General features: G+C 36.7%; 4 protein-coding genes across 7 annotated transcripts; 1 reads left to right on the forward strand and 3 right to left on the reverse strand.

The window, feature by feature from the left end:
• Positions 1-10,592: 10,592 nt before the first annotated feature.
• On the forward strand, positions 10,593-17,102 carry LOC104219344 (adenine nucleotide transporter BT1, chloroplastic/mitochondrial). Its single transcript, XM_009770018.2, has 3 exons — positions 10,593-11,561; positions 16,130-16,291; positions 16,386-17,102. The coding sequence occupies exons 1-3, from the start codon at positions 11,001-11,003 to the stop codon at positions 16,857-16,859; spliced, it is 1,197 nt and encodes a 398-aa protein (XP_009768320.1). The 5' UTR covers positions 10,593-11,000; the 3' UTR covers positions 16,860-17,102.
• A 1,046-nt stretch (positions 17,103-18,148) lies between these two features.
• Positions 18,149-26,633, reverse strand: LOC104219343 (cellulose synthase A catalytic subunit 1 [UDP-forming]-like). The gene is made up of 14 exons (XM_009770016.2): positions 26,310-26,633; positions 24,462-24,657; positions 24,189-24,370; positions 23,869-23,986; positions 23,576-23,765; positions 22,939-23,205; positions 22,454-22,799; positions 21,885-22,022; positions 21,673-21,798; positions 21,253-21,465; positions 20,877-21,141; positions 20,039-20,235; positions 19,575-19,925; positions 18,149-19,086 (listed from the first exon to the last, which is right to left on the reverse strand). Exons 1-14 carry the CDS (start codon positions 26,388-26,390, stop codon positions 18,499-18,501), a joined length of 3,258 nt encoding a protein of 1,085 aa, XP_009768318.1. The 5' UTR covers positions 26,391-26,633; the 3' UTR covers positions 18,149-18,498.
• Positions 26,634-37,336: 10,703 nt separating this feature from the next.
• Positions 37,337-41,350, reverse strand: LOC104219342 (transcription factor HY5). Of its 2 annotated transcripts, none has more exons than XM_009770015.2 (4): positions 41,039-41,350; positions 40,393-40,570; positions 39,956-40,112; positions 37,337-37,649 (listed from the first exon to the last, which is right to left on the reverse strand). In XM_009770015.2, exons 1-4 carry the CDS (start codon positions 41,133-41,135, stop codon positions 37,605-37,607), a joined length of 477 nt encoding a protein of 158 aa, XP_009768317.1. In that variant the 5' UTR covers positions 41,136-41,350; the 3' UTR covers positions 37,337-37,604. The 2 variants fall into 2 exon arrangements, with proteins under 2 accessions (XP_009768317.1, XP_009768316.1); XM_009770014.2 differs by having other exon boundaries at positions 40,393-40,582; positions 41,039-41,269.
• Positions 41,351-59,906: 18,556 nt separating this feature from the next.
• LOC104219341 (protein OVEREXPRESSOR OF CATIONIC PEROXIDASE 3) lies at positions 59,907-64,297 on the reverse strand. Of its 3 annotated transcripts, none has more exons than XM_009770011.2 (5): positions 64,033-64,294; positions 62,288-62,650; positions 61,487-61,792; positions 60,255-60,402; positions 59,907-60,135 (listed from the first exon to the last, which is right to left on the reverse strand). In XM_009770011.2, the coding sequence occupies exons 1-4, from the start codon at positions 64,246-64,248 to the stop codon at positions 60,268-60,270; spliced, it is 1,020 nt and encodes a 339-aa protein (XP_009768313.1). In that variant the 5' UTR covers positions 64,249-64,294; the 3' UTR covers positions 59,907-60,135; positions 60,255-60,267. The 3 variants fall into 3 exon arrangements, with proteins under 3 accessions (XP_009768313.1, XP_009768312.1, XP_009768314.1); XM_009770010.2 differs by having other exon boundaries at positions 59,907-60,140; XM_009770012.2 differs by lacking the exons at positions 59,907-60,135; positions 60,255-60,402 and adding an exon at positions 60,409-60,620 and having other exon boundaries at positions 64,033-64,297.
• Positions 64,298-72,089: the final 7,792 nt, after the last annotated feature.

The raw sequence follows: 72,089 nt of genomic DNA on the forward strand, positions 1-72,089 counted from the left end.
GAAATTGTTTATGAGTTTTAGAAATGAATTGTGATTAAAACTTGATGGTATCGGGCCCGTATTTTGGTTCCTGCACCCGATACAGGACTTATATGTGATTTAAGATAAGTCTGTGAAATTTTGTATAAAAACGGACTTGAAACAACGTGAATCAGATCATTTTTGAGAAAATTGAAAATTTGAAGCTCTTAAGAAAACTTTCATGATTTTGATGCTAAATTCCTAGTTGTTGATGTTATTTTAGTGATTTGAATGCACAAGCGAGTCCGTATGATATTTTAGGTTGGTGTGCATGTTTGGTTTGGAGCCCGAGGGCTCGGGTGAGTTTTGGATAAGCCACGAAGTGGAATTTTGACTTAGAATGTTGCAGATTTTGAACTGATGCATTGCAGGCCTGCAGGCTTCGCATTTGCGAAGCCTGACTCGCAAATGTGAGATCGCAATTGCGAGAGGCCTGTCGCAAATGCAAAAGAAGCCCAGGCCAATTGCGAGGATTACATCGCAAATGTGATGCCTCCCTTCCTAGCCAGTAGTCGTAAATGCGACTCTACCTTCGTAATTCCCAACTCACATTTGTGAGAGGTTGTTCGCAATTCCCAACTTAGCAGAGGTCGGGGTTTCGCAATTGCGAACCTTGTTCGCATTTTCCATACCTGCGACCTGCAACTTTTATACTTAGCCGAAAAATAACCATTTTTCACATCTTTTCAAAACACAAACTCCCTAGGGCGATTTTTCAAGAAGAACTCTTCTTCCAAATCGATTGTAAGTCAATTTTAACTCATTTCCTTCAATCATTAACCTCTTTTAACATGATTTCAACTCAAAATCAATGATTTTCATGGGGAAAATTGGGTGTTTTGGGTAGAACCTAAGTTTTTCAAAAATTGGGGATTTGGACCTCGATTTAAGGTCCGTTTCAAAACAAATTATATATTTGGGTTCGTGGTGGAATGGATAATCAGGTTTTGGTTCGACCTCGGGTTTTGACCATGTGGGCCCAGGGGCAATTTTTGACTTTTTGGGCAAAACTTTGGAAAACTCATTTTCATGCATTAGAATTTATTCATTTAGCGTTTATTAATGTAATTAAGTAACTTGTGACTAGATACGAGCGAATTGGTGGTGAAATCAAGGGGTAAAGCGATAATTGAGACTTGAATTATGTTTGTGGCATCGAGGTAAGTGTTTGGTCTAACCTTATCTTGAGGGATTAGGAGTCGAGTCCTATTTGCTATGTGTTATTTGTCGAGTACGACGTATAGGCATGATGATGAGTATCTATACGTTGGTGTCAAGCATGCCCGTGAGTCTTATATTGTGATTATTATGGCTTCGTTGTATTATTCATGCTTTGATGATGATTTCTATTGTTGGGCAAAGTTTGTGGAAGTAATCGTGACATTTGAGTATTGAGGAGAGTTGGCTCAAGTTGTACAATGAAATGTGAAAGTATAAGTGGAAATTGAACCTTTTAGAGCATTGGTTCAAAGTTGTGAAGTGAGTTGTGAAGTAAAAGTGAAAAAGAGAAGAGAATCATTATATTATCTCCCTTTCTGGGAATTTGTTATTTTTGATGATTATCTCCCTAGCCGGGATGTTGATTCTTCTTTTGATGTTATTCCCTTGCCGGGATTCTTATTGTAATCTCATTTATTCCCTTTCCCTATTATTTGTGATTGTTGTTTAGGTAAGGAAGAGTGTTAAAGCACAAAGGGTGATGTCGTGTATTATTTTGGTGAGAGAGTGCTAAAGCACAAAGGGTGATGTTGTGTATGATTTGTGAGGAAAGAGTGTAAAGCATGAAGGGTGATGATGTGCCACACGATGTACCATTCCATGCTGATTATATTGATTATATGGTGAGGACGAGAGTAAAAGCACGAAAGGTGATACCGTGCACATTTTCATTACTTGATTGCTTTGGTGAGGATGAGAGTAAAAACACAAAGGGTGATGTCGTGCACTTATTGATTTCTGATTCTTTGTTGACATCCGAGATTTACTATTTCGTTCAATTAACTGTTGTCCTTAAATTCTGAATTGATATCTCTGCCGCAGCAAGCTACCCCTCCCATATTTGACTATTTATTTTTTGTTCTTCCTTTCCGCTGTATATAGTTGAATTGCACAAGTTTATGTGGTAGTCTGGTCCTAGCCTCGTCACTACTTCGCCGAGGTTAGGCTACGCACTTACCAACATATGGGGTCGGTTGTGCTGATACTACACTCTGCACTATGTGCAGATCCCGGAGCAGCTTTTGGACCATAGATTGGGTGGCTACCTTCCGTCAACGCGGAGATCCAAGGTAGACCTGCAGGCGTCCGCGGGCCCTAGCGTCTCCTTTATCCTTATTTCCTGTTTCATCTCTTTGATTTAGAAACAGTGTGTCTTTTACTTTCAGACTTTGTATTTAGCACTCTTAGATCGTTTGTGATACTGTGACACCAGTTCTGGGTGGTTAAGGATTAATCAGTTGTAATAGTTACATGTTCATATGTTTTGTTGCTTTCTTCCGCTTATTCCAAATTTTTTGTTGTTTACACGTTATTGTTTTATAAATGTTAATGAGTATAAAATGGGTAAAAAGGTAGTTAGTTCAATAATTGTCTTGCCTAGCTTACATTAGTAAGCGCCATCACGACTCCCGAGGGTGGGAAATCTAGGTCGTGACACCTCCTCAAGGAACAGAGAAGGCACACAGAACTCAACCCCCCACCAAGCCAATAACCCTAATGAATTACGCCATATGGAATGTTAGTATTGGTAATAATACTGAGTTCAAGAGACACCGCCTTGGTATGGTTCAAATGCATAAACCAGCAATGTTGGTACTGTTATAAACCAGAATGGCCGATCATAAGAAGTTGACTGAGGAATTGTAGTTTGACATGCTCATTTCAGTCACCAGTTGTGGGTCTCTCCGATGGGATTGTCATGATATAGAAAGCTAACAGTGTGCAAGTGGAGGATGTGTCCACTAGTCCACAAGGTATTCATACCATGGTTATGGTACTACCTAATCCCTAGTTATTTTCGGCCATTTATGCTAGCACCATATTAGCTGATAGGAAACTATTATGGGATAACTTAGTTACTATCTCTAAGAGTTATGATGAGAACTGGTTTGTAGGTGGTGATTTTAATGAAGTATTAAAAGCTAGGGAGAAGTTTGGGGGCAATACCATTAACCCTAATCAAAGCAACCTCTTTTGGATTTACCTCATTGAATGCAAACTAGTAGACCTAGGAAATGAGGGTATTAAATACACCTGGGCCGATAAAAGATATAAAAATAGAAGCAGTCTAATTTTAGAAAGAATAGACAGATATTTTGCTAATGACTGCTAGATATCTCGGTACCCTAAGCTTGTGTAACCCATCTCCGTAGGACCCACTCTAAACATTGCCCAGTGCAAATAAAACTAAAAGGGGATCTTGTCAATATCACCAACAAGCCCTTTAGGTTTGAATCAATGTGGACTAGCCACCCATCCTTTTCCAATATTATCACTAAGGCTTTTCCCCCAAACTCCCTACTAATTCAATCAACTCATGCCTTCAAGAACATAGTCACCTAGTGAAATAGACATACCTTTGGCAATATCGTCCCCCAAAAAAAGAATTCTAACCAAAATAGCTGGAATCCAAAAAAATTCCAGCTACAAGTTTAGTGACTTCCTTTTAAACCTAGAAAGTAGCCTGATTAGGGAGTTGGACTCAATCCTCAAGAATGAGGAAGTTTTATGGAAACTGAAATCAAGGGTCAACTTGCTAACTTAGGGTGATGCCAACACTAGGTTCTTTCACATTTCCACCCTCAATAGGAGAAGGAGGAACAAGATCATGTATATTAAAGATGATAGTGGGAACTGGCTTTATGAACATGGGGACATTAATAATTTCATCCTGAACTTTTTCAGGAACCTCTATACCTCTTCCCACACCCAAGCCCCTCTCCACACAACCAGCCTTTAGGTTTGACCCATATTCTTCCTAACTGTCAAAGAGATAACTTGGACAGACCCTTAGAGGAAAGTGAGATCAAAATGGTCATCTTCTCCCTCAAACCCTTTAAAGCTCCTAGTCTTGATGGGTTACACCCCTTATTCTACCAAAAATACTGGAGCATTGTGGGGCAATAAGTGATTGACTTCTATAGATCATGTTTGGACACCTACTACATGCATGAAACCATGAATGAGACCTTGCTCTGCCTAATTCGTAAGCGACATCATGCTCAAAACTTCAGGCCTATAGGACTTTGTAATATCATCTATAAGACTATCACAAAGGTCATTATTAATAGAATTAAATCACTCTTCCCTGACATCATTGGCCCTAACCGGGCCAGCTTCTTATCCAATAGGAGGGCATCCGACAATGCTATCATTATCCAAGAATACATCACTCACTTTGGCAAGATAAGAGGGAATCAGACTCACATGATCCTCAAAATTGACTTAGAAAAAACCTTTGACGAGCTGGAGTGGTCCTTCTTTAGAGACGCCCTTCAGACTTTCAACTTCCCACCTGGGCTAACTAAGTTAATCCTATCTTGCATTAGCTCTTCCTCCACTCTATTCTAGTAAATGGTGGCAAAACTGACACTTTCATACCTTCAAGGAGAATTAGGAATGGGGACCCATCTCTTCACACCTATTCATCATGTGCATGGAAAGATTCTCTAGACTTATTGACATGGTTGTTTATGACAAGCAATGGTTTTCCATCAGTATTAGTAGGTCTGGACTAAAGATATCTCATCTCTTCTTTGCTGAAGACCTTACCCTATTTGCAAAGGCAAACATCAGAAACTGCAATACAATCTCAATAATCCTGCAGTCCTTCAATGAAGCATCTAGGCAGAAAATTAATCTCACTTAGTCTAGGTTTATTTTCTCTTCTAACCTCAAGCCTGACACCATAGAGAACCTTACAAGTGCTCTTTTCATTCAAGATACAACCTCCTTTAGTAAATACTTGGGCTTCCCAATGTTTTACAAGAGACCCTCCAATAGTGACTTCAAGTTAATAATAGATAATATGCAAACTAAGTTGTCTGGCTGGAAAATAAATTGTTTAAATATGGCTAGAAGAATTATTCTGGCCAAAGCCTCCCTTAGTAGTATATTCAATCATGTCATGAAATACATCAAGCTGCCTATCAAAACTACCAAGCAAATAGATAGAATCCAAACGAACTTTATCTGGGGTACTACTCCAAATAAAAAGAAAGCAGGGGGTATGGGCTTACAGAAAGTTGAATGCAAGAACGAAGCCTCCCATGCAGGTCTTGCTTGGAGGAATTTCCATAACACTTCTAGCTTGTGGCCAAGAGTCCTAATCTCCAAATACTGTAACTGAAACATACTCCAGTGAAGCCTAAATTCTCAATCTGGCAGTGTATCCTCAAAGGCTGGGATACATAAAATAAGGCAGTAGATGGATGGTTCACAAAGATAATAGGGTGAGCTTCCTTAATGATGCTTGGATTCCTAACAATCCATACATAAGGGACATGACTGAGGGTCCCCTCACCCAAAATGACATTATTACCAAAGTGGATACTATCTGCAATCTAGGGGATTGTGATACTTCTTCCATCTCCATGAATCTCCCTGAAGATATTACTAGTCTAATCAAATCTACCTTTATCCCTGCAAACTCTACCAAGGAAGATAGGCAAATTTAGGGACTGACACATAATAGTTCATTTACCATCAAATCAGCCTACTCTTTCCTTAGCAACAACAGTAAGCCTCTGATGAATGGGGAAGGGGGTAAATTCAATTGGATATGGAGGTTAAAGGTTCCTAATAAAATTAAAACATCCATCTGATTGCTTGCTCAGGATAGGCTCCTAACAGAAGCCTTCTTGCACAAAATTGTTATTAATTGTAATCCTACCTAATGTTTCTGCTCCAATATACCAAAGAATAATGACCACATCTTCTATGAATGCCAAATGCCATTCAGTTCTAGCATGACCTGATCTCAAATAATTCTATTAGAAGCCAACAGATGAACCCAATATTCACAGTCCAGCTTTGGCCAACCACATGGAACAAGCTAAGAAAGTTGCCTTTTAATAATACTATCTCTTAGGAAGTCATACTTCCATTCTATTTTTGGCACATTTGGTTAACTAGGAACCATAACCTATTCAACAATAAGAAATATGTCATTTTAACTGTGAACACCATTGCCAACACAACTGAGTATCTCACAATATCAGAAACATGAACTATTAGAAAGACATTTCCTACCATGGTTAAGTGAGAGCCTCCCATGAGGGGGCATTACAAACTTAATAATGATGGTGCCGCTAAGGGTAACCCATGCGCAGGGAGAATTTGGAGGGGAGGGGGGATATTTAGGACACACAGTGGTGATTGGGTATCTGGAAAACATACCATACACCATCAACACCCTTGCAAAACTAACTGCCTTACTTAAGGGACTCCAAATTGCATAACAAAATGGCTTAATATCATTGGAAGTAGCCACAGATTTAGTAGAGGTAATAAGAATGCTAATCACAGAAAATATAACTTATGATCCTATTATATGTGAATGCAGGTTGTTGATCCAAAAAATAGTCAAAGTAGTAGTGAAACACAGCTACAGGGAGCAGAATAGAGTGGTCGATGCATTGGCAAAGGAAGGAGCAAAAACAAGTTTTTTTGGGAAGAACTATCATGCTACAAGTTCCTCCGGTGTTTGCAAACGAATTATTTTGGACAGACCTCCTAGGAATTGAAGTAACTAGAAATATTTTGGCTTGTAATATTAATACTTTGGAACAAAGCATGTTTGCCTTAGGGGGTTGCAATATCCTCAGGTAATCAGTATTTTGTAGTGTAATTATATATATGAAATTTCCTTTTTTACCAAAAAAAAAAAAAATGACGTGTGAAGATAACACTAAAGTATTTTTTGGTGAAAATAAGCTTTTTATAGAACAAGTAAGTCCCCCGTCTTCTTGTTGATATTGATATAAATAGAAAAATATTGAATAAGGTAAGGTTACTTATAAAATTTTAGGAAATGGAATCACATTTCACGGAAGGCCAAAACGGAAGTGAAACTATTATATATTGAATTTTGTTTAACATCACAGAAAAAATAACTATGGCGAAGATAATAAACGTGTAGCTTTATTTGAAGTGTAATATATTTGAAAATATATATTTCATTTAAAAGGTGTATATAATTTTAACAAAATTAAAACGGAAGAAAGGAATGTTCAGCACTTCTTCTATTGGTCAAGTTATATATCACTTTTTCAATAGTCAATCACATCACTTTTAACTAAAATCTTAAAGTAACTTTTTATAATTCAAAATTAATTTTTTTTTGTGCCGTCTACGATTTTCTGTATCGTTATTTTCAGAATCTACTAAAGTCTAGTCTGTATCTATCTATATTATATTAAAAGCACGAAGGCCTTAGCGAAATGTCGTTCGCCTTTTTTGTCCCTTAAAAATAGATTTTATATTAGACAAAATGATCATTTTAAGTTTTATCTCTAATATTTAGGAGTTTTAAATAAACTAAATTAATACATTAAATCTTTCTTTATTTGAAGTATATACACAAAGTCCTAATATTAAATATATCCTTCCTTACTTAATGATGTAACATAACAAAAAAAATAACAAAAAAGTAACGTTTGGAAAAGTTTAAGTAAAAAATGTTTAACACTTAAGACTCCTTTTAAACCACTAAGGACTTCTTTTAGGGTTAGGAGTATTTGGTCTTCGTTAAAAAAATATAACGATTAATTTTAGCAACACAACTAACTCAAAAGTAGAAAACTAATATTGCAAAGAATGTAATCTCAACTGTTCGAGGTACCTATCAATCGTGCAGATTTGTTTTTCAATAATTAAAAAGACTATTGTTTCAATCATCTTATCCATGAAATAATATGAATAGATAAAGATGAGAATGAAGATAGACAAAAAAACTTAGAGCAAACAGAGTTACAAATGGATACTCCACAAAAAAAAGGTAAACGAAAAAAAATAACCACTAAATTACAAATAAACACTAAAGTTTTCCCCCAGAAAATCTCTTAAATTTTTAAAGGCTATATATTTTTGCTGAAACTAAAAAGGAAGCATATCAATATTCTTTAATTTCAAGAGTTTAAATTTTTATTTATAACTTAAATATAATATTTTATTTATCAAGATAGGATTCATGCACAATGTAGATTTCAAATATTATACAAAAAATAATTAAAAATATTATTTTACTTTTTATATTATTGTAAAAGTACTAAACCTCAATGCAAGAAAATAAAATTATTTTTTTAATATTGAGGACAAATAATTAAGTTTTTAAATTAATTACTCCCTCAGTTTCAGTTTATATAAAACCTTTTAGTTTTTCAAGATTCAAACTATATAAACTTTGGCCAACTTTTTTGAATATTTTTTTTATCATATTGATATGAAAAGATTGCAACTTAATAGTATTGTTCGTATAGTTTCTGAATATCTAAGTTTTAAATTTAAAATATCAAATTAATCTAATTCAATTTAACTTTAAAATTAGTCAAATTAACTCTTGAAAAGTGAAAAGATTCATATAAACCAGAAAGGAAGGAGTAACTACCAAAATAATTATTTTTTAAAATCATCATATAACTAAAATTATTTTTTAAATTGATAAAACTCTTAAGGTACATATATTTATTTTCACAAGAAGAACATTGATGGTTAATAAAAATAAAAAATAGAGCACAATTGATTATGTTAAAGTTTAGCTTGTTATTTGTTTCTCATATTAGGTAACAAAAATAACAAGGATGTTTATAAGATATCCACATATGTCCTAAGAAATTATAATGCATATGTAAGACAAATATTTTTTATTTATTGAACTAGCTAAATTGGATCAATATTTATATATTTTAGGAGCTTGATCCTTTTTTGTTAATTTTTGTTCAATAACTCAAATAAATTATTTAATATAGTTACATATTTTTTTTAAAAATATATGATCATGATATAGGTACACGCGCAAAGCGCGTACTCTAAGACTAATTTCATTATCAAAAGTGAAAGTGACAAATAATTTTAAATGAACAAAGCTTAAATTGGAAGCTAGTCATTGATGATTTCTTATCGAGATCTCCCATATACAAACTTAAAACTCTCACTAACCACGATATAAGTTTAAAAAGTTGCTTATAACAAAAGAAAAGGTAAACATGCGTTTTAAGTGCTTATGAAGAAAAGGAAAGAAGAAAGAAACATATAACCAGAATTTTCAAAAATTAAACAACACAACCGTAAACATTCTCTTAAGTCTTCTTTTACCAACTCTTTTGTACGAAATTTTCTGTAAATTCATTAAATAAACTCTATTTTCTAGTGAATTTTTTCAAAGAAAGATAAAAAGATTATTATACAAGATATATACCACAGTATTAGCGAATGCAACACATATAAGGGTTTACCCTAAAAAATGAGCAACAATTAAATTTATATGCGATTTAAGGGATATGTGATTTAATTCAATACGAATGATTAAGAACAACAGCTAAATAAGTTAGAGATAAAATACATGCTCAAACCAATCACAATATGATGATCAAGCCTGATCTTAGATTGAACAGTGAAATTTGTCCTCGATCAAACTCTCGATACAAGCTCGACCACGAATAAATAAGAGAACAAAATGAAAAACACTTGAACAATTGCTAAAAGATAAAAATAAATTTTTATTGCTTTAATATGCGTGTCACAAAGTGTTAGAATAAAAGAAACCTTCCCTATTATATAGTAGGGAAATTTCAGTCCTGGTACAAATCTAAATAAGGTAAAAAAAAAAATCCGATAAATGTCGATTTGCAGTTGATACTGGACGGATTCGCGCTGTAATATCCGGTTGAGGGCGAATATTACGGCTCTCTGCTCATCATGTATAACCGTTCTCCATGTTTCCCCAGGTCCATAGGCTATACTTGGTCCAGGTCCGTTACTTCACCGTGCCCGATCATAGATACATCGTTCATTTCTCCCGGGGTTCGATTCGAGGGGCTCTTGGACCTCGACTATAATCATGTCGAGTCATGCTTCCCCTTTGTTTCCTCATCGGGAAATCGAAGAAAACTCTGCCCCCAATTTTACCCATACACAATAAGAAAGTGAAAAATCTACATATCATAATTGCCCTTCAAAATACTAGCCAAAAAATATATATTTTTATATATTAACGTATCTTATATACATTTTATATATTAATAATGTATATTATTTATATATTTGACTAGCGACTATATGAAGAAAGTATATCTTTCGCAAGTATAAGTCTATAACCTTAAAATAGCGATAAAATAGAATCAATGCGTTTCTACCCTCTTAATTAGAAGTTTCGAATTCGAGTTTTAATAATAAGACGTTAATACTTCAACTTCAATAAACTTTAAAGTTTAAACCGTGCAAAACCGGATTAACAGGAGCCCAAAACCATATCGAACATAGAGTGAGAAACAATAAAAATACGAGTAGGTATTAAAAAACCCTAAAAGAGAAGGAACAAAAGGGAAAAGGGGGTGATATATAAATATAAAAGAGATTTCACAAATCTTTTCCTCCTTTCGTTTTCTGGGGTTGGAAGGGGGAAGAACAGAGTCACACCTGTGTTACTCATTTTTCATCCTTCACAAAAAAAACCCCACTTCATTGCATATATCGCCTACAAGATTCTTCAAAGATATTATCAAAATCTCTTCTTCTCCAAAGCATTAATTTTTTAAATCCCCTTTCTTGTTCTATTTATTCCCTTCTAGAAAATCGAATCTTTAGTCATTACCCCCACTTGTCAAGAATGGGTAAAAATCGATTCTTTTCCTTATTTGACACTCCCCAAATTGTGTGCTGACATGAAATCTTAGGATTTGCTTATGTTCTGATTTTTTTTATTATTAAAAAGTAAAAACAAAAAAGGGTTCTTTTTTTTTTGGGTGGGGAGATTTAGAGTGATGGATAGAAAGGAAATGCAAGTGTTGGAGTGTAAAAGAGATGGGAATTTGTGTAATTCTCAGTTGGGGTTTCAATGGAGTCTCCAAGATTCAAACTTTGTTCCTGTTGGTGGTTTATTTGCATCAGTTGGTCAGATGGGAAGTATGGGTTTTGGTGTTTCATCACCTAATAATTCGAATTCCCGGGACGAAAATGGTGGATTTAAGTTACCTTATTTTGATTTGTATATGAAGTATTTGTCATTCCCTGAGATTGTAGGCCATGGAGAGGAGGAAGAGGGGGTTTTGAAGAAGAAGAAGAAGAAGAAAGGTGGGCTTAAGATTAAGTTTAAGGTGGCAAATCCTTCATTAAGGAGGTTAATTAGTGGTGCAATTGCCGGGGCGATATCTAGGACAGCTGTAGCTCCATTGGAGACAATAAGGACACATTTGATGGTTGGAAGTAGTGGGCATTCTTCTACTGAGGTGTTCAATAATATTATGAATACTGAAGGATGGACTGGATTGTTTAGGGGTAACTTGGTTAATGTGATCCGAGTTGCGCCTAGCAAAGCTGTAGAGGTAAAATTTAAGTCTTACTTTCTTATATTTTCTATTTGGTACTCATTCGTAAACTTGAGTTTGAGGCTTTTTTTTATGCTACTAATGTTTGTTATTGATATAAATGATCTCATGTGAAGTTGTTATTTGTTAATTAATGGCTTTATTACGCAGCTTATGATCGATCCTTTGAATCCTCAGTAAGTCGAAAATTTACTTTGATTTCAACCTTTATACTGCTGTGACATGAGTTGTCATCATTCAGGCAATGACTTTTCGTTTTAACAGAAAGAAATTGAAGTAGATGTATGGTCCTTGTTTCTCTATTAAGGTTAGGTTGAGGGAGAGAAGTTCCCCTTTTACGCTTCACCAATGTTTCTTGATGTTAATATTTTGTCTTTGCTATTGCTCTTATTTATGGCTGTGGCTGCATTTGCCTATAAGATGACTTATTTGGCCTCCTCCTTTCTCTATGTATATTGGAGTTAACCTGCTTCATGACCACAGCCTTCTGGTTTTGAGAGATTAGCATTATAGGATTAAACATCTCCGGATGCTACTTTCTTTTCTTTTTTTTGATTTGATAACTATTGTATATATTATAAAAATCAGTACATAGGTTGCACTAAAAACCAAATTTACATTGAGAGAATTTGAAGATATTCTAATTCAAAACCTAGCAGGATCCTAGTATGTCTATGATTGTCAATGTATCTTCTGTGTACATCTGTTTGCACCAAAAACAAAATAGAAGAATACAATTGAGTTTGATCTTCTGCAGAGGATTGCTTCTGTCTTCAAAACATTTAGTGTTCCTTTCCCTCCAGACTGTCCACCAAATACATGCCGGAACAGTCCTCCATCTATCTCTGCTAGTTGCTTCAGCTCCAGCTTCTTCCCAACTATAAATGACATCTTTAATCCTGTATGGCATTGACCATGAAATACCCCAAAGATTAATAAAGATTTTCCATAGTTGGTCTGTAATCTTGCAATGTAGAAACAAATGGTTGACAGTCTCAGTATTCTCCCCACACAGAAAACATCTTGAACACGGTGATATTCCCCTTTTTATGAGATTATCCTGGGTTAAAACCGCTTCTTTTGCTAGTAGCCAAGTGAAGCAAGCTACCTTGTATGGAATCTTTGTTTTCCATATATGTTTCCAAGGCCATGTGTCTACCTGTTGATTGTCATGATTCAAAATCTTATATGCATCCTTCACTCGGTAAACCCCTCTGTTGTGCCTCTCCCACCATATTGAATCCAACCCTTCTTGTAATCCTGTAAATGCTTCCAGCTCTTTGTAGAGGTCAGTTAATCTTGTTATCTCCCAGTCATTCAGCTGCCTTCTTAGAGCTATTTCCCATCCTTGACAACTCCTCATTTCAGCTACTGTCTTATGCTGGTTTTGTGCTAACCCGAACATATCTGGGTATCTTTCCTTTAAGCTTCCAATTCCTAACCAGTTATCATTCCAAAATGATGTGTTCCTTCCGTTGTTCACTCTTATGGAGGAGTGATTGTTCATTATTGGCCAAAGTTCTCTGATGGATTTCCACACACTAACTCCCTGTGATGTTCTGACTTTTTTTGACACCCAGTTGCTTTCTTCACCATACTTTGCTTTGATCACTTTGGACCATAAAGATTGGGGTTCTTTAGAGTACTTCCATAACCATTTAATTCTGAGAGCCTTGCTTTGGTTCTTCAAATTCCTTATCCCCATTCCCCCTTGTTTTTTCTCCATTGTTATCGTCTTCCAATTGACTAAATGGAAGACCTTTTTCTCCTTATTGCCTTGCCAAAGGAATGTTCTTCGGAGTTTGTCCAATCTCTGTAAAACGCCTGCTGGAATTGGGAACAAAGACATCATGTAAGTAGGTAGAGAGTCTAATACTGAGTTGATTAGAACTAGTCTACCCCCCAATGATAGGTATTGCGATTTCCATCTTGACAACTTCTTCTCACACTTTTCTATGACTGAATTCCAGATTTCTTTTGATTTGGACCTTGCACCAAGAGGCATCCCAAGGTAAACTGTTGGTAGGGACCCAACTTCTCCTCCCAATATCTGAGTCAGTTGCCCCATGTTGTCAACTTCATTAATAGGAAAAATATTGCTCTTCCTCCAGTTAATGTGTAATCCTGATACTCCCTCAAATAGGACCAAAATGATCCTTAAGAATCTAAGTTGTTCTTTTTCAGCATCACAGAAGACTAGAGTGTCATCTGCGTATTGGAGATGTGTGATCTCTAGATTGTTAGCCTCACTCCTGTTTACCTCAAATCCTTTAACCCATCCACTGACTTTAGCCGTTTTGATCATGTTGTTCAATCCTTCCATGGCTATGATGAATAGGAAAGGAGATAAGATGCTACTTTCTTTTCTCATTTTTAATCTTTTATTACTTTTGGTCCTTTGGTCAGTGGATCAGGTATATAAGGAACAAGATAGGATTTTCTGACACTATATTTGATAACGAACTCTGTGGAAGCAGTGGCAGAGGCAGGATCTCCACGAAGGGGGTTCAAAAAAAATAATTGTACCTAGTGGGAATTGAACTTATGACCTTAGGAAGGTTTTGAACCCCCTTGACCACTAAGCTACACTTTTGGGTTGTGTTAAGGGGGTTCAAAACTTAATATATAAAGGTAAAAAACAGATTTTGCCTTATATACGCAGTGTAATTTTTCGGCGAAGGCGAACCCCCTTCCCCCCCCCCCCCCAATCCGCCTTTGTCTGGAAGTTATGCAAGTGTTATGTGTCTCGTTGTTTTCCCGACCTGATTGATTGATTAGCTTTGCATGCAAGTAATTGCTTCTTCTAAGAAAACATTAACAATGCTTTTTCGGAGAATTATATGCATTATGGCTTCAGGAACCCTCAATTGGTGCCTTTGATATTACTTGTTTAGCCTCATCTTTTCTTTTTGTATATTGGAGTTGACCTGCTACTCCTCCGTTTCAATTTAGATGATGTTTGACTCGGCACGGAGTTTTAAGGAGAAAAAAAGAAAGACTTTTGAAACTTGTGGTCTTAAAAGTTTAAGGGTAAAAGCTTTGTGGGGCCATGACATTTTTTGTGGTTATAAAAGCTTCTCATTTAGGGTAAAATGGGCAAAAAAAAAAGTTTAAAGTTGAATTATTTTCAATTATAAAAATGTGGCATTCTTTTTGGAACGAACTATTTAGGAAAGTAAAAAGGACAGCCTGGTGCACTAAGCTCCCGCTATGCGCAGGGTCCGGGGAAGGGCCAGACCACAAAGATCTATAGTATGCAGTCTTGCCCTGCATTTTTGCAAGAGACTGTTTCCACAGCTTGAACTCGTGACCTCCTGGTCACATGGCAACAACTTTACCAGTTACGCCAAGGCTCCCCTTCAGATTTTGTGTCATCTAAATTGAAACGAAGGGGTATATCAGATTGCTGGTTCTACATTGAGCAACATGGTTAATGAGGATTTCATATAGTCGGCCCCATATAGCTTGGGATTGAGGCATAGTAATATTAGTAGTTCAGTTGCTGCTGTTGGAGTAAATGTGCTTGTCAAGGGAAAGCCTTTTTCATTTTGAGGGATTGGTGGTTTAGGATAAACAGAGCGGGTAGTCTGCTTTTTTCTTATATTTTTGGTGCTACTGGCCCTTTGGGCGGTAGATCACAAGCCTACGGAACAATATAGGATTAGGTGGCACTTCTTTTGTAGTGAATTGCTGAAAGTTAAAGCAAGTGTTATCTGTTCAATTGTTTTTCTTTTCTGACTGAATCTCTGTGCCAGTAATGCTTTGCTGAGCGACCAGTAACAAGTCAAAATATTATTTGATCTTCTTATTGCTCCTCTGATGTAGTGTTCTACTTTTCTACCCTGTGGAATTTTCACAGTTCTTATTGGTGCATGATATGTATGCATCAGGATACTTGATTTTACTTCAGAGTTTCTATTTTTGATTTCCTTCCTTAGGAGGAAATGGAAATGAGAGATGAGAAAATTATTTTTGTTTAGCTTGTTCTTTAGCAGTTTCTCATTACTTCCAATTTCATATGAAGGTAATTACGGCCTCTCATCTCTTTACCCACCTTAGCGATTTCAGTATATAGGTGACTGTTGAATAGATTTGGGTAAAACCTGCAAGTATTTCCGTCTCTGCTTTCTTGTATAACTGGTTTGACATTCCCTTACCTTCTGTCTTACTTCGTCTGTCTTCTTCTCACCCCAGTTAAATGGTAAAGATGGAATTTTGATCACAAAAATCCATGTGTCGCTGGTTTTTTGGTGAAATTAGCATTACTTAATTACTGAAGTTGAATGGTTGCAACTTGCGTTGGTTTGATTTAGGGCGGTGAAGGATCAGCTCCGAGAAGCTTGAATTGTTTCTAGTGAGCTTTTGCCTAACTTATCTGTACTTTATGATGGATAAAGCTTGAGCAACATAGTAATTCCACTATGCGTGAACATTTGCGGCTTTTCATGTATGAATTAATTGTCAATACTTAACCTTTGAGTCATACCTTTCAGCACGAACAATGGTTTTCTTGCAGCGTTTCTTATCATTGGCTGATATCTTTTTGTATTTTTTTTCTACTGCAGCTTTTTGCATATGATACTGTTAACAAGAACTTGTCACCTAAACTCGGAGAGCAACCCAAAATTCCAATTCCTGCTTCATTAGTTGCAGGAGCCTGTGCCGGAGTCAGCTCTACTTTACTGACATATCCTCTCGAGCTAGTCAAGACTCGATTGACGATTCAGGTAAAAATGAAAGTTGCTGTTGATAGCTTAAAGGTATTCTTCTGGAACTTTATATGAAAATAGTACGTGATTTATTGACCTTTGTTATCTGCAGAGAGAAGTTTACGATGGTTTATTTGATGCATTCGTAAAAATATTGAAAGAGGGTGGGCCTGGTGAGCTCTATAGAGGTCTCACTCCTAGTCTTATTGGAGTCATTCCCTATGCCGCCACAAACTACTTTGCGTATGATACATTGCGGAAAGCTTACAGAAAGATTTTCAAAGAAGAAAAGATCGGAAACATAGAGACACTTCTGATTGGATCAGCAGCAGGTGCTATATCTAGCAGTGCAACGTTTCCTTTAGAGGTGGCTCGTAAGCATATGCAGGTGGGCGCTGTTAGTGGAAGAGTAGTTTACAAGAATGTAATTCATGCTCTTGCCAGTATACTTGAAAAGGAGGGGATTCAGGGGTTGTATAAAGGCCTCGGTCCGAGCTGCATGAAGTTAGTTCCTGCAGCAGGAATATCTTTCATGTGTTATGAAGCATGCAAGAGGATATTGATAGAGGCAGAGAATGAAGAGTAAAGAAGCTCCTTACGCGATAGGGTCATAGAGCATTTCAAGAATAGGGAAAAGGTAGGGGACATCTTCTTTATACAATTGAGTTAATTTATCTTGCTCCTTTTTTCCAGATGCTCGGAATTTTGTTTTGGATTGAGCCTGGTTTGTCAGGTGAGAATTGATAAAATCTCAAGAACAGTGGATACTGGTTTTGGTATATCTTTTTCCGTTATTGAGTCAAGGTAATGAAATGCAGTTTGATGATAAGACATTGCCATTACCATTTGACTGATAAACCTTGACCTTTGTGTGTCAAAGCTGTTTCAGCCAGTATCGAATATATTAGGTGAGAATGAGAATCGTGCTATGCTACTTTCCAGTTGTTTATTACTTTGCTCGTGCACTAATGTTGGATCAAACGTGTTCTCAAATGTACATAGGGTCCAACTTATTTGCCCGCCAAATTGGAAAGTCTATAGCTTTCATTGATGTCAAGATTAAGCCCCACCACTAATACAAACATTGTACTCGATGGTCGAAAATTTCTCTGAGGCGAGAAAACAGCCAATGTGAGCTCTATTAGAATGCGCAATCCTATGTTCACAAGTGAGGTTTCATTGATTATTGGCCAATATTTAATATAATTTTGGACTAAGATGGCGACATCGATAGTTAAGATTCATATAACAAAGATGTATTTTCATAAAACACTATACTTTAGAGTCTAGTAACTATAGTTTGTCTAATTACTATTTGTAGCTATTGTTCAATTGTTACTAGCTTGTACAACGAATATAACATGTGTCAACTGTACTCATTCGCGCAACAAATACAACATATATCAATTGTATTCATTCGCGCAATTGAAGGATACAAATATGTATCAACTGTATACAGGAGTGTATATAAAGGATACAACCTGTATCGACTGTTTTCGTTTGTGCAACGACGAAATACAAAAACAAAATAGAGTCAAACTCAAGACCTCAACTAATTAAGCGCGCCCTCTAACCAACTAAGCTACGGAAGCTTGTTGCTCTCTTGTTTCAGTTCAAAACTATAAATCTCTTGTTTCATGGATTTGCTATAAAATTCAAATATAACTACGAATAGTAAATTTGCTCGGACGGTAAATACAATATAAATGATTGATGTGTCAGAAGAATTTTTCCTATAAAAAGAGGCCGCAATAACAGACTACTTGGCATTTGAACAAAGTTGTTGGCCTTGATTGTAGTTGAATAAACAATGCATTTGTCATGAGAATGTCTCAATTCAATAGCATCAAGACAGATTAACAGTTCCAAAAACAATTCAGAAGCAGGCAGATAAATTTGGATTATAAATTATGATATCATCTCTTTGAAGGTCTACAATATAGCACGATACTGCACAATGACAACAAATTTAAAATTCTTCACATCTAAGTTACAGGACTTGCATGAACATCTGATACATGCCAAAGGGTATACAAAAAACAATGAGGCAGACAAAAATCCAATAAGAGTTCGATGTTTTTCGTGCATCAGACTCCTGACTAACAGTGGTACAACATGACTATAGGCCTTGCGCGTGTTTCAGCGTCTTAGTTTTCTTATATACAATAAGGAAAGCATTGGCTAACATCTTACTTTAAAACAAAATGATGACCATAAGAAGTTTACTAGCAGTTGACGCCACATTGACCTCTTGCAGCAGTCTTTGCAGCATCTGATGTGAAGGGATCGATGCGCACCCAAAGCAATGAGAATATGGATGCAAGGAGAACCGCCCAGACAATGACAATGGTAGGAGTACGATTCTGTCGTCCCAACAAACCTTTGAGGAAAGGATACAAGTGGACAATGACCCAAATGGCAAAGAACAACTTTCCGAATAGAGGACCCCATGATTGATATCCACTGTTTATGGCATATGAAACACCAGCCACGATTCCTACAAGGTTCACAATAAGGATTGTTGTTGGAGGAATGAGCAGAGACGTCCATTTGAACACATAAAGCTCGGCGAAATCTCCATCCTCGTCGGATGCCTTTGACGTGACTGTAAAGTTGGTATCAATCCCAGCAAGCACTTTCAGGAGACCTTGGAAGACTGCAAACAAGTGAGCCGATGTACCACCAATGACCCAGAACTGTTCATTTCTCCACCAGTCCTCAATACTCACACCACTCCACCTAAGCTCCAATATACCGGTGGCAAAAATGGAAAGGAAGAGAAGGATGAACCAAATGCCGGCATAGTTGCTTATCTGCAGGTAATTGAGAATCATTTATTAAACATACACGATACTTCAGATGTATTTGGAAATATACACACAGCCAAGGTGATCTAGACCATAACTACGGGCAAGCTTGATCACAAAGGAACATTATAAATACATCTAGAGGGATGAACATACAATCCTATTCAAAGTAAAGCTAACCATTATATTAAAATCAGAAGAGCAAAATAGTTCTCAGAAAAAAGACACAGAAAATTTGCAACATTGGAAAAATTTTGCAAGCTAAGAGGAGAATTCAAGGAAGAGGAAAAAAATTCTATTAATTACTTTCATTTCCCTATTTTCCACTTTTTGATTCTTTACACCGGTTCCTCCCCACCAAACCAGGGACTCAATTCAATAGCTATCGGAGTGCGAAGTTAGTATACTCAGCCCTTTCTAATTGGACAAGTACTATTTCTGATACGAGTTAAACTTAACGGCATAAAGCAATCTGAATGGAACTTTTGACTTACCTCAGGAATGATAAATTTTCCTGTCAGAAGACAGATGGCAGGAAGGGTACAGTAGGCAAGCAAAGGTAAAGATGTGATAGGATAGACAATGGTGTTGATATATGCTATTCTCTCCAGAAGCATCAATCTGCCGCTGTACCCATACCATATTGGGCAATGCCTACTCAACAGGATTTCAACAGAACCTAAGGCCCACCGAAGCACCTGGTTTAAACGATCAGAAAGATTGATAGGGGCAGACCCTTTAAATGCTGGCCGAGGAGGCATGCAATATAAGGAATACCATCCTCGTGCATGCATCTTAAACCCAGTCAAAATATCTTCAGTGACAGATCCATAGATCCACCCAATCTGATAGGAAAAAAACAAAGCTTAATAAGGGCTTTTGTGCCACAATAAAATCAATAGAGCCACGCAAAACACACATCTTAGAGATAACAGAATGATACGCAGCAGTTCTGTACCTCTTTGCCCCATTCAGTCTTGTCCTCGTAGCCACAGCTAATAACATGGATTGCTTCTTTAAGAAGAGTTGCAGGATTAGTGGATGGAGGAATGCCTCCTTGTTCCATAAAGGTGGCAGCAATAAACACCGGTGATTGACCAAACCGCTTCTCCAAGCTCTTCTGTGACATAAGCAGCGACTTCTCCTCATCATATCCTGCAAACCCAAGGAAAACAGTCAACAAACAACATCATGATGAAGGTGAATATACATCTAGCGACCTCAGCTATGAGACAGGTAACACAGGCTGAGAAGTTGGAATGATTGTAAAAATTGGTTTCTAAGATTTTTTTGGCAAGCATGGTGTCCGCACAACCTTACGATGCACCTGAACTGATTCCAAGGGGTACATGGTACCTCTCACAACCACAGGTACCAGGCAACTTTGTTCATCAAGGCTTGGACAAATGGGAAGACATCACCTAGTGTTTTGCCTCCAAATTTGAACCTAAGACCTCATGGTTGTCCACCCACTTTATTGACCACTACGGCACACCCTTGAGTGTTAGTTAAGATAATCACATAAGTTAAACTTATTTTTTCAAGTCATACTGCTGAATGAAGGATCAATAGAGAAATATCATAAAAAGGTTATCTCAGTTTAGTTCCCATCCCTCCAGATATCTGATAGAAAGAACCTCAGAATATGTCAACGGTCAAAAGTTTAAATATTTCTCCAGTATATCCTGCTTAGTGTATCCCTGAGAAGTTAGATGTTTTAAAATGACACTGTAGAATACGCAATTTACCACAGAGGAAGGACAGGTTTTTCAGGGATATTGATACTAAGGACGTACCTTCAACACCTTCTTCAATGTCTTCCATATTAAAAATCGGGATGGTGGATTCAGTTCTTTTGGCAGCCCTCTTCTTATCAATGTATTTCTTGTTTCCGCTCCTTCCCTTCTTCCTTGACCCACAACAGCTCTTTACAATGATGTTTGGCTCCAAATCAGCCTCAGTTAAGACAGGATCATACCCATAGAGGGCCTGCCTGTTAAAACAACACCCAGTTCCGACGTACATAGGACCCTGAAGACCATCCAACCCTTTCAAGTTTATCTGCGAAACACAAACATGATGAAATGAGCACGCATTGGAACCAATTTAAACATGACTCACATACCAGAGGTGATTGATAAGCAATCTGGAGAATGTGTACGTGACACTTACATCAAAGAACACAATGTTGCGGTTAGCATATCGATCGTGCAAGTCAATGCCATCAAATCGTTGAGGGAACTGAACATAACATGTCTTCTTTCCAAGAACAGGATCCATGTAGAAACACATAGCTTCTTTAAGTGCTTTGCTGTTGTTGAAGTAGTGATCACAGTCGACATTCAAAATATATGCTCCATTGGTAAGAACTGCAGAAACACGAATCTGCAGAAAAATGAAAGGTATAGCTTAAATAAAATTAAACATCACACAAGCTAAAATATCAGATGGCACAAGGAGAAAAACATGATCAATATGTTAAGTGACATTCTGCATCACAGCAACCATGAGCTGTATAAAAAAGAACTGTTCAACTTGACAGCATGCTCAATAAAAATGGAATATCGCTTATTGTGATTATCAGTGGCCTACCAAAGCATTCATAGCTCCAGCTTTCTTGTGGTGCTGAAAACCTGGTCGCTTCTCACGAGAAACATAAACCAGACGAGGAAGTTCATTTCCATCAGTATCAAGACCCCCGCTGTGCCCCAAAAAAACCTATCATCCAATCCGAACCAAATAATTAAAAATAGGACAAGGTGAATAGTGCATGAACTCTGACATAAATTAGAGACAAAGTGTACCTGGATCATTCCTGGATGATCCCTAGGGTTATTTCCAGGCCAAGGTGTTCCATCTTGCATTGTCCAACCTTCTTCGGGCATCTTTTGTGCTTTTGCAACAAGGATATTGATCCGTATTTTAAATTCTTCATATTCCCTCTGCACAGTCAAAATTGTCAGATTATTATTATTGTTTTGATTGGTGTAAAGGTTCAGGATTATTTCAGAGAAAAAAGAATTTTGGCAGTGGTATCAACATAAATCCTAATAATGGAGAGGCCTGAGGTTCCCAACTCGCAGAACTTTGCAAATGATTTATTGTAAATTACTATGCAGCTAACCAACAAACGTTCAGGTTAAAGTAACCTCCACAACTACTTGTCCCAAAAAAATATGAATGCATTAACTCAGCCTTCCAAAATCTTATAAAAAATGATTGAATTTACCTAATGGAGCATTTGCTGAAATAAAACTAAACTACCATCAAAAGCCTATTTCTAAGATGTGATGCCTAATACCAATACCATCAAGTAAATGAGATGCACACAGTCCCCATTGCTAAATTCAAAACATTTAAAATTCATGTGTACCTTCATTGCCCTGCGCTCTTTCACAAAAGAAGGCTGAACCTTGTCCTTCAAATAATCTATCTTTTGAGCAAAATAAAATTCAGGTGCCCGAGGCTCAATATTGAACTTCTTGCAGAAGGGAACCCATTTCCTTGCAAACTCGGCTGTCTCAGAAAGGGCTTCAAATGTTAGCATTGCTGAACCATCATCTGAAACATAGCAGGAGACCTTGTCGACAGCATAATCCACAGCAAGAATGGACAACACCGTGTTAGCAGTAATGAGTGGAGGTTCTTTCATGGGATCCACTGTACTGACGAAAACATCAACAGGTGCAAGCTGCGAAGGCTCCCCTTCTCTATCATATCTGAAAAAGCAAGAAAGAATTTCAAGACCTTAAACTACACTACATGGATATGAAATCTAGTATTTATCCTAAAAGGACGCAAAAGGAAACCTTTCACTAATCAAAAAGTTTCTTGCCTAAGAGTATCTTAGCAACTAACCTCACGGCCAGTCTGTCAAGGAATGTCTCACGATTGATCGGTGACCATTTCGGAAACTGATCGAGAAGCCAGGACAAGGCAAACCAAACCTCACATATAACTGATACTAGCCACAGAGGATATGCATCATTCACTGGATGAGTTAGCCGGTATTGCAAGAAAAAGCCCAAGATGACCAACCGCAAAATGATTACAACCCGATATGGGGTAAGGTGGGATGAAGGGATAGGCACCACGCGGCTCAGAGGCTGGCGAGCATCATCAGCCCTGTCAATGAGAAAACCATTAAGTAAAACAGATTTGAGTATCTATTTTTCATACAGCATTTTGAACAAAGATGAAACAACAGGAAAGCTGTATTAGATAACCAATAAAGATTGACTAATAAACAAAGAACAGTTCAAGTAAAACAAAAACAAAAATTTTCTAACTTTTCACATCCCAGACTAAGTAATACAAGATTTTAGCAGTGAGAGTGAGATGTATATCAGTGCTGAAGTAAACAGAAATTCTAAAAGACTCAAAATAGCTCACAGTACAAAACTTTCCTACAAAAGGAGTGAAAGTTTGACTAGGTCAACTATCATATATCGTATTGTTCCCTAAAAAAATTCCAATTATACAATAAGATGCTCACATTTGCAGCTCTTCTCCATTTGATCCTGTCCCTTCGATGTCTCCCCCTTTCCCTTCTGTGTATCTGCTTGACGTTTGCACCATATTTTTCTCCTGTTTAAGTTTCCAGCCTTCTACCCTCTCCTTCCAGTCAACACTTCCAAGCCCATAAGAATTCAAGTCCTTTGAGGGGTCCACAATTCTTACAGGAACTGCAAAAAGAATATGAAATCATCAGAAGTTAAAAAGAAAGAACAAAAGTATTTAAATACACCATTACAGTTATATAAAGAATATATTCAAATAGGCCTGTACCAGGCTGCCTTGGATCAACATAAGACAGGGATGCATGCTTATCTCCAGGGCCTAGGGGTCCTGACATACTTCTTACAGATTGCGTATCAGTCATGGACCTAGGAATCTCACCAGAAACCTACGATAAGCAGAAAGAATTTGTTAGACAGAAAAAGTAAAAGTTACTATTTACCGATCAGAAAAAAATCCAATCAACTGCGCTTCAATCCCATATAGGGATGTAACACGAGGACTTCATATGAGGTTCTTTTACAACAGACTAATGAAACAAAAATACACAAAGCAACAAGAATGACAACGTAAACACATATATCACTCACTTGCTGCCCGTTAGTGAGAAGAGGGATTGGTTGCTGAGATTCATGTCTAGAGGATGAAGAGAGACCAGCATCGTCACCCTGCCATTGCTGTCTGGCTTTGCTGTTTCCTTGAGCATAATTGAACTCATTGTCAATGTCATCAACATCTTCCTCATCATCATCTCCATCTACTCGTGGACTCCCTAATACATGGACCAACAAGCAATGATTTAGTTTCACAAGCTCAGTTTTGAAACAAAAATGAAACCAAAAGAAAAAAGATGTCAAACTCACCCATGTGCCTCTTGTATCTGGTCTTGCATTGAGGACATGCTTGATTTCCATCTTTGCGCTCATACTCATAACAAGCCCGGCAAACAGGAAAGGCACACTCATTACAAGCAACGAACAGATCACCACTAGCAGTCAACCCAACAGTATCACCACAAATTTGGCATATTTGATTATCGAGAGGCTTCAAGGCTTTCGGCTGCACCATAGTGTTCACTTTAATTAACAGGAATTTAGATTAACCAACAAAGACACACAAACTTACTCAAGCTTCAATCTAGAAAGGTGCATGAGAGTCAATAGCGGGGGGGGGGGGGAGGGGGGGCATTTACTCATTTGGAAGGAGGGTACAGGAAATTAAAGTGAATTCATCCGTTTCAGCAAGAAATTCCTTTTCAAGTAAACGAACATTAATTATACTTTTTTTTAAAGTACAACCATTAGTTGCTCCTTTCAAAGGTGATAATTCATTTTTTTATAATCATTAATTATCTTTCCATCTTTCTCGTATTTCCTATATCTCTTATATTGCTGTTACTTTGTTTTTTATGGTATTTATGTTATGTTATGGATTTTATGGTACTTTATGTTGTTTTATTATGAGTCTATTGATAATACTAATATAGTGTCTCTTGTTGCCTCTTTGAGCCGAGGGTCTCCTGGAAACAGCCTCTCTGCCTCTCGGGGTAGAGGTAAGGTCTGCGTACATATTACCCTCCCCAGACCCCACTTGTGGGATTACACTGGGTTGTTGTTGTTGTTGTTGTTGCTTCATGCCCTGAAAATTTTGCCTCCTTATATTTGTCAATAAAAGTAATTCTAAGAAATTGCACTTGAGTCCATCCAAAAGCAAATGGATGAAATGTGCAGCTCTAAACCAAACATATCACGAATACTCCTATTTTATTCGATAATCGAGTGCCAATCACATAAGAAAAATCTAAGAAATAATTCATAATCATAGTCTTGAATTGAATATGTGGATCTAACAGAAGTTCAGAATTGAATATCTTTCTCCAAAAAGCAACTATCAAATTACTACATTAGGATGACACCAGAATTGACAGCAATAGGCAAACCCCTGAGATCTGTTGTACCAATGAAGTACATCTTTAAAGAACAGAATCCAGACCAAATAAACATCAACTTCATATATGAAGGGGAACTGTCAAAAAACATGTATATTATAGAGCCAATACTGTCAACATAAAAATCACACCCCAAAAGAAAGCAATATATAGAAGCATATCAAGAAATTAAAAGCAATATTCACATCGATCTACTTCCAAGTCCATGAGAACAAACCCAGTCTTGGACTAATAACTCACTCTACTTTCAAGTCTTCAACCAAGACCTAATGCAAAATACAAACTTCAACCAAATTTACAAACCCAATTACTTAAATAACTAAATCCGTCACTTTGAAATCCAAATTAATGAAAAGATCAAAACTTTGTCAGAAATCTCAATACACACTATCACAGAGTCAGATCTAAGAACCCACATTGAATTAAAACTGAAACACAAGGCCAAAGAACTCACTCCACTTCAATGAAGACCTGATGCAAAGCACAAACTCCAAGCAAATTTACAACCCGAAATGCTCAAAACAAACCAAATTGGGCACTTTGAAGTCCAGATTGATGAAAAGATTCAAACTTTATCAGAAATCTTACTAAACTTGAACACATAAGTCCAGATTGATAAAAAGATCTACACTTTATCAGAAATCTCACTATCACATTATCACCAATCAGATCTAAACACCCAAACTGAATTAAATAATTGAATACAAAAAAAAAATTAATTTTAGGAGTGATAAGGTACAAGGGTAATATTCAAGAACCATACCCCACTATCAGAATCATGGCGAATCCGAACCAATTCATTCCTCTTGTGAGATCCAGCTACCATACCAGCACTTGCCTCCATTTCTCTTCCTCAAGAAACAGAGGGGTACTACAACTATAGCACAATTTACACCCCACTACAGCTTGATGAATCTTGATTCACTTTGGGGTATTGAAAAGATTAGCAGAAATGAAAAAGGGGTTATGGAAATGTGAATTAGCAGTGCATTTTCTTAGCTTCTTTAGCCAAAATCAACTGGCCATCACTGTCTGCACCCCCTCTACTTCTCCTTCCTTGTGTGGTATGCTTTGTCTTTTTATCATTTCCTTGGGAAATTTGTTTCTATTCAATTAACTATTTTTTAATATTCATTATTAGGATTTTTAACTTGCTTGACCGGTTACCAAGAATCAGCTTTAGATAGCTGGCTGATTCTAAAGTCTAAACAGAAAGTTAATAAAATGTGGAGTTTTTCTTTCACATCTTTACTATTTCGAATTTAGAGTCACTTCTAAGTACTAACTTGAACTATTTATTCGGTTTTAATTCATGTGTTTTATTTCCCTTTCCAATATGTTCTTAAAAAATATTATTTTTTATATTTTATAAATTTAAAGTTTTAAATTTTTTATTTTATCATTAATGATACTCTCGTGTAAGAATAATATGTTATATTTAAGATCACAAAATTAAAAAAAAAAAAATCGGTATGTTATAGGTATATTTAGTGGCCGTTTGGACATAATAATTGTGAAATTTTGGGAAAAAGTAAAAAAAATCATATAAAATGGTATTTGAAAACTAGAGTTGTGTTTGGACATGAATATGATTTGGAGCTGTTTTTTGAATTTTTATGAGTTATTTGAAGTAAAAATTTTGAAATTAGTTTTTTGGAGTTTTTCAAAATTTTGAAATTTTTTGAAATTCAACTTCAAGTGAAAGTTGAAATTGTCATGGCCAAACATTGATTCCGAAAACAGTAAAAAAAATTCAAAAAAAAAAGTAAAAACATATTTATAGCCAAATAGGCCCTTAGTTTAATGTCACAAGATTCAAAAAAATTCTTTATATTCTTAAACTTCTTCGATCAAATTCAGATACAATAAATTGATGATTAACACTTATCCACTAGTCGATATTGTAACAACTAAATTTCGCTCCTGAAAAATAATAATCAAGACAAGAAATATAGCGACAAATATTATATTCAATTTCAAGTGATGGGGTTACAATTTCTAAAATATCTCTAAATCTAAAGAGATGTAGTCCTCTTATTCTTCTCCTCGCGGATGATGGTTCAAGAGCTTGAGAGGTTGATTTTGAACTTAACGGATTTCAGATTTGTAGTACGTCACGAACAATTTGAAGCTCGTCACGAACCAGGATTTGATGTTGGGTTATCACGAACGGAAGATTTGAAGCCGTCCGCCTATGACGTGAGTTCGCCTTGGAATTTGACCACAGACGACAATTGCAGATATGGATGAAGACCTTGATGCTATTATTCAGAGCTTCTTTAGCCTTTCCTTCTGCTTACTTGCTTGTTTTTTAGTCTTCTCCTTTGACCCTTTTATATAGGTGTGGGGTGGAGTAATCTCCAAGAAAACCCTAGTGGATCATTGGGCTTGAGGCTTATGGGCCGACCCATTTGATAGAAGACCAATTTGCGGGCTAGCCTAATAATATATTGGATTTTTAATTAAATCAATTCATTTTAGATTTAAATAATCGATCAGATTATACTAGCCCATAGTATCATTTGGACAAATATATATTTAATACATGATTAAATCCAAAGTACTTGTGGATTTAAATTTAATAAAATTTTATTTGTCTACAGATATTTAAACCAAATCAAGTATTTTAACCTTAGCAGTTAAAATATCCATGAAAAAACACATGTCTTATGCTTATTTATTTGATAAAAAATCGAGTGCGACTAAGTTTACCTGAAATAAAATAGAGGAGTAATTCTTTAATAATACTTTTATGTAACCATTATAAAATTAGAATATATACAACTTAAAAACATACTCCATGGAAAATAAATGTCTTGTCGCGCTTTTAAATGATGACTACTTCGATAAGAATATTTATTTTATTTTAAACTTCAAAGCTACACGTGTCAAATAGTGTAAAACGGTATCCTGAATCATTTCATCTCATGATTAAAGTTAAAATAGGATTATACTTTAATTTACTGATGTGGCATAAGTTCATTTGTTTTATCCAAAGGTTGTAATGAGGTTGGTTTTTTCACTTTTTCACTGACAACTTGTTGAGAAATATAGTGAGGTGTGGAGTAGATTTTTTGAGGCAATTAGATAGATTGTGGAACAGGTGGAAGTGAGACTCCTTGGCTGTGAACAGGCTGTACTTTGTAGTTTACCGGCTACTCCCGGTTTCCCTCCCCCGACAACCAAAGTAGCTGTCGGTGGCAACTGTCCATTTTCACTCTGTTTCAGCATTTGCTGGTTTTCACAACATAAAATAAAAGAATTTATGTCATATTTGTGTCTAATTACATATGCACCCTTGCTCCTCACACCGACAGCCTCAAATTATTACATTATTATTTTGTTGCAATTTCTGTTAAATTATGTATATACCAAAATTTGATGTTAAACTCATTTTAATTTATTATCTTTCAAATAAGCCTTTATATCAAAGTCAAATACATTGAGAGCTTTTTTGTTTAAACTGAATATTTACTTTTATTTGGAATCCGTCTCAAAATATATTACTTTGAGGGACAGGACTAATATTTTAAGAATTCGAATAATGATATGTGACTGGATAAGTATTTGAAGTCTTTTTCTTATTTAGGCACTCTTCTTTCTTGGTTAACAAAGAAAAGTTTCTTGTCACTAATAAGCTTTCTAGAAATTAGAATATGCTTAATTAAATGCAACTGTTCAAACATAGAATTAGAACCAAATAATATCAACAACAACAACAACAACAATATATTCGTAAATTCCATAAATGGGGTCTAAGAAGGTAATATGTATCCAGAGCTTACCCCTATCTACTGAAGGTATAATCAAATAATTTTTAGAAAACGCAAGAGGCGTATGTAAAAAATATATTTAGATTGATAATGCATATACACTATATATGACAAATATTTTTTTCTTATTATGTGATAAAAACATATACAAGATATTGCTTGTCTTAATTGATGTCATGCAATGCACTTATGAAACATTTATTGTTACGTACAGTTTCTAATTTTTCACTGGTTCATTTGTTTTTATTTTTTCATAACAATATTAGGTAACGTGAAAGTATATTGAATTCTCCATGACATGCATGAAAGTAGTTAAATTCTTTGAAAAAGGTAGATACAAAGTTTGACTCAAAAATGTGTTAGGTCCTTTGTCAAATCTTGTAGCCCTTGAGATTTTTATCAACTTCCCTCGTCATGAGATTAACTAAACTAAAATTAAATCAGTAGATAGGGCATCGCCATCACATTTATATTTTCTGAGTATAATTAGTTGGAATTTTGAATCGAGTGGTTATTGTAGTGGTTCACTATCTTTCTGGAAAACGTCAAATATAACGTACGTACTAGACAATAGAGGTAAACTAAAAAAAGAATAGACTTGCAATTTTGAACAGAATCGGACAGTATCATATGGTATTAAATTATATATTTGAAAAAAAAAACTAAAGAGATGAAGATATAATGGTAAAAAGATACTTCCCGTCCACTTTAAGTATTTTTTTTGGCCTTTTTTTATGGTTCACAATATTTAATTTTTTCAAATATAAAGACGAAATTAACTTCTTCTTTCCAAAGTTGTCGTTGGAGACAGGGACGGAGCTAGCATGTTGTGATGAGCCGATAGGTCATCTTATGATTTAAAATCAAATTCTGTGTTTCAAGGCCTTTAAAATCTCATTTTATCCCTCATCGATTTGCGTTCGCAATCCGCACGTATTTTTGGAAAGCTTTTATGTTGAAAGTTGATGAAAATAAAAAATTTTGCCTTTAAAAGTTGATTTAGCTTGCTTCGGTCAACATTTTGAGTAAACGGACTCAGACTCGTATGTTGACAGTCCCGGTGGGTCCGAATCGAAATATGGGACTTGGGCGTATCGAATTCAGATTCGGAGGTCCCTAGCCCGAGTTATGAATTTTTGTTAAAAATTGTAAGTTTAAAAATTTAATGGTTTTTAAGAAATTGTTAATGTTTGATCTTGTTGGCATCGGTTCCGTATTTTAATTTTGGAGCCCGGTACAGGTTTAATATAATATTTAAGTCATGTTTGTGAAATTTGGTGAGAAACGGAGTTGGTTTAACGTGACTCGGACGTCCGGTTGAGAAAATAGAAATTTCAAAGTGTTCTTGAGAATTTCATTTGATTTGGTGCTAAATTCATAGTTCTAGGTGTTATTTTGTCGATTTGAGCGCGCGAGTAAGTTCGTATGATGTTTTAAGACTTGTGTGCATGTTTGGTTTGGAGTCTCGAGGGCTCGGGTGAGTTTCGGATAGGCTACGGAGTGAAATGGAAATTTGAACACTGCTGATTTTGTTCCAGGCCTCAGACCTCACAAATGCGAGGTCAATCATCGCATTTGCGATCTCTGAAGAGTTCACATTTGCGAGCTTCTCATCGCAAATGCGAAGAGAAGATGAGCCAGCTTATGTTCGCAAATGCGACCATTCCTTCGCATTTGCGATGGGGACATGGGGGAGGCAACCTTCGCAATTGCGATCATCTAATCGCATTTGCAACCGGCTTAGTTCGCATTTGCGGACTTTTCTTCACATTTGCGAAGAAGGCAGGACTGTGGGAATCTTCGCACATGCGATGGATCTTTCGCACTTGCGAAGCCCAGGTCGCATTTGCGACATTTGCAACTCGTAAAACTTGACTTAGACGGGATGTTTGCTCATTTTTCAAAACATTCAAAACAAGAAACCCTCTAGGCGATTTTTCAAAGACCAATTCTTTCCCAAATCATAGGTAATTGATTCTTAACTCATTTCTATCAATTTTTCGCTTCATTTTACAAGATTTCAACCTAGAATCTAAGATTTTCATGGTGGAATTGGGGATTTTTGGGTAGAAATTAGGGATTTCGATATTTGGGGATTTAGACCTCAAATTGATGTTGGATTCCAAAACCAATTATATATCCGAGCTTGGGGTGAATGGATAATCGGGTTTTGGTTCAAATTTTGGGTTTGAACCAAGCGAGCCCGGTGTTGACTTTCAAAAATGGCCTAAATTGAATTTCTTACAATCGTGGGTAGTTCCTACGGCTTAAATTGAATTGTTTGATTGGTAATTTGCTAGATTCTATTTGTCCAGAGGCTTGTGTAAAAGAAAAAGCGGTGATTGAGCTTTGAGTTTGGCCGTTGGAGCGAGGTAAGTGTCGTGGTTAATATTGGCTTGAGGGATTAAGTATTATTTGCCTACTTGCTACGTGTTTGGATGTTGAGTGCAATGTATATGCGAGGTGACAAGTATCTATGCGTTGTTGCCGAGTCATAACATGTGAGTGAGTCTTATTCTTGTAAATGTTGTATTCTTTGATCATATTGTTCATGCTTAGACTAGCTATTCGATGTGTTAAGCAATTTCTTATCATGTTTTACTGAATTTGGTATTGATTGAGTATTGACTCTAAGTTGAGGTTGGTATTGTGGAACTAAATGTTGAAGTAAGATTTATTCTTGATATTCCTATCTCCTCGTTATTATTGTTCATTGTTTTGACGAGGGAGAGTGTTAAAGCACGAAGGGTGATGCCGTGCAATATTTTGTGAGTGAGTGATAAAGCACGAAGAGTGATGTCGTGCACGTTCTTATTATTTATTATGGTGAGGTTGAGTGTAAAAGCACGAAGGGTGATGCCGTGCACGTTTCTATTACTTCCTTTGTTCCAGTTTATGTGAACCTATTTTCTTTTTGGTCCGTTCTAAAAAGAATGATCCTTTTCTAAATTTGAAAACAATTTAGCTTAAATTTACAATTGTATCCTTAATGAGAAGCTTTTATAACCACACAAATACTCTGGGCCCCTTTTTGACTTGTTTAGGACCATAAATTTCAAAAATCTTTATTTTTTCTTAAACTTCGTGTCCAACCAAACATGTTCACATAAATTGGAACAGAGGGAGTATTTTATCAGGTAAAGTTGAGAGTAAAAGTACGAAGAGTGATGCAGTGCACTTTCTTTTACTGTGTTTATTCGTTTCTATGTGTTTAAGGTATAGTGATTGTTCATGTTCTCAATTGTGTTGTATTTCTTTGTCTTGAAATCCCCTCAGCATGCTCCCTTCCCAATACTTCTTGCCTTGCTTCTTTAGTTGTTGTTATTAGTGTATATGTATTGATAAACTGCACAAGTTTTGTTTGGGAGTGTCTTGTCCTAGTCTCGTCACTACTTCGCCGAGGTTAGACTCGACACTTACCAGTACATGAGGTCGGTTGTACTGATACTGCACTTTGCACTTTCTGTGCAGATTTTGGTACTGGACCGTGTTGACCCCACTTGAGCTGCTGACTTCAATTCCACAAGAGACCCAAGGTAGATCTGCCGGCATTCGCAGACCCTAGAGTCCCCTTCCAGTTATTTCAATTTACTGTTTCTTTTAACTCGAAAACAGTTGCACTTCCCTTCACCCAGTTATTTGTGGTGACTCTTCGAAGTTCGTGAATTGTGACACCAAATTCTGGGTAGTTGTATATAATTACTTGGGTTATTATAAAGTTCTGCACTCCTTTGAAGCTGTTATGGTTTAATTGTTCTTATTTACTGAATTGTTTAAGAGTTAGCGTATTAATTTCTAATTGTTGGCTTGCCTAGCAACTGAAAGGTTAGGCGCCATTACGGTCCCGTCGGTGGGAAATCCGGGTCGTGACACATGCGAGATACGGGTTCGGCCGAACCCAGTAGCTTTTATCTAAACCATGTATTTGTTTTAAAAAATTCATTAAATATGAACAAATTATTAATTTGGAACCCAGTTTGTTATATTTCCAATGAACAAATTAAGGTTAATATGGTCAATTTTATTGTTAATTAATGCTAAAAGATAAATTTCTTACTACATGTGAAAAAGCCAAAAAAATAACTTAAAGTGGATCGGAGGGAATAGTAGATTTTGCCTAGTCAAAATGAAACTGGTGAACTAGTTTATGATCTTCTTAACATCTGTCATGTGCTTTAATTTAATCATTGATCCAAAATCCCGTGCACTTTCTTCATTATTCAGTGAGCACTTAATTATTGTACCAGTTTACAAGAACTTTTTCAGTGTTCTGCCATCAATGGGCAGTAGATGAGATGACTTATCCTTTAATTGTCACTGAAGGAAGCGCCGAACCTCCATTTCTGGTTAAAAAGTAAAATATAGTTTAAGAACATGAAATGTTCCTTCAATTTAAAGGAATAGTTCTCTTTCTGTTAGTATTTTTTTTTCCTTGGACCGGCCGAAGGAGAAAGGAGGACTTAGCTAGAGTTTGGATATAAATTTGCTTGAAATTTTAAAAAAATAATTTTTAAAATTGTGTTAAAAATAATTTTTGGAAGTTGAAGTTGTATTTGGACATGTATTTTATTTGAGGAAAAAGTTAAATTTTGTGAGCGAAAGAAAAAATTTCACCAAAAATCTGCCCTAAATCAGTTTTTGGAAACTTAACTTTTTTTCAAAATTTTCTCAAAAACTAATTATATCTATGAACAAACAATGTTTTCAAAAAAAAAAAAAAAAAAAATCTATGGCCAAACGAGAGTTCAATTAGTTGGTGTAGTCACTTTTTGGCATTTGTTATTAGAGCTTGGCCACCTTTTACATTGTAATGGTAAAGTAATTACTAATCCGATTAAATTAACGTGTTTTTCCCCAACTGAAATACAGAATAAAACTCTAATAATCGGTACTGGAGTTCGAAGCTTTGACAAGTGAAACCCCAATAAAAAACTATGCTGTAATTTTAAAATCCAGCAATTTTGAACATTTACTAGTACAAAATTCAAACTCCATGAACGATCCCTGGTTTTTTTAACCTTTACCAGTGCAATATCCCGAAACAATTCATGGTTTTTAATTAACATTATACTTTAGTAATTTTAATTTCTAAATAAAAAATTCAAAAAAAAATTTACTGATTTTTGAACCATTACTAGTGCAAATTTAAAAAAATTCAGGAACGATTCATGAGTTTTTTCCAAATAATTCAAACTCCAGGAAAAATTACTAAATTATGAACTTGTAAATATACTAAGTACAATAATCATTCATGTACTTGTTCCGTATTTCAGATAGGGATATTTTTGTGCAGACTTGTACGCCCGCATTAATAAGTAGTAACTATTTTTCCACGATAATTTAAAATAAAGCTAAATTCTAATAGCCGACCTAAAAAGTAATTATTTACCAATTTTTCACGGAGGTAAGATTGAAAAAATGACACTGTATAGCCACTCTCAAAATAATAGTCGAAAAAATGTATAATTTTTGTATATATATACATTTTGTATGTTATATACAAAAATTATATAAATTTGATATACTTTTTTGGCTACCGAATGTAAATAGTTTATAGCACGGGCAAAAAGTAATAATACGGTAAGATTCAACTAGACAAACGTAACCTTTGGATATAAGAGATTGGGACAAATTAAATAGAGAAAATCTCACTTTATACTCATTAATTTCAAAATTATTTGCCCTTTAATGCCCAGACCCACTATTTACTACTCCTACCCATGCTGCCCAAACTATTTATCCGGTTATTTCCCAATAATATGAGGGAGTACTAATTGGAATCACGTGCAGCTTGCCCCCCAGCTCAACTGTTTCTCCAACTCTTACTCTACTCTGCTCTTTTTTCATTTGAAGCAAAACGACAATCCCAATTTTAATAATCAAAATTCTAATCCAAATCTCATATCATCTCTCTAAAAAGCACACATATGTGACCAAAAACTACTAATCTTCTCTTATTGTAGTATTCTGGGGTTCATCATCAATGACATTTCACACTTATTTCTCACTAATACTTTCTTCTTTCTCTTCACCCAAACTGTTTTTTGGAGATTTATTGTACAAAAATTCAAATTCAGCATTGAAAAACCTTGAAGCTTGAAACTCATAACTTGGTTTGTTTGAGTTTTTAATTATTTTAATCTGATCCTATATGGGTTTGTTTGGAAAGTTGATTGGAGGTTGTAGATAAAGTTTTAGTCAATCTGGTGGAGATTTTGTAATAGATTTTAGAAGTTTGGGTTGAAATATAGTTGAACAAGAAAAGAAGACGAATTTGTATTGTATACTCAAATATACTATTTTGGTATACAATTCATTCCAACTATATACCCTATTAGTATAGCTATATACCATATTGGTATCATATTCTAGTTGAATCATTTGTTGGTTGTGTTAGCTGCATTTATTAGTGCAATATTTGATTTTCTTTTAATAATAGTAATATAGTACAATATCTTGAAATATTTTATATATTAATATGTGGTACACTATTTTTTTATTTTTTTCTTTATGCATGTGTGTTATGTAATAGTATTATAGTCATATAGTTGCTGGAAATTAACCAGTAAAACTGTATACCATGTTGGTATAGTTATATGCCATATTAGTATCATATGGTAGTTTGAACATTTGTTTGGTTGTTTTAGCTGCATTTTAAGTGAATTATATTCTGAAATTATTTATATGAACGTGATTTGCAGTGTTGGAATTTTTTTGTGCTGATGGATATAGATTATGTGTATTATGTAATAGTTTTTATAATTATAGGCAATTGTTGGAACGATTCATACAACTATATACCCTGTTAGTATATGGAATGAGCAAGTTGCCTTGCGAATATTTAGCTTGCAATGCGAGCAAGTAATTTTCTCATACTCTTATTGTATCCTTTAATGTTTTGGTACAGTAGTATAGTCACAGATAGTTGTAGCAATATTCAAGAGCAATCATATACTCTGTTGGTATACATGTATACCATATTGGTATCATACGGTACTAGAAGTCTTTTTTGCTACTTATATTTTTATTGCATTTTCCAATATTTTATTATCATTTCTATTCTAACTAGTGCATATGGAGATTTAGTGGCCGTAGATTATGTTTTCTTGCTCCATCACTGGTTGGTGTTACTGCTAATGATAGAGTATATACTGATATTTGTAGGGAAGGAGATCAAGGTGGGCATGACAATCACGTGGAATTAGAAAAGGAACAAGAAATAAAGAAAATAAAATAAAAAAAATAAAATAAAGGAGTCAAATTTAAGTGTGAAATAAGTTATGGTAAAAATAACAATAATACGATTTGGGGGCAAAAATAAATGAATAAAAGAGAAAAATAAAAAATAGGAAGAAAATGAGAAAAAAGAAAAAGGAGAAAAGAAAGAAAAAAAAGGAAAAAAGAAAAGAAGCATAGAAATAAAAAAGAATTGGAGAATAAAGAAAAAATTCCCCGCAAAACTACTATGGGTAGGAAATGTAATTAGTTTATAGGTAGAAAAACAAATGAAATAGTTTTGTTTTTGTGGGTAACTGTGTCAAAACCCCAATTAAATAGGCTATTCCCATGCCACTATTTAAGTTTTAACTCCGTTTAAATAAGTTCCGTAAAATTAATTTGCGGATGAGAAGTTGAAGCTTGTGAATTAGAACGAATCGCCAAGAAGTCAAATTCATGGGCAAATGGACTATTAGAATGATAATAAACATTTATATCATCATGTTCGGATAAATTGTACAAAAATATTGACGGATCGCCAAAGTTCCGACGGATGAGCGCAATCTTACCTATAGGCTATAGCAAATCCACACTTGGCTCAAACTACTCATTTTGCTGCTGTTCAAGCGATTTCTTGTTTTACAAACCAGATATCGTTATAACGTTCTTTTTATGTCGATTGATGTTTTACTGAGGAAAGAATGCCATGTTGTATAAATAACAGAAAAAACTGATTCCGACTTGCACATACTTTCTAAAAACCAGATTGTCTTTATTTTCCCCCCAATCAACACATCAATTTTAAGGGAAACCTTTGCCTGATCGAGATGTGATTCAACGGTTAATCTTCACAGATATAGCTATAATCCTTCAATTTCAGCTAATATAATATAGAACACCTAAGAGTAGACTAAATAATCAAATCAGAACAAGACAATCCACCCACAAAACATGCATATATTGTCAAATCCAGGATTAAGAGATTCTCTCTACAATGCCCGCATAGGATCAAAACAACAATGATCGCATTTCCAGTCTTTGTAATGGATGATTCTACCTATCATATTTTATTTCCTCCCTTCTTGCGCACCTGCTGTTGTGTTCTTCAATATCTGCAGATTTAACAAAACAAGTCAAAACCCCCAAAAATATAGACCATTTTCTTTTTCTCCTATTGAAACTTAAGTTTAGTAATAGAAGTAAGGTTGTGTGGTATCAGACAAGCACAACCATGAAACTTAACAGGAGATTTGACTTAGGTAGCAATATCAAAGAGAATGACTGAGATGGGCTTACATGAAGCAACATAGACAGTTAAAATTCACATAGCCGACCTCAACTTGCACGGGATTGAGACGTATGTTGTTGCACCAAAGAGTATATAACTGGCCTTAACATCCCTATGTGGTCTGAGTGGATTTCCTTCCGTTGTTGGCTTTATTACCTGGCTAAAGGCAATTTTTTCTCTTAACAAGAAACTAACTACTCACCTAGACAAGAGAGTGGATCTAGAAAACTGAACTTAACCCAGTATTGGTGAATTGATTTTAGAATTAAACAAGACATACATCAGTATGGAACGTTACAAAGACAAAGGAACTTCTCCCTATTCCATGCCTCATCCTCCAGGATTTATAGACTAACCTAGACCGAGGGTAAGTGACATCCTACCCTAATTCAGACCAGCACAACCTATGAGATAAGACAATAGGTTAATGGTGAAAAAGATAAAACTTACGAGATCAGACACTAGGTTAATGCTGAAAAAGGAACCGATGAGATTAGACAATAGGATAGTGGTCACACCAATGAAACCAGGTGAGACCAGATCCTGGAATAATAAGGTAAAGATTTAAGAGCGGAGGGCCAATGCTTCTGATAATATCTCACTGACCAACTGTCATACTCCTATAGAACAATTTGAATTTCTCCTAACCAGCAATCTTACTGGTGGAATGATTAAGCAGCATTTGAAGCGTTTTTGCCTGGTCGTAGGAAGTTCCTATGTTAGTTAGAGGCATCTGCTACTAGAAACAGTTAAGTCAGCGTTTTAATCGTGATAAACCTAAGACTAACAGTTACATAGCATTGCATTCCCTAAGATGTCTTTATTGATATTCACAGCAAGAGCTAGACTTAATTCATTCTTGTTTTAAGTCTGAAACCCCAGCTAACTTGAAAGGGGAGATGGCAGAAGTAAGTCCAGAAGAACAAGCACCAACCTCACTGGCAAGATACAGAAAGTATTAAGAAAGGGTGAGTATGAAATGACTATGCCATTTAAGAAAAGAATAGGCTGAAGAATGTGTATGGATTCAAGAGATGACATTAGCTCAAATTTTTTAAAAATAACTAGTGTTATCGGTTCATGCAACAGTGACAAGCTTTAATAGCTGAAGGTAATATCTGCAGTTTCCAAGTGACATGAATTGGTTTCCGAGATTTACTAAAAGGCAATAACTAAGAATAAGAAGCTGGCATCACATCGCATGGATGATTAAGCAATTCCTCACATTTCTTGCAAGCATATATACTACTATTAAAGAACTCCAGAAAATTGAGCTAACAAAGAGAGGAATCTACAGGAGCACTTTACTCATCAATTATTTGTTGAGCTTACGTGCTACTAATTAAATTTGCATTTGATGGTTAACAAAAAGGGATATTTTGAGCATTTAGATGGGTACAAAGCTGCAGTGCTTTAGTTCATGTCCAGAAGCTGACACATTGATATTGCTCTGGGATTACATCATACCAAATGTAATTTCAGGATGCTGAAATCATAGCATAGTATTAATATGATAGTCATACTTTAACTCCTCCAGAATGTTGCCCCCCTCCCTCCCCCGACCCCCGAAAAAAAAAAAAAAAAACTGAACCGGACGAATGGCAGGGATTACCTGCTTAAGATAAACCTTTTTTTGGGTCAAAATTAGCAGCTGCTTTGAGATAATCTTATTATTAACGTAAATCTGCTCGTAAACAAACGAATCTCAAGAATATTATTTATTCAACAGGGTCGTTGTTGTTGTTGTTGAAAGACAAGAAAGGCTACTTAACCTTATAACAATGGCTCAAGATCTATCATTGCTGCACAGTTAAGAGTGTATCTTTCTAATTCTACCTATTACAGGCTACATTTGCTAATACTGACAGTTTTGTACTTACACTTCTTTAAAAAAAAAGAGAATACCCAAAAATACATTTAATATGAGCAAAAGAAAGAAAAGCAGAACCACATGATATGTCAATATAACTCAACCTTTTAAGGAATGGGACATGACACACATGTCAAAGGAATGAAATGATGGTATACTACTTAACTAGAGAATGATATTGTTGGTTGGTGAAAGTTGAAAATGGCATAGCAAGCAATTAAAAGGAAGCAACAAGTAGTAAGAGTAACAAGAAAATTTACATGTCTAAGCATCTGGTTCTCATTTTGCAAAGTGGATAACCTCTCTTCAAGTTCTGCATTCTTTGTTTCCAATTCTTTCACCCTTGCTTCTAAATCTATCAAGTATGCTTTCTTCCTCTCCCTTGCTTGCTGTGCTGACACTCTATTTCTCAGCAACCTTGTCTCCCCCAACATTGTCCACACAAAAATACAAGATTAACCAAAAGTACTAAAATACACTTACACTTAAAAAAAATTTGACACTGTCAATATACTTTAACCTGTTAAATTGTAATCAACATGCAACATGCCATTTATCAGAAAACATTGAAAGAGATAGGTATGAGTATGGAAGCCCATAACAGCGTCAAGTGGGTTCAAAATTGACAAGTGGACACATCTACGTGGCATGACATGATTGGATGAAAGGATTAAAAAGAACCACGTTTGGTTTTTACCTTTTTAGCCTCTTGTTTTCTTTGTCAGCTGGACTTCTTCCTCTCTTCCTTTGAGTACCAGCTGACGGCTGAACTTGACCGGTGGCGGAAGTGCCATCTCTTCCAGAAGCTGAGGTGGTTCCGGTGGCTTCTCCGCCCATCTCCGGCACTCTTCTGATCTCATCATCACTCTCCATACCTTCACAAAACACTAAACAACCTCAAAAAAAAAAAATAAAAAAAATTACTAACATTCTTTCATCCCCAAGAACCTAACTTTCTCAAAATCTCGACCTTACCCACAATCCAAAATCACACATTCTTCTAAAACCCACCGTAAAAACTCCAAAATTGACTCAAAAGGCTGAGTTTTTCTTTCCAAAAGTATAACATCACAAGTTCAAGTTCAACACTTCAAAAATTGAGTTGGATGAGTAAATGGGAAAAAATGAACCTTCTTTGACTTCAGACACACTTCACTCCAACATTATTCCTCCCCAAGAACCCACCTTTCTCGAAATAAATGACACCCAAAATCCAAAATCACACATTTCTCAAAAACTCAACTCAGGAACTCCAAATTTTAATGGTTTATCAGCAAGAAATTTTATAAAACCAGCTAAAGATTGAATTTTGAATTAAAAAAATAAGAGGGGAAGAATTGAACCTTCTTTGACTTCAAGAGGGAGAGCAGAGCTAGAAGATCTCTCACTACTTGAAGGTATAGAACTAGCAGCAATGGAACTGGTAGCTTGTTCTTGCATTTTCAAAGACAAAAATGTAAATAAAAACAAGTTTAGAATTTAGATAGTCTGAAGAGTTAAGGGGCTTATGAATATTCAGTTATTTATCTGACACTGTCGAGGAAAAAAAAATAGCGGGACATGAATGTTACAGTACTAAGGCAAAGAAGAGTGGGGAGTGAGGAAGCAAGTTGATGGAACAAAGACCGTTGGATCAGTTTAGATCGGACGGATATAAAGAGGTAATCGTGGATGGTTTGGAGCCATAAGGTGTTTGCTTAATCAAAGGTTGATATGTGAGTATCGTGGAAGACTTTTAGCCTTTGGATTTGGATATGATTAAAGGTTTGGATTAATTGATTGAATTAGGTACAATGGATTGGGACCAGCTATTTGCTGGCTAAAATAAAAGTGCTATTGGTTTCTGGACTTTCGAGCCAAAGTTGCTTTTACTTTTTTGCCCACAATAGATATTTCTCCACTCCACGTATTCAAAAATAATAATATTGAATTTAAGTTTTATTCACATTTGGTTCATGGAATATCTTTGGAGAAATTATAATGCAAGGTTTATTTGGTGAAAAATATATAGAATTTTTTTTTCAATAGTTAATAATCATGTGAAGAAGATTGTTACACGGAAAGTATTGATCATAATAAACAGAGTTGCTAAGCAAAGATTACCTAATTTAAGGGTAATTTTTACTTTAATTATTTTTATTCATACATTGTTAATATGCATATTTTTATTATTCCGCATAAAATGTATATAGATTCATTTATAAATTATACGAGTGTTAATATGAGGAGCACAATATCACTAACTAAATGCTTCATTAGTTATGCATAGTTTTATACAACTAATCAAATGTCCCATCAGTATATGGAAATTTTATTTTGGGATTACACTTGTTCATGCTATCAACCAAAATCTTAACGCAGAAAGAATTTTCAATATCAAACTACGTAAAAGTCAATTACATATATTTCCACCGTTTACTTTTACTTATCTACTATATTAAAAATATATTTTTACTTCTATTTGTCCACTATACTAAATCAAGAGAAAGATAATTTTTTTTTTAGTTTTATCCTTATCATTAACTACTCATTCCCCAAAGCATTTTCCAAGACTTTTGGAAATACTGTTAAAATTATAAAATAAATACTTTATTTTTTTTAAAGTGAGTGCAAAATTAAAAGTGGACAACTAATAGTGAACGGGTGAAGTAATATTCACAGTAAATGTGGATTAATAACTTACAAAATAAGTGACATACTACAACTTGTTAAACCATGTAGATATTGTCAAAATATATTCATTAATGTAAGTGTAAAAAACATAGCTATTCATTGTAAGTTGATCAAGGTCCTTATGACAAAGTGGCTATATATCTCCTTTTTTTGGTCGATGTGGCAGAAAGTAACATATATCTACAGAAGAATCCACCCAGACGAGGGGCTGAAGAAATAGCACCATACCTAGTTGTTTTTACATACCATCTAAAGGCGTTCTTACGAGATATTGTATTGTCTGCACTTGTGGTGTGCAAGGTTCTATCTCGCAAAGATATCTTTTACGGTACTCACATGGACTGAACCGACCTGTTTTTAAGGGAAATTACTGATTAAGAGAAGTTACCTAGGGAAGCTTTAACTCATAAAATAAAACCACCGTACTTTGAGAAGTAAGGGGGGCGTGGGGATCAACGTGGGTCAGTTTCACTGTAGTTTTTTATCTGACAAGTTCCCTTCACTATATAATCAACGCTCCCCTTCTTCAGAAAGATATACTCTGAGAAATCCTCCCTACAAAGATAGAAACACACTAAAAGCAAGAAAAGAAGGTATTTAGTTCGTGAGTAAGAATTTTATTTCCAAGAGAGACAAAATCGGATTCGGACAATTGATTGGAACAAATTCTGCAAAAATCTTCCGTTGTTGTTAACAGGTACACAGATTCGATGTCCCTGTTACTCGATTTTAATTCACAATGTCAGAGCCTACGTTGTTTGCTCCTAATTGTTGCCCCATATTCTGGAAATTTACAATGGTAATGTTCCCGTTATTACAAGTTATCCCAAACCAGTATCATGATTAAATAACACAATCATCAGGTACTCGTAAACAAAACTATTGGTATATTTTATCAAATCCATAGAAACTGAATCTTTGAACTTGAGAACTGGTCCTTGAAACAAATTATTAATCAAGTTAACAACTTTCAGATTCTTGATTCACCAAAGAAGTCAACATTAGTCCCGTAACAGAATTATCTCTAACACTCAAGAAAGTTTCTGCTTGTTTCAAAGTAATTCCCTTTGCAGTTTTTTGTTTTGTTTTTGTTTATATTGGTTTCACGCCAAATTATTATAACAGTATTTTGATAAATTACTGTCTCCTAAAAGTTAAAGTAAGTAAGACTTTAACTTTACAATATATGAAATTGTGATCTGATTTTGTCATGTATTGTTCAAGTTAACAGTTAATAGAATAGAAAATGATATGGCTTCCTGAATCTTTGCCCCTAAAACAACGAGAAAAGGGAAAAAGACAATAGTATTCATTGTAGCCACTATGTGAGCCTATTTGTTTTAAGAATAGTGAGAAAGATAGAAATAGAAAATGCCATTAAAGTTGCAGATTTTCAATGGTCCTATGTAACTAATGTTGGTTTGTTGTTGGTAGACAAGTGAGTGATATTAATACCATCGGTTGTGGCTCCAAAGTTGAAGAATAGAATCAGATTTAATTTCTATTAACAAATTTAGTCTAAATCCCTAAGGTTGTCTCTTAATGTTAAAATAAATTTAGTCGTAATCCCTTAATTAATATCCTTCTACAAGTAATTGTGATATATGTTGTCACATTGGATGGTTGTAGCCATTCTTATTGTTTTCTTGGTCCTATTTCAGATATGTCTGAACATGGACAAGTTCGAATTACTCTACATGGGAGTTCTCGAAGTCAAGGAAGGGGACAATGTAGAAGGGTACGTCGTCGCAGGACTTATTTCTATAATGATTCAGACTCGGAGCCTAAAGTCATTAAGAATGTCCCAAGGGCGAGACAAAATGAGTTAAGAGATCGAATGGCTGAACGAAGGGAAAGAGAAAAGAAATTTAGGGAGTTTAAGGAATTTAAAATGGCCCTGATGTTTCCATTCCTGAACATGTACACTTTTTTCAGTTAAAAAGAGCTGAATTGGCTAATTACGTAGAAATTACTGATTGGGAAGCATTAACTATTTTAGCGGACTCTCTTCGAGAGTCTTGGAGTGAAATTTTAACTAAGATTTATCATGATATTTGGCCCAGTGCATCTTTTAGCGTGTATGTGCAAGAGTTAGTGTTCGATTGGTACATGTATGTCCTAGTAAACATGTAAATTGTTATTATGTGTTTTATCTTAATGAAATTTAAATTATGTTACTTGTCTCGCCGGTTACATATATTGTATATCATTTTTTTTGGATTGAGACTTGAAATAAAGTACATACTAAGAAGTGATTTTGATATTAATCAGAATATTTACATATAGACGATGAATGAAAATATAGTGACCGTTCAATTCTATACTAAATGTAGAATTAATATTATAATTAATTTACCTGAGTGTGTAATCACATGCACAACTTGACTGAAGTAAATATTGATGAGTTAAACTTGTAATATTGTCTCTAATAACAAATATGGCATCGAAAAATATCATTGTTGACTTGAACAAGGGTGACAAATTGAATGGTGAAAATTACGACATTTGGAGTCGTAAGATGTGGTATGTACTCGAAGAACAAGATGCTCTTGAAAGTATTAACCATACTACACCTAGAGGAGGATAACACTGCCCAACACAGGAGGGATCTAAAAACTTACAATATTTGGAAGAAGAAAGATTCCACTACACGTGGAATTATTGTGAGTTCAGTTGCTGATGATCTCATCCACGAATGTGAACAATATCCTACTGATCAAGCTATGTGGGCACATTTAAGAGAGGCATATGGGGGTACAACTGTGACTCGCCTTCGATAGCTAACAATCAAGTTTGACACGTATAAAAAACGTCATGATCACAGTGTCAAACAACATCTAAGGGTAATGTCAAATATGATTGCTCAACTCAAAAGTGATGGGTATGTTCTCTCTGATGAGCAGCAGGCCCAGGCAGTGATTCGGTCTCTTACCAATAATTGGGAACATTTGAAGGTTAACTTGACCCACAATGATAACATCAAAACTTTTGCTGATGTTGCCCGTCATGTGAAGCTTGAAGACGAACGACTTGGTGCTGCTAAAGCTGTACCTAATGCCTTTGTGACAGAATCAAGTGGTACAAAAAAATCAAGCTTCAAGCGTAAGAGAAACTAGAAAAATGACGGAAAGGGTAAGGAGACCGGAGAAGGATCCTCCAAGAAAAGAAACAAGCCAAATTCCAAGAAAGGAAAACGGTTCTACAAGAAAAAAGACAAGAGTAAGATGAAGTGCTACAATTGCCAAGTTCCAGGGCATTTTGCTCGTGAGTGCACTAAGCCGAAAAAGGTAGCATTTCAAAATGTATTTCTTAGTGCTATATATGTTTCTAGCATTGTTTTGCTAACTCAATCTTATCCTGTGTGGATTGTAGACTCAGGGGCCACCGACCATGTGAGTCACGATAGAGAAGCGTTTATAGAGTTTTGTCGAGTTCCACCCGGATCAAAGCATGTATGTGTGGGAAATAATGCAAACTTTGAAGTCAAAGGGATAGGCACTTGCAGAATGGACATGTGTGGTGGCCGATATTTGATATTGCATGACGTCCTGTATGTTCCAGAGATTCGACGAAACTTAGTCTCTGTGTCTGTTCTTCTAGATTTAGATTTCAATTTGAACTTTAGTCACAGTGGTTTTAGAATTACTCAAGACAGTGTTTTTTATGGTTTTGGACATCGTTATGATGGTTTCATTGTGTTACATTGTAATCCTTCTACGTATAACTATTATGTTGACCGTTGTTTTATGGCATGTTATTCTAGTAACAATGATGTTAATGTTATTACATGACATGCAATATTAGGTCACATAGGGTAGGATTGAATGAATAGATTGGCTAAGGAAGGACATTTAGGTTCTTTCTCTAAAATTGAAATACCAACTTGTGAAAATTTCTTGCCGAAAAGATTACACGTAAACCATTTGGAAAGGCTAAGAGAGCTGATTTTCCATTGCAATTAATCCATTCTGATATCTGTGGTCCAATGAATGTGAAGGCTAGGTCTGGTGCTTTATATTTTATTACGTTCATTGATGATTTCACTCTTTGGTTATGTCTATTTGATTTCTCATAAATCTAAAGCATTTGAATGCTTAAAGAAATATTTGAATGAAGTAGAGAATCAATTAGACAAAATGATTAAGACCTTAAAAACCGACAGAGGGCGTGAATATCTTTCAAAAGAATTTGAAGAATTGTGCAATGAAAAGGGAATCACCAGACAGTTAACTATTCCGTACACACCTCAACAAAATAGTATAACAAAAATGAGGAAAAGAACACTATTGGACATGATAAGGTCCATGATGGCGCAGACAAATTTACCTATCTCCTTTTGGGGAGATGTGTTATTGACTGCAACTTACATATTGAACAAAGTGCCTTCTAAATCAGTTTCTTCCACTCTTTATGAGCTATGGATTGGTCATAAACCAAACTTAAAGGATTTACGACCTTGAAGTTGTGTTGTATATATAAAAGATTCCTTTAGCAAGTTTGATAAATTAGGTTCAAAAGGCAAAAATATATCTTTATAAGATATTCAGAACACTCCAAAGGGTATGTGTTCATTGGTGAATTAGAGGATGGAAGTGTTACTGAGATTGAATCACGAGATGTCACATTTCTGAAAAATAATTTTCCAAAGAAAGGCGAGATAAAGAATGGAGACCCTCTTTTATGGAATGTTGAACTCAGATAGTTAGCAAGTGTCTTCTAAAACAGTTGATAATCAAATTGATCAAGATCTTATTCTTGATCCGAGTGGGAGTGGGAACTCCCAATTCCAAAATCCTTCTGATGAACCTAAATTTCAACTACGAAAGAGTGCCAGGAAAAATATACCCAAACGTTTTTATGAAATTGAAGATTATATTTTCTTGGTATCTCCCACAGAAATGGATGAGCCAAAGTTTGTGACTGAGGCTTTATCGAGCCCTAAAAAAGATGAGTGGATGAAAGTAATGAAAGAAGAATTAGAGTCCATGAAAACCAATAAAGTCTGGGATCTAGTTGACCTTCTGCCTGGGTGTAGAGCCATTGGGAACAATTTGGTTGTCAAAGTTAAACGCAAAGCGGATGGGTCAATAGAAAGATACAAGGCACGATTGGTGGCAAAAGGCTTTACTCAAGAAGCTGGAATAGATTACGAGGAAACATTTTCACCAGTTGTGAAGTTTACCTCAATTCGCTTACTTTTGGCTATTGTTGCACGCTTGGATCTGGAATTACATCAAATGGACGTGAAGATAGCTTTTCTCAATGGAGAACTAAACGAAGAAATCTACATGGAACAACCTGGAGGCTTTATCGTTAAAGGCCAAGAAAAGAAGGTCTGTAAATTGAAAAGATCTATTTATGGCATGAAGCAATCTTCAAGGCAATGGTATTTGAGATTTCACAAGGAGGTGATCTCATATGATTTCACCATGATCAATGAATACCATTGCATTTATGTGAAGAAGTCCAATGGGATATTTGTAATTCTTTCTCATTATGTGGACGATATTATATTGGCCGGAAACAATTTGAAGTATTTGAAAACTATCAAGTCATGGCTTTCAAAGTCATTTGACATGAAAGATATGGGCGAGGCAGACTATATCCTTGGAGTTAAGATCCAAAGAGACCATTCCAAAAAGTTATTGAGTCTATCTCAAGAAACTTATATAAAGAAAATTTTGGAGTGTTTTCGCATGAATGGTTGCAAATCCATGGATACTACTATAGCGAGAGGTGAAACTTTAAGTCGTGAAATGTGTCCCAAGACAGAAAATGAAAAGGAAGACATGTCTCGACTTCAATATTCAAGTGTTGTCGGGAGCTTGATGTACGCTATGGTGTGTACTCGTCCAGACATTTGTTACGTCGTAGGTCTGGTTAGCATCTATTAATCCAATCCTGGAAGAGATCATTGGAAAGTTGTGAAGAGAATTTTCAGATACCTGAAGGGAACTACAGATTATTCACTATGTTATAGTGGAAATGATTTATACTTGAGAGGATATACAGATGCTGATTGGGCTGGTGATCGGAATGATAGAAAAGCAACATCCGATTATGCCTTATTACTTAATGGTGGTGCTATATCATGGAAAAGTAAGAAACAAACCTTTACACCCCTTTCAATAAGCTGAGTTCGTGGCTTGTGCGTCTACAGTACAAGAAACTGTTTGGTTGAAGAGATTCTTTGAGCATTTGGATATTACAAAGAACTCTCAAGGTCCCATGACTCTACATTATGATAGTCAAGTGGCTATTGCATATACAAAAGATCCTAGTAAAACCAAACACATTGACATCAAGTATAACTTTGTAAGAGACATGGTAGCAAGTGGAGAGATAAATTTACAATACATTCCTACGCGAAGCATGATAGCTGATCCTTTTACAAAGGCAATATCTAGAGACCTGTTTGAGAAACATGTTATGGCTCTAGGTTTGCGAAGGATATGAACATATTTATGTATTGTAAAATTACTTAAGTATTATAATATGCTCATCAATATTTGACTCTTGAATTATGCTTATATCTCGTATGTATGTGATGAATGTTTTGTTGATAAAGTGTGTCGAATAAGCCGCGAGATTGGATTGCTCACACGAGCAATCGCCTTTTACGTTAAGAATCGTGAAGAGATGAAACCTTATGGAACCTTGAATAATGTGAGGTTATATTTACTTGTAGAGGTCGGTCTTGACAACTAATCAGACTTACGGATTTAACTATTCGATTATGACTCATTTTGTAAGCCAAATGGAAGTTTCTCTGAGAAGATGGTTTGAGGATTATTGAACTGATAAACTCGGGTTAGACATTTGGAGGTGTCTAGACCAAGATCTGTACAGTGTTGAATGATTAAAAGAATAAGGCACGCGCGCCAATATAAGGTGAGAACACTGTAACATGTGTTTCAGACCACGTGTGCTATCGACCATGGGATAATGGAAGAATGAATCCCTGCTTCTTCATTGTGTGAGATCCCAAAGAAGTTATATCAGCTTTTATTAGAATACCCTTTGACCTTTTACTGTCTCTTGAAGTGCCAATCAATGTTGCTACTTTAGCATGTCACTAATAGCCATGAGTGATTCGGCAATGTAGTGCATGTCTAGGAAAGCAGTTGATTTGAAATGCAAAGATTCGAGTAAAAAGGGAAGACGACTAGAATTTAGTAATTTAACATGTATTCATAGGTCGACCATTATACTTACCATGATGGTGTTGGATGTAATTGTGGATACAAAGTTAAACATGAACTCGAGTTCGCCTTTTTCGAGGATGAGGGATCGGATAACTAGCTACTAGAATAGCCAACAATGTCTGGGGTATTGCGAGTAATAATAAGATCCTCATGGTAGTAGTGAATCCTTTTCGCATGCGATTGAATTTCTACATAGAGCTATTAAACAACCTTAAAGGGTGTAAGAATAATGTAGCTCTTAATGCTCGCAGGTCGCACCATTTATTTACCAGTATGAATTACGTGGGTTTTTTTCATATAGCACTGGTTTGGGTCTAGCCCATCATGTGCGAAGTGAGAGATGTTGGATGTTTGGGTCGCGGGTCGCACATATGGACTGACCCGACCTGTTTTAAAAGGAGATATGATTAAGGGAAGTTACCTAGGGAAAGTTTAACTCCTAAAGTAAAACTATCGCACGTTGAGAAGTAAGGGGGAGCGTGTGGATCAACGTGGGTCAATTTCACAGTAGTTTTTTCTCTGACAAGTTCCCTTCTCTATATAATCAACGCTCCCCTTCTTCATAAAGATATACTTTGAGAAATCCTCCCTACAAAGATAGAAACACACTAAAAGCAAGAAAAGAAGGTATTTAGTTCGTGAATAAGAATTTCGTTTCCAAGAGAGACGAAATCAGATTCGGGCAATCGATTGGAATAGATTCTACAAAAATCTTCCGCTGTTGTTAACAGGTACACAAATTCGATGTCCCTGTTACTCGATTTTAATTTATAGGGGTGGTTATTGAAAGAGCCAATATTTACAAAGTTATTGAAAATAGCCACTATTTAAGGCGAAGATAAAATCTGGACAAAAGTAGTACCCTAGCCGAAACACGAAAACATCCAGCATAATATGTTGGATTATGGAACTCGTGTGTATAAGCTTCCAGCATATTATGTTAGAACTCCAACACATTATGTTGGAATCTCATATGTAAAACAATCGAGCTCAGGCATATAATGCTGGAATTTTTCCAAATTTTCATGGGTGTTTTGTTCAGATTTTATTTTACACATGAAAAAGTAGCTAAATTTTAATTACTTTTGAAACTATAGCTAATTTTAAGTACCAGTTACAAATCTGGCTATTTCTAAAAAAATCCCCATAAAATAGTGATCGCTCGTGCTACCTAGTTAGAACTCTCTGAAAATGTTCATAAAGGTAAACCATCATTTCCGTGATAAATTTGTAGCTATGTGACAGATCATCGTGTTCGGTACAAATTCCATTCACATTGATGAATGTCGTAAAATCGTCAAAATCCGTTACAAATTTTTGACGTACTTGTCCATCATAAATATTTCGTCCAAAATTTGTGTTTTCTTATAGTGTGTGTTCTAACAGAATAATAACTAGGGGAGTCATAAGCTTTATACGGTTTCGATTTTAATTTGGCAGATGTCAATAGATAACTATGGGATCTTTGTTTTCTCATTTTACATAATTATTGTTGATTTTAATTTAAAAGTCTTGACGTATTTGACCATTTTATGACTCTGTGTATACATTTTATTATGATCAATATCTTAGATTTAACATTAAAAGGAAAAGTTACACGCTTGCTTTGGTCAGATTCTAGAAAAATACCATTTCTTTTATTGATTCATAATTTCCAAATTACCCATCATATAAATGGGCAAAACCCATTGAGGAAATTAAAACCTTTTCCAAATCTAAATGGGTTTCCCCGTGGCAGGAAATATTACCAATTTGTAAAACTATTTCCATATCGAAATAGGTTTCCAGAGAAATGTCTATCTCTCGTAGGTTGTTCTTGATTAAGTCGCTAATTTTCTGCCATTGGGCTTGTTGTTTTCAACAACTCAAGCACCCGACTTTATTCTCTTTGTTTCTTACTTTTTTCATACAACCGTTCATATGCATGGATTTAGAAGCACTGTTTCTAAACCATTTTGCCAATAGAGAAGAAGTCAGATATATTTAAGTTGATTAAGCACCCTACAAAGTTTAAGAAGCACAAAAATGAAATACTGATGATGTTGCTGGATCCGGGAAAACCAGGGTCGTTGAAGGAATCGACAGTGTTGGTGATGAAGAAATCGACAGTACATTATATTATATAGAAGAAGAAGAAGAAGAAGAAGAAGAATAAACAGCGATGAAGTAATCGACAATGTTAGTGGAGTAGACGATGAAGAAATCAACGGTAGTGGTGGTGGTGGTGCTGAGTTCTCTGTTGATGGTCTCCACCAGATGGAGAAGAGTTGTTCTAGGTTTCAATAAGCTGATCAAGAAACACGCCATATTATTGAGCGATAAAGGAACTACAACGTCAGTAAGACAAAATCCAGTGTATCGAGTACATACATTAACGACAAGGTTCAACACAAGCATGTCGATAGTGATAAAGAAAAGACTATAGAACGGGAAAGTGACGATACAGAAAGCAAGAACATGAGTTAGTTATGTCGGCAATCAAGAAATCTCCTGGAGGTTTAAGTAAGATGAACGAGGATATCAACAGTAAAGACCAATGCAAAAAGCAACACGAAGCTCTACAGTAGCAAGACCAACGCAAAAACCAACACAAAGCATCATAGATACGAATAGTTCGAGAATGAAGTTTGAATCAAGTAAAAGTAAATTTGAGGAAAGGGTTGAAGAGAAGGACCGTAATGGTAGACTTTCATGATATGCCTAAGCCTGCCAAAGATCCTTGAGCTCCCAAACGCTGCTGGAAAAGAAGAGGAGATTTTGACCTTTTGGGAATCTTATTTCTTCCGTTTTCTCTTTAAATAAATTGTAGACAATATTATAATTCACTTGACTATTTTACAGTTAGTCCTAGGTATAATGCCCTTTGTATATGTGAATCATTGAAATACTAGTCACAATTTCAAAAATAGTGCTGTTCAAATGCTTGAAGGATCTAGTATTCATTACCTGCTCAGATTATTCAGTTACTAATTAAGGCCAGGATTTCGTTACTGCTTCTACTGCTACTACTATTACTTTACAGACCTCTTTGTTTGGGTTAATGCTTTAAATATAGTATTATTTTTATCTATTAATCATGGTTCTTAGTGGACAATTCAGAATTATTTATTGTGGTTTATCATCTAACTCTTAGTTTTGTCCTGCTTTCACTTACACTGGTGCGTGTAATGAGGATGGGATTTGAATCTGCTAACCTATATAAATTCAAAAGTTCTAGCCTTAAATAGAACAGCTGGGCATACTTCCATAGCACAATATGTGCAAACTTATTTTAGACATACAACACTGAAAAATTCAGGAATTCGTAAAAGCTCTATCCACAAAAGGTAATTAATTAGCTATTAAAATTACGATGAAATATTGACATGCGGGTGAAGATATTAATTTGATGGCATGTCCCAAGGTTAAGTTCAGCATCACATTAGAATTGAAGAACATTATATGTCAAGTGTCCCCAGGAGAAATAAAACTAAATTGATTTTCTTACTTGATAGGCCGACTAATGTCCTGGAGTTCATCATGTGTTAAATACTTAAATTCAATATGGAAGGATCCAAAGAATAAACTGATGGCACTAAAAATTGTAGTAATTTTTCACCAATTTTGCAGCATTGTCCAAGTAGCAATTCCAAAATGAACTTAAGTTGAAGCAAATGAATGAAATAAGGTTTATTGTCTGTGCTGCTGTTTGTTGTAGGAAAATCAAGAAGAAGAAAAAAATTCATAGGTTTGTTCATACTACATCTAATAAAGGTGAATCCTTGTTTAAACCTCTTGTAAAGAGTGTGTTCCATTGAGAAATTATTATTACCTACCCTTCTAGTATATAAAAGACTTTTGGAAGACACAAAGTTGCAGTTGGAGAGGAATTTAAACCCCGTCTTACTTTATTGGGAAATTATATTAAACACGTCTTTTTCTTTATAAGGTAAATTGTATTAATCAAAAGGGGGAGAACTCCCGTATACAAGAAGTATACCAAAAAGTAGAGAATTTACATCAGAACATGATTCTCTACAAAAGACGTCAAATCTTCTATACAAATAGGGGCTATATGAGTGCACCAAAAAACGATCAAAGATAAAAAACTATTCTTAAGATGTGAAAAAGGAGACTCAATCCCCTCAAAAGCTCTCCTATTTCTTTCCCCCCAAACTATCCACATGAGAGCTAACGGGGCGAACTTCCACGCCTTTTGCTTTCTTCTTCTATGGAAACCGGCCCAGCTATATAGCATTTCCTTTACAGTGCTTGGCATCACCTATTGAACATCAAAAAGGTTCAGGATCGCCCTCCACAAAGCCGAGGACATAGGGCAATGCAACAAAAGATGATCAACTTCTCCCCCTGAGCTTTTACACATATAGCACCAACTAACAAGTCTAATTCCCCTCTTTCGCAGATTCTCAGCAGTCAAAATCACTCCCCTCGCCGCTAGCCATGCAAAAAAGCACACCTTCGTGGGCGCCTTAGGAATCCAGATCGAGGAATATGGAAAAGAGGCCTCCTCTCTCACCAACATACTCTGGTAAAAGGACTTTACGATGAACAGACCATCGCCACGCAAACCCCATCTCCAAGAATCACAAGATGGCTGAGGCCTGTCTTGCCCATATAGCAGTGTCAATAATCTTGGAGCTCCGCAATCTCTCAATCTTGCATGTTCCTTCTAAATGAGAGGTCCCATGCTGCCCCCCCCCTACATGCACCTTACGAATCTGTTGGACCATCAATTCCTTCTGGTTTGAAACTCTGAAGACGTGGGGAAGGAGACCCTCAGAGTATCCTCTCCACACCACCTATGATTCCAAAAGCTGATTCTCCTTCCATCCCCGCCCTGTGAGAGATGTTGCTACTGAAGAATTCCCAATTCTTTATGATACTCCTCCACATGCCACACCCGAAAGGTGTTGTGATTGCCTTGGTCCTCCAACCCCCTCCCGTGGAATCGTACTTTTCTACTATGACCTCCCTCCATAGAGCATGCTCTTCTACCCCGAATCTCCACAACCATTTCCCCAACAAAACTCTGTTGAATACCCTAAGATCTTTTACTCCAAGTCCACCCCACTTCTTTGGGGAAGTGATTGTCTGCCAATTCACTAGATGATACTTTCTAGTTCCATCCGCTGCATCCCAAAGAAAATTCCTTTGAAGCCGCTCCAGTTTTTCTGTGATGCTCACAGGAGCTTGCAACAGGGACAAGTAATAGGTGGGCATACTCGATAAAGTGTTTTTAATGAGCACTTCCTTTCCGCCTTTTGACAAGTACCGTTTCTGCCAGCCTGCTAATCTTTTTTCAACTCTTTCAATCACTGAATTCCAAACCGTAGTATCCTTATATGAAGCGCCCAATGGGAGACCCAGGTAACTAGTGGGAAGGGAGCCCACCTTACATCTGAGAACATAAGACAAAGCATCGATGTTAGCAACCTCACCCACCGGGAAAATCTCACACTTGCCGAGGTTGATTTTGAGACCTGATACTATCTGAAACCACTGCAGGACCTGCTTCAGGTAAGTCAACTGATCCATATCGGCATCACAGAAAACCAGGGTGTCATCCGCAAAAAGAAAATGAGAGACTCTTTGGGCACTGGGCACCCCGATCGGAGCTGAGAATCCTCTCAAGAAGCCTCCGCCCGCCGCTCGATCCATCATTTTACTCAAAGCATCCATCACTAGAATGAATAGTATGGGAGATAGGGGGCCTCCTTGCTTGAGACCCCTGGAGCTGCTAAAGAAACCACACGGGCTACCATTAACCAAGACAGAGAATCTGACTGAAGAAATGCAGAACTTGATCCATCCCCTCCATCTTGCCCCAAATCCCATCCGCATCATAATGAAATCTAGGAACTCCCAATTGACATGATCGAAAGCCTTCTCAAGGTCCAACTTGCATAGTAAGTCGGGATCGCTATTTTTCCTTCTGGAGTCTACAAGTTCATTTGCCACCAAAGCGGCATCCAGGATCTGTCTACCTTCCACAAACGCGTTCTGGGAGGACGAAACAGACACGTCAAGAATTTTCTTGAGTCTATTGGAAAGCACTTTAGAAATAATCTTGTAAATGCTCCCCACAAGACTAATAGGCCTATAGTCACTGATAGAAGATGCATCTTCTTTCTTAGGCACAATAGTAATAAAAGAAGCATTGATACTTCTCTCGAAAACACCATTCACATGGAAGTATTCAATGGCTCCATCAACTCCCCCTTGATGGTGTCCCAACAGAGCTGGAAGAAGGCCAAGGAGAAACCATCAGGGCCGGGGCCTTATCACTAGCACAACTCGACACAGCTTCGTACACCTCCTCCTCCTCAAAAGCCCTTTCTAGCCACTCACTGTCTCCCTCCCCTATGTGGTTGAACTTTATTCCCCCCAAAGTCGGCCTCCAACTAACTTTCTCTTTGTATAAGTTCTCATAAAACCTCACTATCGCCCCTTTTACCTCCTCCTCCCCCTCAATCCTCACCCCATCTACAGCTAAGGACTCTATGAAGTTTCTTCTTCGATTTGCAACCGCCATCCTGTGGAAAAATTTGGCATTCGAATCCCCTTCCTTCAACCATAGCGCCCTCGATTTTTGCCGCCAACTAGTCTCCTGAGCTATTGCTAACTCGACTATTTCCCTCTTAACCTCCCCCAATCTCTCTTTCTCAGATTCATCTAACTCCCTCGCCCCTTCCCCTCTCTCTAGATCCCCTAATTCATGCATAAGCTCCCTCATTTTAACATCTACCCTCCCAAAAACCTCCTTATTCCGCCTAATAATATCTCCCTTGAGCAATTTAAGTTTCTTCGAAAGACGAAATGAAGGTGTCCCTGATACCCCTTAGTTTGTCCACCATTCTTTCACCTTGTCACCAAATCTTGGCACCTTCAACCACATGTTCTCGAATCGGAAGGGAGCATGCACCCCCCTCCCTCTGCATCCATCTAGCAAGATAGGCAAATGATCCGAAGTCAGCCTAGGTAAAGGAATCTGCTTCGGCACCAGCTCATCCCAGGAAGACGATATTAAAAATCTATCAAGTCTAGACCTTGAGTTGGAATCCTCCGCTCTAGCCCAAGTAAACCTTTCCCCTGACAGAGGAAGATCAATGGGAAAGTGATCATTGATGAAGTCAGAAAACTCCTCTATGGCCCTCGAAATCATACTACACCCTAATCTCTCCTCCAAAAATTAATAGTGTAAGTCTCCCTCCAGAACCCATGGAATATCCCATTCCCCCATCATATTGATCAATTCCTCCCAGAAAAACACCTTGGACCCTTCTCCTACCGGTCCGTACACTCCCTCAAATCCCCACTCTACCCCACTCACTCTATCTTTGACAAGAGCTGCTAAAGAAAAAACTCCCTTCTTAATCTCCTTTACCTCCACGCTTCTACCTGGCACTTCCCACTGCTGGAACCCAGTCATATTTTACCCAACTACCTCCCCAGACACTCCTCACAATCACATCCGACAAAACTTCCATTTTTGTCTCCCGAAAGCAAACTAGGTTAGCACCTCACTCTCTAACTCCCACTTTGATGATGACCCTTTTGTTTGGGTCATTCATCCCCCTCACATTCCATGAAAGCATCTTAACTTCCATAAGAAACAATATCCTCCTTCTCCCCACCCCCTCTAACCGAGCTCCCTTCCTCCCTGTCACACACCCGGCCCCTTCTCTAGTACACCACTACATCCCCTAAATTATTTTGCTTAACACCTTGACCCAACTTCCTCCATGCACCATCATAACAAGATTGTTGCTCAATCTCCCTCAACAGTTCTAACACCCTATCTTCCTTCCCTTCAAAAGAAACACCAAAAAACTTCCCAAAGTTTAATCGTTTATCCTCCATCCAGAAAGATATATCCCCTCCTCCAATCCGTGACGAAATTGGACAGGTGTCTTCTATATGAACCCTTTCCTTGACCCTACCGGAGGAATACAAGACCATAGCATTGCTAGCAATAGGAACTTTAGGTGTCGAAAGGATCTCACCATTTCCTTGAGGGGTATCAATCTCTGAAATTAGCACCCCCTGCTACATGAATGACCAAGAACACCAGTAGGGTAGCAAGAAGGAGGAGAGCATGGAGCCCTTGGCGGCATCTTAACTGGAGATACTGGTCCGGCACTAACATCAGATGGGGCATGCTTAACGATTTTCCCAGAAGAAGAAGAAGCTTGAAGTGTAGCCTCAACACAACTAAGTCCAGGAGCAGATGAGGGGGCGATGGAGCTAGGTCCATCAGAGGCGGGAGGTCGTGGAATAACAGCACCATCTATAGCCGGTGCCACCCCTGAAGCAACGGCCATCGAAGAAGGGCAAAGGTCACTAGAGCTCGGTGCAGAAATGCCACTGTGTGTAGCACCATTGGCAGAAGAAGGAAGAATGATTGTTCCCATATGCTTAGGAGCCTTAACAGACGCAACTTGAAATAATCTGGGCCCGGATCAATTCTAATAGAATTGGGAAAAGTTGTTGGGCCCATATGAGGAGGCCCAGGCTTATACTTGCTGAAAACTTGCTTGGCCCTAGGATAATTAGAAGATGACCGGTCCATTCTACCTTTCCAGCCCGCATCACTAACCCATTCACGTCTTTCCCTCCTGTTGAAATTGTGTCTTCTTCTCCCAAATTCAAACCTCTCGTCTCTTCTCGATCTAACATTTAATTCTAGCTTAGACCATTGATCCGGTGAGCCCTCCCCTCCCCTCAGAGGCTGATTTCCCCTCCCCTCCCTTCTATTTGACCTTCCCTTTTCTTCTGCCACTATCACATGCATAAAGATAGGGCGAAATTTAGGGCTCAACCACACCCTATAACTCAAGTAGCCATCTTCCACCACAGTGGAGACAGGGATTTTGCCCCCTTTCCTCACCACAATCCTCACTCACGATACATCATGTAGGCTACAAGTGACATCAATAAAGCCCCCACAGATTTCCCCAATCTTCTTGAAGAGGTCAAGGCACCAAAGATGCACCAGGAGACCCACCATGTTGACCACCAATGTTTCGTCGGTGAAACGATGGTTGAGACACCCATCGTGCTCCACCCATCTGTTTAGATGTAAAAAGTTCCCATCAAACCATCTGTTTCCTCTAACAAGAATTTCTGAAGCTTGAGACTCGTCGAGAAATCAAAAGAGATATTGTGTATCCCCAAGTTGCATTATTTTCAGCCCGTCATTGACGTTCCATGCATCTGCTGCCCAATTCCTAACAGCCTCTGGAGAACCAACCCATTTGGAGAAAGATCCAATCAAACAAGATTTCAAGAAACTCTTGCGCCTGAGAGTGTGCTCCTCGGACAGCGAGAAGTGTGGCTCCTGCCCTACGTCAAGCTTTCGATGACATCTTCCCTCAAGATCTAGGGTTGGCCAAGAGGCAGCTTTGATAAAAGACATTTTTTCCAGTTTTCTAGATTCTAGAGAGAAGTAGGAGTTTCTCTCTGTAGAGCCCATCATTTCTAAAAGGCTGAATGAAGAACAAAATTTGAAATCTGGTCGGAAAAACCTCCCCCCGTCGACGGAAAATAGTGAAAGTTGTCGGATTTTGGAGAAAGATAGATAGGTAGACTCGGAATAGCCTCTCCAGACGAGATCTGGCCGGAAATTGCCTCACGCGCTGGCGCGTGGCAAAAAGATCACCGGAAGTGGGTCGCGCGTGAGGGCGCGTGGGAGGCTGTCCGTCGGAGATTTTCCTGGGTTTTGGTCGCAATGGGGGTGGCTATCTGTGGGTGGTGATAGAATTCTAGGATTCATGGTACAGAGATGCCTCGGGAGTAGTGCCTGAGAGCATCTTAGGGTTTCTGTTTTTATAATCTTCTTTAAACACGTCCTATTTTCAATAATATAAAAAGGATAGGTTACTCAAACAAAGAAATAAAAGTATATCCCAAATATTAAACAAGAGAAACTAATAACCAGAAGAAAAGGTTAAACGTTTGATGATAATATAGAAGCAATCACTAAGCAAGGTTCCTTCAGTTGTTGGAATTAAGACTATTGTTAATTAGATAACAGTTATGACCTAATAATATCTTAGTTCAAATTGTGAAAAGATATGCATCAGGCCAGATTAATTTAATTGATTATGTGTATGAACAAGTGAGGCTTGATATTCACCTGTGATGGATAGAGTTCTTTATAAGTGGAGACGACCAACCCCTTTCTCTAATTATCCAAAAAAGCAAAATATCCCTAATTTTTGAAGAGAAATCCAATTTCCATTGTTAGACATAATTCTTTTGCTTCAAATTGGCATTGCAGATTAATGGTGTTTCTGCAAACTAGTATTGACGAGGCAGATTCGCCCGATAGATGTAGTCATAGAGTTCTCAGATATCAGACTCAAGGGACCCAAAGGAAAAAGGAATAGACAAAAGATCCAAATCCCTCTCTAAGGTATTAAGAACTTGCAACTACTACTAAGAATTATATGATCAGGATAGAGTTAATTCAACACAACATAGAAACTAAAGTTGTTCACTTCTTTTTGTTTGTCACCATCTTGCTTTATAGAGGGTATTGCTATTTGCTCCTGTTGTTGTAGCTGCACTGAGAAATAAATACCAAAAGGAAGCTGATGGTTGGCATGAAATAATTCTAGCATCTGATTGCACGAGAAACCAGTTTAACATACAAAAATTAATTATTTTAGCTGGTACTTACAAGGATAGAACTATTAAGATTTAGACAATGGTTGGTATGGACGTCGATGATCAGGAACCCCTTCTTCAGACCGTCTGTCTTCGAACCATTTCAGAACTCTTTTGCGAGGCAGATTTGTCACATGCACAATGCTGCTAATCATGGCATTCTGCATCTCCACAGCGGAGAGAGTATAAGGATAACAATGTTCTCTCTTTCATCCTTAGATATAGCACTTAGCAATTGCATGCAACAACATCACCAAGCAAACCACATATCCATTTTCAACCGTACAGTTCGGAGAAACCAGTATGAGGAGTCACGGGTCGCGTAAAAGATGCAATGTTGGACTGATTTAGCAGTGCTTACTAGCTCAGATCGGATTTTCTGAATAAATCATCAGTATCCAGCTTATATCAAGAAATCATACCGCACAAAGTTGAAGAGAAAAAGTACCACGTATGCCTCAGCCCCAAACAAGTTGAGATTTCTTTTTTTTTTTTTTAATTCAATTATGTGATCCAAGTATTTTAAGTTCTAAGTGATCCCTAATGATAGGGGAACTAGCAGGCATTTAAACTATTAATAGAAGGGCACAAAGGTATTGAGTTGGTTGAACAAGAGCTGCCGATTGCAATGGGTTGCCATTCTACGGAGTCATTTCTCAGATTTATCGACCCAGTGCTAAAGTTATTACTATGTCAAATCTCTTGGGGTTTAGTTTACAGCTTGTAGCAACCACTCATTTCACCTTAAAGTTATTGGCAATTTCTAATCAAATGCCAACCCCAAGGATAGTAGATGTAGAGCAAAACAGATAACCTGAAATAGGTCTGTCTAAATTTTCTCATCACATCCATCCTCATCCCGAACAAATAAGGAAAGAAAAGAAAAAAAGATAAACATGAAAACAACAAACAAGATATATTGGGAACACAGATAGGGAGGACAGATGTGTTGAGATTTGGACAACGAGAGCAAGAAAGCAGATTGAATATCCTAGATTAAACTTGACCCCCAAACTCCAATGTCACAAGAGCCACCACTCAACATTGTTGGCCTCAATAACGAACATTTTACATCCCAGACTATTTGATATGTCAGCAGGATCTTTTTCCCGTTTCCCACACCCAAGCCCCATTGTTCAGATGCAGAGTTAAGCAACAATATGCAGAAGCTTTCTATTCAGATATGAAATTTTACCAACATAGACTTAAAAGCATAAAAAACAATAGAGAAGTAATGGGACTCACAGTGGGCCGCTTTGATCGTCTATAAACTTGTTCAAGGGTTTCTAGTTGGACTTTCTTTATCCTCTTTTGAGCAGACCAACTACTTTGCATCACGTGGACTGGTGTTTCCACCTTAGCCTCAAGCCTTGCAACATCACTTATCTCTATGGGAACAGTCTCCTGGGGTTTGCTTTCAGGCTCTATCATTCTGGGGACAGGTTCATCGGGTAAGGCATCACTCAGCAACAAAAGGTTTGGCGGAGGATTGCGAAGTAATTCAAGAACAATGGCTCTATCAAGGCATAGTTCAGCAGCAAGATTTTTTATCTGGAAGGAAAAAGTGAATTAGAAGTTATAGAGTTAGCAGCACTAGACATATTCTCTTTCAATAGGTAGCAGAGGTTAAAAGAAACATTTCCACATTTTTCTGCGCTTCCAATTCTGCTACAGGTTCCAAAACTTCCAGTCTATACTTATCAATGATATGCTTCATTTGCAAATTAGTATAGTTTTAGCTAATTAACGTCAAGAATATGGTGCAAGCTAAAAGTAGATGTCCAGTTAAATGCTACATAAACAATGGAATCTGAAGAATGGAAGTACACAGGAACAAATGAGATTAACAAGGTAAATTTTGCCCAAGCATTTGAAAACTTTAGACACGTGGATAGATAGCACCAATGTTCTTTGCGTCATGCTTAAAGCTGGAAGACGCAAAGAGCCGAGTGAACCAAAGTGGCCTTAAGGCTCACGAATAATGAGTAGCTGTAACGCCATTGTGGCATCAGATTTGAGAAGACTAGCATTAAGATGACAACTTACATTTGTCTTACGCCGTCCCTTTCTCAAGGCATATCCCAGTTTCTTAAGTTGCCAATTTTTCAATTTCACTGGCAATTCTTCATCTTTATCATCCTCATTATCATCATTTGCTACTACTTCTTCATCTTCATCCTCACTCTCAATTTTCTCATTGGCAATTGAGGCAATTTCTCCTAGTAGTTCATCATCCTTCAGTGCCTCCTCCAATTCACGTTCCAGCTTCGCGAGGTCCTCCTCACTTATATCATCATCGTTCAAAGATAGGTCATCATTTTTCAGATCTTCTTCCAGCAGCTGAAAGAGTGCCTCAAAAGCATCTTCATCTATATCACCATTTTCCTCAGTGTCTATTGTAGGTGGACTCTGACATAGGAAGCAAACAACAAAACCTCAGGTTCAGTAAACAATTAAAAGGTGTGTAATACAAACATCCAGGTGTAAAGAAGAGGTTGTTAATTATATCAAAGTTCATGAGCAAGTCTTCACCAAAAAAGAAAACACAGATATGTTTCTACTGAACTCCTAGTGAAGGCAAATAGTTTGAATATTCAAGTGAAAGATCTCAAAATATCAAACCACGTTAAACATTAAGCTTGTACATAGTAATTAAAACCAGAGACAAATCACATTCCACATCCCAGAAAAGATAAGATAAGAATAGGATTGCTATCAAAACGGGTGAAGAGACAGGGTATCATGATGGATATTTACATGTCCAATAAGAAGTTCAAGGGACAGGGTTCTTTTTTATGGTTATTCACATGCACCAGGAAAAAATAGCTGCATAAAATCTAAACTTGGAGTAGTGGCCTACAAAAATGCACCTCGTCAACCGTAAAAGCTACAGAGTTAGTGTTACACGTATTGATCAGCAGAACGCTACTCTATCTGTCTATCATTTACAATCACACGGAAAAACATGTCCTGCTATTGACTCCTTATACTAAAAGCAGCAGGCAAGTAGATCAAGTACGTCGAAACAGTTAAGCATGATTACAGAAAGGCATCCAGTGGACAAGTAATTTGAGTGGTGCAACAATTGCCATTAAAATATAAGGTGCAATTTTGTTAAGATGTTAAACAAAAATCATAACAATGTATGATGCTTTCCCATTGCTCTCTTCAACTACATCAATATGGCACATGAAGCCTTATGCTATTGACTTGGAACTTTTTTAATTCCTTTAACAATCATATAAAATCAAAATTGTTTGTGCCTAGCCCCCCCCCCCCACTCCCACCCCCCGGGAGGAGGGGGACCATAAATCATAGGGGCAGAGGTAGCACATAAGCTACGGGTTCGGCAGAACACAATAGCTTTTCGCGCGAACCCTCTGTATATGTTAAAAGATCTACTAAAAATGTGCAAATATTAAATTTCGAACCGAGTAACTCAAATAGCTAGTGGATTTAGTGGCATTTCGAACCCATAAACTTTAAATCCTCACTCCGCCTTTGATCATGTTTGCGAAGCATAAGTATTTACTCATACAAGCACCTTAAAGTCTACAATTATTCAACAGATGAAAGTAAAAGGTAAATTCATAAACAGCAACCTATATCAGTAAAAACAAGAAAATTGCTCAATAGTTACAGGAGTAACATTCATATGCGAATCAAAGTTGTAGAAACAAATAAGCAGCTAACATTTTCTCAACAAAGACCCAATTTTTAATTTGCAAAACTCGAGAAACTGTATAGAAGATAAAATTGGCTATTTACAAAGTATAGTACATAGTATATACCTTTTTCTTTTTCTTGGAAGAAGTGATAGCAGAATTGGCGCTGTTGCTTCGACGGCGGGAGAAAGTGAGAACGGAGGAAGAGGGACGAGAGGACGAAGAGTGAAGTGGCAAAACAACGTTTGTTCTGCTTCTGGGCTGACCCGCAAGAAGATGAAGATCGTTGGTTGAACAGCGGAGTGTAATGGAAATGCGAAGAGTCGTGGAAGCAGAGGCCATTCTCCACTTTCTGAATAGCTTCGAGGCTTATCTGTATTCTGTTTGAAGGGTTTAAGAAGGGGGTAATTGGCGATAATATTATTTGGAAGGGGCCCTTTTTCGCTTTTCTCTTTTTATGTCATTATTATTATTATTATTATTATTATTATTATTATTATTATTATTGTTGTTGTTGTCGTCGTCTTGTTGTTTAATCCAAAAATTAGTTTTCGAATAAATAATTTATTGTATTTGTTGGAAGGATTGAGTTAGCTTTGAAATACTTGTAGAGAAAAATAAAATTGGAATAAATGAATCTCACGTAGTTGTCATTCACTATATACATAGTTATATACGTACATCTGATGACTAACCATAATACCTAGCCATAATTAACCTTTAACTACTAATTCTAGTTAACTAAACCTCACTTACAACTTACTATGTACCATTCTACAATTCACAATACAAGATACAAGTAAAGTCTGCTATTAACACTTTCTACACTCCCGCTCAAGTTGGGTGATGAAGATGATCCCCAACTTGCATAACATTTCACAGTCTAATTGTTTTCCCAAAGCATTGGTTAGAATGTCTGCTACACGCTCCTTGCCTGGCACATGCTCTGTTCTGATTAGTCTTTAATGTAGCCTTTTTCTACTCCTTGCCTGGCACATGCTTTGTTCTGATCAGTCTTTGATGTAGCCTTTTTCTACTGAAATCGATGGCAATCTCTATATGCTTTTACGCTCATGATACATGTTACCTTGCCAGATGGTGTACTACTCATTAATAATCCATTCAGGTTTATCCTCGATGTATCTTACCGCTCGCAGTGCTGCTTCATAATGGGACTCCTTTGGGGCATGGATAAATTGATTTAGGTGTTGAATAGCAAATGAGATATCTGGTCTTGTAGTGACCAAGTAAAGTGGTCTTCCTATCAGCCTCTGATATACTCCTATGTATTCTAATTCCTTGTCCCTAGAGATATCAAATTTTTGATCATACTCTTGACTTGTTAGCTTTTGACTTTGTTCCAAAGGTGTTGTAACTGGTTCTGGTTTAGCTCCCCCCTAGACCACATTCTCAAATTAGTTCCAATACATATTTCCTTTAGTTCATAGTATACTTCTATCAGATCTGGCGAATTCAATTCCAAGGAAAAATCTCAATTCTCCTAGATCCTTCATTTTAAAGTTGTGATTCAAAATGCCTTTGGCCTCTCGAATCAGTGTGACATTGCTGCCTGCGATTAACAAGACATGAACATACACCAAAATTACAACAATGTCCCCCTTGTGCCTTTTAGTGAACATATAGCAGTCAAGCTTGCTTTGGACATAGCCATAATTGGTCAAGGTTAGCTTCAAATTCCACTGTCTAATTGCTTGTTTTAACTCATACAGTAGCCAAGAAGTGCCTTGAGTCATAGTATAGATTTCACGATGCAATTGATACATTCGTCTGAGATTCCATTTATCGAAACGCTCTTTCAAGTCCATCCACATTGTGCATTAGAAGAGTACATAAGGCTATTTGCAAGCTCTCTTGATATGAATTGGTAATCCATGAAAAAAACAAAAGCATTACATATATCCCACTTATGTATCAAATCATCCTTATACATCGATAAACCCTAACTTGTTTTTAGACAGTAATGCAACTCTCATTGAATTACAACATGTAGTATAGTTTTCAATTCTAGTTAGATGTTGAGGAATTAAGATGCTAACTAGTGAATCCGATGGGAGTAAATACAATGGATTTCTAGGATGAATGTCACTGAATTTCTCAATCAAGCCGACAATAATACGCCATTCGGTTGTTGAAGCATTTGGCATGATGAACCGATAGGAGAAATTGAAGATTTGACAACAGCGAAAAAATTTAGGGTTTCTGGACCTCGATTACTCCGGAATTTTTTTGGAAAATGCACAATTTTCGATGAAATCCACCTCACTACGCACTACAATTGCTCGAACTCGTGGTGTTTCAGCTCAAAGGACTATTGATCGATAGCTCTAATACCATGTTGGGAGGATTGAGTGAATGTGAGATACACCCAGCCGAGAGAGGTGATGCGGAGCAGTTGTAGAGAGAGAAATAAAATTGGAAGAAATGAATCTTACTTAGCTGTCCGTATTTTACCGCCACTAGCAAATTGATTAATCCAAAGTGCATATACTGAAATGAAGAACAATAGCAATAAATAAAATGGAATTGAGGTCAAATAAGAGAAATCTTATTGATCGTCGGCCTTTGATGTGACTATGTTGAAATGGATTACAATCCTTGAAAAAGACAAAAGAGAAAGATATCTTGCAAAAGAATACGAAGAGTACACGATAAACAATCTCAAATGTTATATGTAATCAAATGTGTATGACAAATAAATAAAGTAGGATATTTATAGCCTAGATGAGACGAGGTTGTTCTAAGTTCCTAGCATGCATGCTTGGTATGCGGTTAGTAGTTTTTTTAAAGAAGTTTTAACTTTGTAAGTAAAAAATTATTTTTTCGCACTAAACTACAATATTTTTTCAAGTAAAATATAAGTCTAAATATAATTTCAAATTCTAAATACCCCTTTTCAGTTTAACTTCACATATTATTTTTTCATCAAAAATCATAATTTTTATGTCCAGTTGCCTACTTATTATCTCGCCAACATATATAATAGAGATCCTCTAAAAAATCTCTATTCTCGTTAGCTGGGCATCACCAGTAAAAGAAGGTTGCTACAAACTAAAACAGGGCTACAACCTGCTGGTAATCCCGTGAAGGGCGAAGTGAACAAATAGTCGACGTTCAATTTTTGCAAGTTTAGCCGCTTTAAATCAACTTCAAACGCACGAGTATGAAGTTTAGAAATAGAGGCCTGAAGTTTGACTTGCCAAAACTCTAAACAATTTGAAATCAAGAAAGCTTCAATATTTTTACATATTTCTCAAATATCCTCGTTCTTTTAGTACAAAATATCAAAGACATTGATAATATGCCCAACTGAGAATAGTTTATATAGAAAGTCTTCATCTTTTCCAATGTTTTCAAAAAAGATTTCAACAATATCCACTTAATTTAAACTCGTTATATTTGAAATTCAAGATCCACTTGTTCAAGCTTTCAATTGTGGCAATATTTTAAAGACACTTGTGACAAATGTCTTAACAAAAAACATGTGGCAAACCTTCTAGAAGGGAAGAGATATATGGCAAGAAGCTTTTGAAAAGTGGCAATTGCATTTGCCACGTTCTTTCCTCTCATCATATGGATCCATGCACATATGCCTATAAATAGGCTCTCAACTAGACAAGAAGATCATCATTAGCAAGACAAAAAAAATTCTTCTTCTTCCAATTTATTTTCTCTCATGATTGCTAATGATTAGTAATCACTACTACAAGCCTTCTCATTTTCAATTACGCCTAGCCTTTTGTGTGTTCCGATTTCTTTTGTAACCTGTGTTTATTTCCCCATTCCAAATATGCTGGTATTATTTAATTTTACTGATTTCTGTATCCTCTAAATAAATAGAGATGTGCTTGTTTAATTCTGGAAAAATATTACACATTGCTGAAATAATTTCTTAGATTGTAGGGGAATGACGACACCGGAAAATAACTTTTTAGAGATGAATTCAAGATTTAAATTTAATAATTTTAGTTTTTATGATATTTAGCATTGAATTTATTATGCTGTTAAAATTATAGGTTCCGATCAAATATTAATTGAAATTTAATTGATTTTTACACATAAATTTATATATGTGTCGAAATTTATGAATTCAATTGAACGCGTAAGCCTAAGGCTACATTCACCTTTGGTAGTAGCAGGCGGGCACTACATGTAGCCGGATGATCCCTCCCTGCAGTGCTAGCTATTCCCATGCTCATTTTTGTAATGGTCATGGCTCAGGTTGTAATTGCCACACCCCAGTTCTGTTGTAGTTCGATTACTACAGTTGTGCGATCAACACACTATCACAATCTTTCTTATACTGATGACTTTAATTAATATTTCCTCCGTTCACTTTTATTTGTCCACTATACTAAAAATACATTTTCACTTTTACTTGTCCACTATACTAAATCAAGAGAAAAATAATTTTTTCCCCATGTTTTACCCTTATCATTAACTACTTATTCCCCAAATCATTTCCCAAGACTTTTTAAAAAAGCTATCATTATTATTGGTAAAATTGTCAAATACATACTTCATTTATTTTTTCTTAAAGGGAGTGCAAAGTCAAATGCGGACAACTAAAAATAAACGGAGGGAGTAGGTTTCTTTTTTGGAGGACGAAAAAAACATATGTTGCATATACGGAGTTTTATGAAACACGGTTGATTCCAAAGAGAAGATTATGATAGATAAAGATTTGCACAAAATCAATCTTTTCTTTTCACCCCGGTGCACAAATATTCCGCATTCACGCAAGGTACGGAGGAAAAGTTGCACCTTCACCGGGTATAGACAACCTATTTTAATGCAAAAATTAGTAACTTAATAAATTCTTTGAATAGGTTAAAAAGATGCAGATAAATGATTTCAACTAATGTATGGTTGATATGTAATTAATTGATTAATTGAATAAAGACATTTTTTAACACATAGATACGTCATTATGGAAAAAAATATTGACCATCAATTCATCAAACGATGCCGATAAGTTTCATGACCTCAACAAATCGATCCTAAAGGAGCTCCAGCCATTCAATTGACTAACCTGTGAGCTGTGGATAGGGACTGATCCAATGCTTTAAGTATGTAGGAGTAAAACAGAGTTTATAACCAAGGATATGTAGGCAGCTCAGATACCAGGGCTCGGTCACATTCCCTCCCTTTCCTTAGTGTAGTCCGTCCAAGTAATGGTCGGGTCAAAAACATGTCTAGTCGTTCTTTGTCGGAAAACTCTTCGTGTTTCCAGTCAAAGAGGGGCAGCTGTAGACACCGGATTTTTGACCCTCCCCGAGAATTTTCACATTTTTAGCGTGAATATGTGAAATTGGGTCTAATATAGCCATTTTAACTATTTTTACTTTATTTCGTTGCAAAAAGAAAAATTACAAAAAAATATATATATAAATTTTAGTTTATGTATTTCTCATAAACTTGAAAAAATACAAAAATTGCACTCTATTTTTGTACTTTATATAATTTCGAAAATAACCAAAAATATAGTTCTATTAGTGTTTTGTAGTCATTTTAATTTTTGAAAAATACAAAAAATATTACTTTATATTTTATCCTTATATAAAAACGAAAATTACAAAAAACAATAGTTTTATTAATATTTTCTAGCTATTTTAAATCTTGAAAAATATATTAAAAATATATAGTTTTGTTTAAATATTAGTCTTATTTTTGTAGTTATTTTTGCTTACATAGGATTAGTCGAACAACGTTGTGTTCTTAATCGGGTCCGGGCAAAAGAATAATATTCGGGTTCAAATTACCCGCTTTTAGGCCTAATTTCGGACCTAGCCCATAACAATCCGAGTCCACCACACATGAGGGGACACGCGTGGGGAACACGGACGGAATCCCGTACACGGGGAACCCCACCACGCGTGGGGGACACAAGTCTTGAACCCCACCACGCGTGGGGCTCATTTTCCTAGCAAAGGGATACTAAATACACGGACAAACATTTTTGGAAGGTGGAACTTTGAAAATTTGGAGGAGGACTGTTCATCGTCTTCCTCCCTTCTTCCTGACGAAAACCCTAAACAAAAACCCTACTGAGACCTACCCAAAACCACCCTCGCACCCCATCAACGAACCACGACCACCTCCGATCAGCTGCACCCCCAACGTCCGAACCACCGACGACCATAACCACCAGCTCCCTTCGTCGACCACCTGCCGAACCAACCAGCCCCACGACCACTTCACCTCCCCCGTCGTAACCAAAACCATCGCAACCAGCTTCCACTCCCTCATCGTCCCATCTCGTCCAGCTCCTTATCCGTCTCACAACCATCACCTTCCCACTGAACTCTATCACCACCGTCAACAAACCACCATTGTTACCCATCCAGTAACGCCCCAGCTGACCCAACTCCATCGTCGTCGCTGTCCGTCGACCCTACGTCCAAACGCCATAACCATCACCAACTCCATCGTCTTCCTCACGACGAAAATACCACCACCATTGCTGCCCGCTACCCAGCCTACCACCTCCAATCTCCATCGCGACCACTCGCAGAACCCAACCCCAGCCCGTCAGCTTCCCCGCTATTGCAGCCTCATCACCTTGCGTCAACAACCCACCACCAGTCGACCCTCCTCCTGCCTGAACTCCCGTCGTCACTGCACAAACGACCCTCCATAGCCGCGTCGACCACAACCCCAAGCAGCCCCGCGCCTGTTTCCCCTATCCTCACGCCACTAGCTGAACCAGAGTTCATGGAGGTGAGCTGCTCGACCTTGTGTTGAAGTCGAGTTCCAGTCCAAAATCCAAAAGTTGAGTCGAGGTCCGGTTCGTCGAGTTTGTTCCGAGGTTTCGTCTTTGTTCCTCGTTCAGTGAGGTCCGGCTTGAGTTCCGTCGGGGTCGTGTTTGTCGTTCTGAGGTTGTCGAGGTTCAAAGGTTAGTAAACCTCAAGTATTAGATAAGGAAATGTTACGTTAAATGTTCGGAGATGCAATATAGAAAATTGTATGATAATTCTCTGTTTATGTTTTCACCGTATGCATTTTGTTCATTTTGCGTTGTGTTATTCTTGTTTATTTGATGCCATTTAATTAAGTTGGGTTAGTTGTTCTATGACACAAGTTTGACGTTAATTTGTTCGTGGTCCTTTGCTTAGTTCGTTCGGACAAAATTAGCATTAGTACTTGTTGTTACCACTTCCGAAACACCCATTCACTAGACTCATTTTATTAAATCTTGACAAGTTATGAGATTTTAGTTGTAAAGAAGCCGTAAGGTTTAGTATTGTTAAAGGCGTAAAAATGGCACCCTTTTAAAATATAAAAATAAAAATAAATAATAATAAAAAATAAAAATAAAATGAGACGAGCTTCGCCACATAAAAAATGTACAGATCGCGGAGCCCTCACAAAAAATATGTGTTAAATACTTAGATTCCGGGACGGGCCGTTTAGCGAATTTTACGGCCTTCCCCAAAATAAATGATACGCTAGTCGCTTTAGGCGCGCCTTTAATAATTTAATTTTCCTAAACTCGGGTGCACATTTATGTGACCCAAATCTAAATCTCAACGGAATCGAAATGTGTCTCTAATCACGGGTATATTGATTATGGCGTGGCCCGAGATGCATTTCCATGACGTTGTAAATTCCTTTTAATAATAAATGAGACGAGCCTCGACAAACAAAAATGTAGAAGCTGCGGGGCCCTCTAAATGTATATATATTAAAAATACTTAGAATTCGGGACATGCCGTTTAGCAAATTTTACGGCCTTCCCCAAAATAACAATACGTTAGTTGCTTTAGGCGCGTCTTAATAATTTATTTTTCTTAATTCGGGTGCACATTTATGTGACCCAAATCCAAATCTCAACCGAGTCGAGATATGTCAATAACCACGGGTGCATTGATGTAACGTGGTTCGAGATATATTTTCACGACGTTGCAATTCTCGTAAAAAATAATAATAAAAGCGGTCAAGAGTTTAAAACTTGCACATAGGTTTAACATGTACAAAATCAGATAATCAAGCCAAATATAACAGTTGAGCGACCGTGCTAGAACCACGGAACTCGGGAATGCCTAAGACCTTCTCCCGGGTTAATAGAATTCCTTATCCAGATTTCTGGTACGCAGACTGTAATATGGAGTCATTCTTTTCCTCGATTCGGGATTAAAATTGGTGACTTGGGACATCCTAAATCT

Source organism: Nicotiana sylvestris, chromosome 8, assembly GCF_000393655.2.
Source record: "Nicotiana sylvestris chromosome 8, ASM39365v2, whole genome shotgun sequence".
Taxonomy (NCBI): domain Eukaryota; kingdom Viridiplantae; phylum Streptophyta; class Magnoliopsida; order Solanales; family Solanaceae; genus Nicotiana; species Nicotiana sylvestris.

Excerpts from the sequence above, each read along its gene's own strand:
- LOC104219342 (XM_009770014.2), bottom strand. The coding sequence starts at position 41,135 with ATGCAAGAACAAGCTACCAGTTCCATTGCTGCTAGTTCTATACCTTCA. Across the intron at positions 40,113-40,392 it reads GAAAACAAGAGGCTAAAAAG|GTTGCTGAGAAATAGAGTGT; the intron begins GTAAAAACCAAA and ends GGGGGAGACAAG. Across the intron at positions 37,650-39,955 it reads AGAACCAGATGCTTAGACAT|ATATTGAAGAACACAACAGC; the intron begins GTAAATTTTCTT and ends TTAAATCTGCAG.
- LOC104219343 (XM_009770016.2), bottom strand. The coding sequence starts at position 26,390 with ATGGAGGCAAGTGCTGGTATGGTAGCTGGATCTCACAAGAGGAATGAA. Across the intron at positions 23,766-23,868 it reads TGTTGATCCAAGGCAGCCTG|TTCCTGTAAGAATTGTGGAC; the intron begins GTACAGGCCTAT and ends TTCTTTTTGCAG. Across the intron at positions 21,466-21,672 it reads CTGGAGCTATGAATGCTTTG|ATTCGTGTTTCTGCAGTTCT; the intron begins GTAGGCCACTGA and ends ATTTTTCTGCAG.
- LOC104219341 (XM_009770011.2), bottom strand. The coding sequence starts at position 64,248 with ATGGCCTCTGCTTCCACGACTCTTCGCATTTCCATTACACTCCGCTGT. Across the intron at positions 62,651-64,032 it reads CTTCCAAGAAAAAGAAAAAG|AGTCCACCTACAATAGACAC; the intron begins GTATATACTATG and ends TTCCTATGTCAG. Across the intron at positions 60,403-61,486 it reads GACGATCAAAGCGGCCCACT|AATGCCATGATTAGCAGCAT; the intron begins GTGAGTCCCATT and ends GTGGAGATGCAG.
- LOC104219344 (XM_009770018.2), top strand. The coding sequence starts at position 11,001 with ATGGATAGAAAGGAAATGCAAGTGTTGGAGTGTAAAAGAGATGGGAAT. Across the intron at positions 11,562-16,129 it reads CGCCTAGCAAAGCTGTAGAG|CTTTTTGCATATGATACTGT; the intron begins GTAAAATTTAAG and ends TTTCTACTGCAG. Across the intron at positions 16,292-16,385 it reads AGACTCGATTGACGATTCAG|AGAGAAGTTTACGATGGTTT; the intron begins GTAAAAATGAAA and ends TGTTATCTGCAG.